Source organism: Ciconia boyciana, chromosome 3, assembly GCF_034638445.1.
Source record: "Ciconia boyciana chromosome 3, ASM3463844v1, whole genome shotgun sequence".
Classification (NCBI taxonomy): domain Eukaryota; kingdom Metazoa; phylum Chordata; class Aves; order Ciconiiformes; family Ciconiidae; genus Ciconia; species Ciconia boyciana.
Genome location: NC_132936.1, coordinates 3,954,027 through 4,025,330, shown reverse-complemented (window position 1 = coordinate 4,025,330; position 71,304 = coordinate 3,954,027). Strand labels below are relative to the sequence as shown.

Genomic DNA, 71,304 nt, shown 5'->3' with positions numbered 1-71,304 from the left:
GTGATGACCCAGACCCTTTAGAAGTCAGACTGGTCATCTCTGTATGAGATGGAGGTGGGGTCCCAACCCTTGGGGGCATCAAGTATTTCATGCCCTGTGTACACAGCCTTCAGCATGGCAGGAGGGGCTGTAGGCTCTTGCATATAGAGACGCCCTGACGCCCTTCATTGCATGGCTGAAGCAAAGAAAGGCCCTCCATTCATTCCTTCTGAGCAGGTTTTCCAGCCCCTCCTGTCTTGACCCTGATTGCTTATCAGCTGGGATATGTTTATCCTAAATCTTTCTTTTCTCCTTTTCACGTCTCCCCCTCCACCTCTCCCTTCCCTGCTTTTTCTCCCACTGTTTCTCTCTCCCAGCAGCCCACGTGCACACCCCCTTTCCAAGGCCAGGGCTGAGCCTGCAGAGGAGTGGAGCTTCAGACTAAACTTTAATTTGTACACTCCCTGTTTCAAGGGCACAAGGCATTTTTTCGGCTGTTGTTCTTCACCGCAGAACTGGAAGGTTCTGGTTTGTGCCACTGTTGATTGAGACAGCACTGGCGTAGTTACAGCATGTTCCCTCCCTGTGGAATTTAGCAGAGACCAGCTCCTTTTATAGCCTGGCCGGAGCCCCTCCGAGGGACTGCTCTTGTGCCTTCGATAGTCTTTTACACTCTCTGTCCCCAGGACTGACGTGAAAGTGCTGCAGCGTTGACCTCAAGCCCCGCAGGTCCTTTGAGTGGTTCCTAGAAAACCCTCCTGGCGCCTTGCCCATGGGGTATAGTCACAGCTCTGCCCTGGGAAGGCTGTGCCTGGCATTGGCCCGTGTCTCTGCAAAGTCCCTGCTGCTGCAGAAATTATGCAGAGACCAGGTCCTTAAAAAATTGACATTATGGAGGATATAGTGTGACCCCCCGCGTTGTGCACATCTCCCATCTCCAGGAGCTCTACATGGCTACCACTTTCTACATAATTTGTGAGCCCTTTTCCTTAGTCTAGGTTTTACCCAAGGAGCGTCCATACCATCCCAGCCACTCTTGCCTGCAGGGTCCCTGCAGGGCAGATGTAAGGATGCAGATCAGGAGCTAACCTCCCAGTGCTGATCTCCTGCTAAAGCAGTGGAAAGTGGTGGTGAGGAAGAGGGAAGTGGTGGGGTGAGGTAGGAGGAGTCTTGCACTGCTGTTGTCTGAGAGATGCTTGTGCTGTGGGAAATCTGGGCCTCTCTGGCATCCTGGTAGTCAACAGCAGCGGCTGGTCAGGCTGATTAAATAGGAAGAATGGAAAACACCACACACCACCACACATATCCACCTCCCCCTCCCCACCAGCCTTTCAGACCCAACTCTCAGCCCAAATCACATGGAACTAACAAAGTGCAAATCAGCATCTTCTTCTCTCCATGGACCTCTGACTTGTTTTCTGTTTTCATCCCTTCTTTGTCTCTGAGAGTCCATCCTCTTGCTGTCCCCATACCTCCTGGTCTGCTGCTGTTTCTCCACATCTCCAACTATTGGACAGCATTAGCAGAAAGTCAAGTGCAGGCAACACCTTCCCAATAGATGTTTCACAAAGGGGAGTGGAGACTTCTCCAGGACCTTTCTATAAAGTCTTTCTTGCTCCTTCTGTAAAGACACAGTCTTACTGTGAAGACATCCTGGAGTGTTTCTCTTAGACTCGCAGAAGCAGGATACTGCAAAATCCCTGAAGAGTCTAGGAGACTGAGACTGGATGGAAACCAAGGAGTCTCATTCTCCTGAATTGCTTGGATATTTTGGTTTTCTTCAGCCCAAGGTCCATGGAGTGGGGACAGGGTACCTTAGGGTTATCCGCACCGTGTGTTGGGTCCTGTTCCTGCCTTCCCTAGGCAACCAGTTAACCAGGCAGGACAGATTTAGTTACCCACTGGGTAGAGTGTTAGTTAGGGAAGTGAGATGGGATTTCAACTCCCCTCCTTGCAGTGTCTCATCAGGTAAGGCATGCGTGTCCCCAGCTGTGAAATAAAGACCGTGCAAGAGTGGGATGACAAGAGCTCAGCGTTATCATGAATAACAAGAACAAGTGGCTTTCTAATCTTGGGAATGAGATGATCTTTTCCGTCACAGGACACAGCTCTACTAACAAATTAAACAGTGCCAAGCACAGATACTGGAACCTGATTGTCTGTATCGTTAGCACGATGCTTGGCACAGTTTTGGCCCAAACCAACTAGTGCCAGCCTAAGCCATCCTAACTCTGCACAGGGCTATGTCTTTGTGCTCCAAGCACAAGGATGCTGCTTCACCCAGATGAGGTTCAGGTGGAGGACCCAGTCTTTTGGGGTGCCCCATCTGAACCCCCTCTGGGTGCAGCTAGCATGTGGCCACAGCACAGCTGAGCCTGTTGACGTATCAGTCCTGTTGCCCTGCTTCTTAAACCCTTTACATAAACATTTGCTAGTGGCCAGGGTTGGGAAAGAGCGCGTAAGCAGATAGAGCTCTGCTCTGACTCATTGTGGCTGCTCAGATGTTTTTGCCCTGCTTTTCATGCAGATGAGCTCAGACCATGGCAGAGGTCAAACCAGCACGTGATATCTTTCAAAAGACCAGAACGGAACCAGATAGTTCTTCCCAAAAGCCTTTCCTAGCAATTTTTTTTCCCCTCTTGGCATACCCAGGCCATGCTAGAGTTTCTGCTTGCGGCATGTGGAAAATGCAGCGAGTGCATGTCAAAAAATGCTGGGGAAGAAAGAACAACAAAAGAAGATAGCATAGAGTAGTTCTTGTTTATCTCGCAGTGGCGCTTGCAAGGTTGCAGAGATCCTCAGGCTGAGCTTGGATGGGGAAGAGATGTCCATTAGCTCCGTTGCCTTCATTCCCAGCATAAGCTTTCTCCCTGCTTTGCCACTCCAGTCCCCCCACCACTGCCCCTGCCCCCTGTCCCATTAGGACCCAGTGGGCTGTCGGAAGCATAATGGAAGAGAGAGCTTTCATCCATCATAGACCTTGAAGAGTTCAGCGAGGCAGAGCCATCACAGAGGAGAAACATTCCTCCACGAATCCCGTCTTGTCTCTCGGGTGGGAAGGGGGAGGAGGCGGGAGAGATAAGGCCAAACTAATTTGTCTTTTTTAATTGGCTCAGAATACTTGAACGAAAGCTGGTTTGTTATCCTTGGCTTTGCTCTGGCAGGCGTCCAGGATGTAGGGCAGAGACGGAGGCTTCTGAAGAGTTAACCTCTTCTAAATATCCTATTAGGATCCTCTCCATTTAGTGTAAGGACAATGTAAGCAGAGACAGAGTGGGAGGGCCTCTTCATCTTTCTTTTTTCCCTTTTTCTATTAGAAACCCAGCCTTAGAAGGGACACAGGGACATGCAGAATAGCAAAGGCCCAAGGGTGAGAGTCTTCTGGTCAAATTTTGCCATGTGCGTTGTAAACATCCAGAGCTGAGCTAATCACCCCGAGCTCACTTTGTAGTCAGCGAAGAGAGACAGGCAATTCTAAGGCACAGTTCTTCTCAGCCTAAGGCAGGCATCTCAAAGAGGTCAAATGATTCATGCCTGCTTGTCTGCAAGGGTCTGCAGTGACTGGAAAGGGAGCCTAGAGGTCATTAGCTTGAACAGACGCATCCACTTAGCTGCACACATGTAGGCATCTAGTGCCCTCTGAGATGCTCTAGGGTTTATCATAGAATCATAGAATGGTTTGGGTTGGAAGGGACCTTAAAGATCATCTAGTTCCAATGCCAAGACATTTTTTTTCTGAGACATTTACACTTATCTGGTATCAGACAGATATGACAACAGATCTGTGGGAGACCTGTACAGTTCTTGAAGAGCAGCTGGAGGCTGAGGGCATCTAAAATGTCACTTGATGCCTACTCATGGGCAACTGAATCAAGCTGCTAAAGTCAAAGCAGATGACTTGGGCTCTGGATGTCTGGCCCTAGCTGATGAAGTTTTGTGGACACGGCTGGGAAGAAGTGGCTCCAAAGTCAGGCTTGAGGCCAGATTGACTGGCAATCCATGATTTCCATGCTGCAAGTGGCTGTTGAATGACCCATTTGTTCTAGAAGAGAGATCACCAAATGCTTTAAAACAAACTCAAAGGCATATTTACAAGATCATTTAGACGTGAACTGCACCATGTGTGTCCTTCGTCAGTCTTTGCGGTCATGATGAATGGCAGACAAAGTGGTCCAACATGCTTCCTTGAAGGGTCCCAACTCTATCTTTTATGAGGACAGATGATGTGTATAGAGCTGAGTTCAGGACCGTGCTGGTGGGTCTTAGGACAACCCTGGACTTTGCCAGGGCTCCTCACACAGCCATCTCAGGTCCAGCGAAGAGGCGGTTAGCAGAAAACCAGTGATGCTGCCTGCTTTGGTCTCCTCTCATGCTTAGATGGGTGGATCCTTTGTTTGTAGTTGGTTACAGTCACAGGTCAAGGCCTGTGCCCTCCACATGTCTGGGAGCATCAGATTTGCTTTGGTCTCTGACAGCATTACTGCAAAGTAATTTCTTTCTTCGGGCCATACGACTCTAGTAGGCAAAGAAGCGAGAAGCAGTGCTCAGCAGCTTGACATACAGTTTGCAAGGTCTAGGGTTAATTCTGTGCTCAGTTATAAATTTCCCTTTGTAGAGTTGGCAGGCCTAATTGATTTAGGAGCCAAATTCCCATTTTTCAAAGAAGACTTATCTGGATTTGTAAAAACGAGCTTGCTTTCAACCCCAAAGCAGGAGAGTTAATGTCCCTTCTAGACGGTCTGCCATCTTAAATCATGTTAATTAACAATGCCATTTAATTCATATAAATGTCTGATCCCTTTTTTTTTGAAACCCATGTTCCTATCAAAACCCATCATGTAGGCAGTTCAGTTGCGTTCCTCTGTCTTACGGAAAGGAAAGTGCAAAATCTAGTTTGCGTGGGGTTTGTTTGTGTAAATAAAAGCCTACGAAGTGAGAAAGGGGAAAATGTCCTGGAAAATTATGGCAAAGCCTGGAATAGTACAGCCAGGGTTGTGTTTGCCAGGGCTGGAAATCCCTGCCCCCCATTTTCGTTGACAAAGCCTGTTAGAGTTCACCCAGTGTGACCCAAGTAATGCCATCAAAAGACAGTCCCAGCCCCTGGGTTTTGCTTTTCTCAGATGTCTTAATCAGCTTGTTTGACAGATGCAGACAGATACAGAGGGTGGCCTTGCAGCCAGACACTGGTGTGGGCGCCCGCAGAGATGGGTCTCGTTCCCTGCTCCACCCCAAAAGTCCTGAGATGCCTGGGGCAAGTCACATTGTATGGCAGCTGCCACAGCCCCAGCCAACAAGGGTCAAAGCACTGCGGGACTGGAAGGGGGTCCTTGAGAGCATCTTGCCCATCCTCCTGCCTCAAGGCAGAGCCAGCTGTATCTACCTGCTTATCCTTGTCAGAGGCTGTTCTGAAGGATGCTGAGTTTCCCAGGCAGTTTCTCCTTCCTAGGCTTCCCTGTCCTTGCCATTAAAAGTCCCTTCCCTCCCTTCTTCCCTCCCTTATTTTACCTTTCATGAAGGAATGTCACTCCTCAAGTGTCTCTGCAGACTAACCAATTTCAGTGCTTCCTCCTTAATCTGTCGTTTCTACTCCTTTAGTCTTTCTCTTTGCATTTTTTTTTGGGCTGTCCCCAGCCTGACCTCTTTTTCCCTTGAAGCCCAGGGCCCAGGAGGGGGCCCAGTGCTCCAGCTGAGACCTTCCCAGCACCAAGGAGATAACTTCATAGCTAACTTCAAAGATAATACCATAACTCCACAGAGCTCCCCAAAGGCTCAGACACTTCCCAGCTTCCCAGGGACTGGGAAGAGCAGCTCCCATTATGAAAGGAGACTGGGCAAGGCTGTTGGTCTGCAGATATAAGACACTCACATTTTGGTGTCCACAGGTCAATCATCCAGCTGGCCAAGCCTAGGTTGCTGCTGCCAAGCGGAGCAAGTAGCTGTGGTGGCTCCAGTCAATACTGGGGTGGGATTGGGTTGCTACGTGGGTGTCTAAGGTAATTTTAGCCAGAGATCGTGCTGACGCTTGGATGGGTGTGAGTCTTGTGCCGTATCTTTTGACCCTGTGTTGACATCTCAGGTGTTTTCAGACATCCTTAGTGCCTCTGTTTGGCCAGCTGAATCGTGTCTAAGGGTGCCATGGGGAATAAAGGGAATTTAGACATCCATCTCGCAGGGAGGCACTGGCCTGGAGAAATTTATTAGTCTTAATCCACAACTGAGTCTTGACTTGGGGTGCCAAGCCTTACAGCCTCCTTTGCTCTGTTTTCATTCTGCTTTCTCCATTTCCACCTCTTCTCCCCATGCAGAGAGACTCCCCTTGCCCTGCTCAGTGGAGGCATCTCAGGACCCCATCCCATCTGCATCCCTGAGCATCCCCTGGGAGCAGGGCACTGAAACACCTGAGAGGGACCCCAACATTTGGGACTTGAGTCTTGTACAGGTCAAAGGACCGGTAAAACACCTTCCCTCAACTCTACTAGCACTGTTGAGCCCTGCATGGAGAGGAGCTGCTTCCTCCTGCATGGGGATGTGCTGGAGGCCAAGCAGAGTCCATCGCTCCCTGAAAACCCCCCTCCCCTTCCCCGTGCCTCGCACCCCCAGCCCTCCGAGGGCTCTGACAGTAACCATGCCACGGGGGGCTGTCAGTCAACGCAACGTTGGGCAGTGTCAGCCACAGTTCGCTGTAATCTCCCGGGGGGGAGAGCGGTGCCAGAAGTGACAGCTACCTTTATCCACATCCCGGGGATATAAACAATATCGTGAAATAATGACAGGGGGAGCATAAGCATCAATATCCTTCAGACGCTTCGGCCCCCCTCTCTCCACCCCGGAGTACGTTCCTGAAAAGCCTCGTTTCCTAATACCTGGGGTTTCTTTGCTTATTAGCCTTATCTGCTGGAGCAAAGTACCTCGGTGAAAGACATTTTTTGGTGCCGTTTTTTGGAATGTTTTTGTAATCCTTGCATTTATAGGCAAAGACAAGGAGATCAAAGCTGCCCAGGGTTTATAAAGCATGTCAGGCTGGAAGTTTGACATCAATTAAAGTGATATACATGTTGTCTGGATTTATGAGAAAACACTGATTTCGCCCCATCCCCTGCCCCCAAATCAGTGAGACTCTTTGCAGTGACTTGCATCTCTTTTCCGGCCCTGCTGATGAGTGATCAGGGATCTGAGAGCAACGTGAAGGGGACTTGGTGCCCAGTGCTTCCTCCCAGCTGCCAGTCCTGGCCCTGCATGCACTGAGTTGGCTGGTCTCAGCTGCTTCCATTCACTCCACCCACGGCATTGCGGTGGCAGCAGTCAGAAATTATTCACTTGAAATGTTTTCGGAAGGGAAAAGGGGATACAGGACTGAGAATCCAGTTTTCCTCTTAATGCTTTTTTGGGTCTTCTTTTGCCTTCGTTTCTGGTAGAAATTGCTTTGTTATCACCAGAAGGAATGGCTGAAAACTGTAAAGCCTTCATGTTTTGGCTGCAAATGGACAAATTCCCTCTTGAAAGGCGTTTGAGGGATTTCCAAGAGGGAGGAGTTTGGGTCCCCATCCCCACCATGTTCCCAAATCCTGTCCCAGAGTGGATACCCTCCCTGTGACACTGCAGAAAAGGTGGAGGAGAGCCCCGTGGCTGGGCTGTTTGGGAGAGAAGAGATTTCAGTTAATAGCCCTTCTCAGGCTCAGGAAATTGAGACTGAAATAATCTGTTTCTCAGGAAGGAGCCATGACCTCCTCTCCAGCCTTCTTGCTGAAGTTGGCCAACTCTATATCAAAAAATAAGTGACTCGTAGACCATGAAGGTAACGGAGGGGAGGGAAGGCTGGCTGTGCATTTCATCTTTAGGGTGCTCCCCTGCACAGGTGGACTCTGCTGCTGCCTGTGCATTTGCATCAATGCAGTAAGATGGCAGGGATGGAGGCTGGAGTGTCCCTGCCCTGGCAATCACTGATCTATAGACACAGACTCCCTCTCCCTATGGTCTTCTGTGTTTTGCACTTCTTATGCAAGGTGATAAAATATAGATTAGCAAAACCTAACCTGCAAGAACATCTTGGAAAATATTTTTGGTGCTCCACTGTGTGCTTTGCAGGTCCCCTGCCTTTGGAAATTTGGACCATGGAGAAAATCTGAAATGCCAGGAGAAAGTCAGCTTTCCCCCAGCTGGAGGAAGCCCCTAGACATGGATTTGGAAGCACTGGGGCTGCTACCACCCTTCTGAGCAAGCCAGATGGCGGGGATTGCTGGGTGAAGCCGTGTACGTCCCTGTTGTGCAGATTTCATTCACCTCTGGTTTCTGGCCAGGCAGTAAATAATGCAGGATCATTTTCCTGTGGGTGGCTGGAGTAAATATGAAAACAATCCAGAACATCTGAGAACCTAAAAGAGGGTTCTGGATCTAAAAATGGCCAAAGGGAAGGCAAGGCGGGGGGAGGGGGTGAGGATAATAAATGCAAATTGGATAGTTCATCCCTAAATTAGACCTTGTTTCCATCTCATTTCCCCTGCTGCATTTCAGATACCCTCTGAGTGTTTCCTGGCAATTCCTCTGCATTTTTAACATCACAATTTTGTTCATCTACCCCAGCGTTCACTGCTCTTCCTGTGTCTTGTGACTGAGGGTTGATTGCAATGAACATTATTCCTCAAGAACAAAACAGGAGCTGATTGTCCCTTTAACCCTCCTAGAAACAAACCCATCCAAACCAAGAAATACTCCAAAAGCACCTGTGACAACTAGAAATGGAGCTTGCTGGGTGGAAGGAGCAAGAGGTGAAGAGACCATAACAGGGATCAGGGTCTGGCTCCTGCTGGAGACACGGTCACAGCCCCAGTTGCTTGGGCTCTTTCTCCCCAGCAGCCACAGGAGCTGCCCTGAAGTGAAGTGGCCCATCGCAGATTTGCTGGGAATCCACTGTTGGTTCAGCCTTTCTGGGAAGCCCCCTGATGCCAGCACAAGCTGATGAGCCTACACTTTCAGCTTCAAAAGCTGTTAGTCCTCAGCTTTGTGGAGAAAAAGTGAAATACTTCAGGATGGGGGAATATACTTGAAACTCAGCAACATTTTGGTTTTCATGCTAATTTGATAGCTTCTTCAGGGACTCAAGGCATGGCACATGGGAAGGTGCCACAAAGCCTCGCTTTGCCTGTGTGCTCTCAGGTTGCCTCTGCTCAAGCCCGGGATGTCTCAGGACATCTGAGACAAACTGACTTTGCATTTCATTTGTGAAAGAACTGCAGATGTGCCACCTGGGTTGCACTGGTGACTTGAACAAAAACTACTCCATGACCACCTGCAGCTGCCAGTCCAAGGGGTGCACTCGCCTAAGCAATCACATTTGGAGAAGAGAAAGAAATGGAAGTGGAGATGCTCTTTGAGGTGTTTTTTTGGTCAGTGTCAGCAGCATTTTACAGATGCTTGTGAGCAAATCCATCCAGGCACTAAGGAACTAGATCCAGTTTTTTACTCTTTGTGGATGTGAAGCCAGTTTAAGGGTGTCTGGCCCTAGTGATCTCCCCCACGTCTGTGCCCACAGGCTGCCAAACCTGCAGTTATCCTGATGACAACATTTCTGGTGCTGTGCCAGGTCATTGGAATGATTAAGACTAATGTAAAATAAAAATTAAAAGAATAAATAAAATATAATAACAATAACAATAACAATAACAACAACAACAACAACAATAATATAAAAATAATAATAAAAATAAAAGTCTGCTCTCAAAACAATAGGATGAGAGTCTTCACTTCCCCTCTGTTTTCTGTATACTGTTCCTTGACCCTCCAAAACCAGCTTTCTCATCAGAGAAAATGTCACTGAACTGCATCCTGAGTCACAGGACAACTTCTTCTCCTGATAGACACATGCATGGTGAAGGCAGCAGGACCTGAGAGGTCACGCTGGAGACCTTGCTGGAGAAAAGGTGCTTTCAGCATCCCCTAGGAGCTGGTGGCTTCCTTAAAATTCTCCAGAAGCTGTGTGGTCCAATTATAAATAATATTATCATTATGACTTAGCTGAAACTGTAACAGGGGGAATTGATGAGATAGTTTTAGTTTCTTCTCAGACCACAGGGTCTAGGAACTGCTGAAGCCAGTCAGGGTTGTGAGGAGCTGCTCGTGGCAGTGCTTGGGGGAAAGATCTGGCAGATATGTGGTGTTGTGATTTCTACCTTTGCTCCAAACACAAGGAGAAAAGGGAGCAGAGTGGTCTGTGATTCAGGAATTAATGCCCACCATGGGAAGCTTGGCTTTTAGTCCCTGCATTGTCATGAGTCGCTCGGCTGCTCTGTGCCCCAACGGTGTAATGAACACGGCAGCTTCCAGCAGCTGCAGGGGATTTTCCACGTCCTCCAAGTGAAACCCGGTGCTACAAGGAGCCTCCCAAATCTCAAGACACTGGGCCTCCTCCTACACGTTTCAACACCTCCTCCTGATCAGACTCCAGACTAAGGATAAGATTTAATCATTTATTGCCTTTGCATTGAAAAACATCGCCGCAAAGCAGTTTTTCAGCTCCCCTTTGCTCACGATGGCTTTTTAAAGTGCCTTCCCATTGCAGTCACTGGAGATGTCATCCAGGCAGTCAGCAGAGCCTGGAGGGATTCAGCTCATGCTAAAACAGGCACCTGCATCCAGATGAATTGCTCCCCAGGCTCCACTGGCTGTATTGACTGGGATGAATTCAGATGCCTAAACACAGGCATTCAGCATTTTGGGGGATCCTTTGGATCGAATGCTGCGAGTCACATCCTGGTCATGTCATTTATCTGGGAAGGGGAAATATACAGCGATATTTGATGAAGTTCTGTCCCTCAAGCCAGTGCATGCAACCAGCCTGTCTGTCTGACTGTGTTTTGGAGGAGCACTCTGAGAATGCCTGAGTTGGCATGGCAGTTTTTGTGTCTCAGCATCAAGGGATGCTTGAGAATGGACCAGAATCAACTTTTATGTACCAAGGAACTGATGCAAGGGTTTCCAGTACAGCTATTGTAGGCTGAAAACAAACCAGAAGTCCCTATGGGAGCCCCTCTACTACCCTTTTGCTAATCTCTGGAGCTATTTAGGACCTCAGGGTGTGCAGGTTTTCTTGAAAGACAACCAGTAGTTTCTGCAGACACCAGTGGCTCAGCGCTTTCCACCTTCAGGTTTTACAGTGGAAGCTGAAGTTTTATCAGTGAACTGAGATGAATAATCAAATTCATGAGGGAAAGAAATACTAGTTACTGGTTCTATGCAAGGGACGTTAGAAGGTTGTCTTTAACTGTGGTGCAACCACATTCTTTAATTCCTGTTTCGGGCCAAACCAGAAATGACTTTGCAGGCCTTTTTCAGAGACCTTCAGCTTCTGCAAGCTGAGTTACTCAGTCTGTGCATGCACTTACTTCTTTTTTACAAAGCCATGATGAAAAAATTCATTCTAGCAAAGGCACCAGAAAGAGGGGTCCCTCTTCCAAAGAGCTACCTGTGAAAAAGGGGTCAACACAACCACCGGAGAGGGGAAAGCACAGGAGTTCGCTGCTGTCTATATGGCAGTGCGATATGGGGCTGTAGCTTTACCTGTCCTGATTGCAATGATTCTTCTTATGTTTACAGTAGGAAAGAAATGGGAATAAGTGTTTTCACCATCAGGGGTGGCAATAGGTTCCCCATGGAGCCAGTGGGGACAAGAGATGGAGCCCGGTTAGGATGGCGTGGGTGAATTTCTCGAAGTACTGTGTCGTGGAGCCTGCTGAACTTGGTGTCTTGGCTCTGTGGTCCACATGCCAGTGGTGCCCTTTTGCATGACGGGGCTCTTGTCCCCAGCTGGAGGCAAAAATGCTGTGGGGTCTTTCTGGCTGACAAAGACCAGGTTACCCTGAGGACTGTGATCAGTCCCTTCCTCTGTTCACGGCCATATCATGGTCTTCTGCAAAGCAAATTTATGGGACCCCAAAGTATCCCTGGTGCCCTCAAGGACCTGGTGGGCCACATGCTATGTGATTACACCACACTCCTGCACTTCAGGGCCAACATTTTTATGAAAACAGCTCTGTTTTGGGTTAAAAAGACCAGAAAACCAGGCTTCAGGGATGCCGTATATTACTCATGCAGCTCTCAGAAGCAGAGGGGACTTGGTGTATCAGAGTATCAGGCAGGCAGGAGGCTGAAGGAGAAGATAACAGGAACAGAGAAAGAAACAAGCTATGGCAGTGTGAGCTCCTTCAGTTCAACATAACTGTATCTCCCGGTGGAGATTTCTCTGCTTTAATGGTGACTGTGTCCACACGACATCTCCCAAAGCTGGAGGTGAAGAGCTGTGCTCCCTGCCTAGAAAAAACTGTGCTGGCAGGAGTCCCAAACTAGCTGCAATTTATACTGGCACAACTGGCCTCTCCCTCACTCAGCCTGTTTTGTTCAGAGGTTTAAGCTGTGGCTCAGCTGATATTTGCTGTTTTGCAGTGCCCATTTCCCAGTGTTGTGTCCTGGCATCCCCATCCAGGAGATGGTGTAATGGTGAACAGGGAACAGGCTTCTGGTTTGGGGGACAAATCCCTTCGTCCTCCCACAAAGAATTCAGATAATTCTTTTCGTGATGAAATTATACCAAATATGTCATTTTCTCTTACTGTTTAATCTCACAAGAAGTTGAATAAGGGGATCATAGCTTCATTTCAAGGAAAAACCGGTGCACAAGAAAGAAAAGGCAAGAAATTTCATTTTGAAACTCAAGGCAAAATGCTTCAGAGTTTTCTCCATTTTTTTTTTCTTTGGCTGAAACAGCTTGCCAAATTTGGCCTGAACTTGCAAAGAGACTTGATCTGCCAAAACCTGCATTTTTCTGTGAATTAATGATTGTTATGAAAAATTTCAGCCAGCTCAGACAAAACCCAGAGCTGTTTCGAAGAGATAAAGTTAAAATGGTGCAAAAGTCTCCCCAGACAAGCCTTTATGGTTAGCTTCTTAAAGGAATGCATGTACCTAACTCCCTCTCAAATGACTGAGAGTTAGTACTTAATTCTTGGATGACATTGGCCCTTCATGCTTATATGGTGACGACTGTTTTCGACAGCAGAAGGGACTGAACCAATGACTACCAAGAGCAAAAAGCAGAGTTCACACTAGCTCCATTCACCCCCATCCAAGGATTTGCACAGACTTCTTTACAGTACTATTTGAGCAGCATTTGGTAGCATACCACCCGATGTTAACGGATCTGGCCCTTCTCCCTGGGAGCAAATTTCTGCACTTGGCAGGTTTCAAGCCCAGCTTGCTTTAGCTATAAAATGCACATTCTGCTCAAAAATCCCAATGACCAGCTCTGCTCTTTGGCCTTGCTTCATTTTCAAATCAAAGAACAGCCTCAGCATCCTCCCTCATCCTCCCTTTTATTTCCCTCTTGGCAAAAAATAAACGCATATATTTTTCCTAGGATGCTGGTATCTCTGCCCAGAACATGCCATGATATTATTTTTAACTCTGTTTTCTCTTCCTTGCTTTTCTTTATGGAAGAGCCTTGCAAGCCCTCTTTTTTTTCATCTGCACCCGCATCTGCTTTGCCTTTTCCTTCCCTTCCTCACTCCTCTTGATAAAAGGCCCTGGTCCGATTCCAGCAAACTGCCAAATGTACCGTGCACGGAGTTGGGCAGAAATACCTCGGCTGATTAAATCACCCTTTTTAAATAGCCTGAGCAGTTAATGTCAACTCTCCCTACCGAACAGTTTCTTGCCTACCCATATCCGTTCAGCAGCGCGGTGGCCAACCTCTCTCGCTTTTGACTTGTGCTGAGAAAAGGCAGCTCGCAAGCCAGACAGATATGTAGACATCCCCTGAAACAACAACAGGAGGTGCAAGCGAATAGTAAGAAGCATTGCTGGGCAGATCGGACATTGCATTTCACCAAAACATTGTTGTTTTTGTCCTTGCTGGGTGTGGAACGAGTGTTGTGTTAAGGACCTTAGAGGACTGACTGCTTAGTTGCAGTGTATCTGGGGGTTGTAGGTAAGTTTGGAGCTTCACTGTGCTGGAGCTATTGCAGATGGATATAGGGGACCCTAAAACCTAGCCTTCTCCTTGGTGCCTCTGAGGAAAGGCTGACGGGGACTTGATATGGTGGGAGCTACCTGAAGACTGGTGGTGAGGAGCACAGGGCAGAGGGCTTAGGTGGAGACAACACTGACTAGAAAGCCACAGGGCAGTGAGGTGTTTTTAGGGGCTCAGATGTGTCTTCGTGACCACCAAGGTCCTGCCTTATCTCTGAGATGTTGTGGTGCTTTCTGGTGCCTTGAGTTTTCTTCCTCAGGACATGGGGAAAAGTGGCTGCCCTGCTTGTGCACGGCTGAGCTTCCAGCAGCTCCGAGGCTTCTGTTCACACAGGGAGGAGGAAGGAGAAGACCCCGCCTTGCTGAGTGCTCAGGACCTTGCAGATGTTGCATCCGAGAGAAAAGGCTGAAGGAGAAGAAGAGGCATGAGGAGGTGACCTGACTTCCTCTGGGCTGGCTGTGGTCAGTGGATCTTCCCTGTGGACCAGGGAAGAACAAGCCCTTCTCTGGCTAAGAACCAGCATTCTCTGTAGGATGGAAAAGCCTCTTTCCCCCCGCCCCCCATCAATGCTGGTGAGGGGTGGGTTGGCTGGACTGCAGCAAAGGCTGAGACATTGTCCTGTGCATGGTGTGTGCAGGTTCAAGTGCACTTCTGCTTCTGATCTCCAGGCATTGCAGGGCCTTAATGTTTCCTTGTCCTCATGCAGGTCCAGGCCATTAGCACTAACAAGTGACGGGGGATGTGGGCTGGGGAAATCCTTTCCACAAGATGTCACAGGGGCCCAGGTCACGGTGGGTTTACAATCCATGTGAAAACAGAGTGGATGTTTATATGGATAGAAAGAAAAGCCAATTTTATAACAGCAAGACCTTAAATAATACACTAGGGCTTTGTAAGGGATACAAACCCTTATATCTGAGGGGAGGAGGTAAATGGGGTCTAGAAGAAATATCCCATGGGAGCTGCTCATCCTGCTGCTGAGGGTATCTGGCACCTTCCTTCGAAGCAATTGCTCCACTCCCCAGTGAAGCATCACCCTGGAGCCACCAGCTCGGAGAGGGGACTCTGGACCAGAGCATCCTGCACCCAAGTCCCGTTATTGCACGCTTGTCTGCAAGCGCAGCCCTTGCCTGTCCTTCCTGTTCCCAGGCAGAAGTCAAGGTCTCTGCGGCAGGAGAGCCTGACGCAGGCAGCTCCCCCGCCGTGACGCTCCTGCGCCCGGGTACAGAACATTCCTGTGGGGAGGCGAGGGGTGGGCAGGGGGGCCAGGGCACAGATGCTGTCTGTTACCTTGAGCGCTGGGGAACGGCTCTGGAGCAAGCAGGTTGGCTTGTTTTGCGGTCCTACTCCAAGCAAGAGGAGGAGGAGAAGGAGGAGGAGGAGGAGGAGCAGGGCCGCTGGCAGGGATTGCATGGGAGACTGCGTTGGAAATAGCTGGCACAGCTGGTCTCTGTCCTGTGGCCTTCACTTTGCTGCTTTGCTAGGGGAAAAAGGAAAGGGGGGGGACTTGGCTGTGGAGCCCTTTGATTTCTCCTGCCTTCATACTTCGTTTCCTTCACAGGTGGAGGCAAATGGGAGCACAGGGGGTACATTCACGCTCTGGTCCTGAAGGCAAGCAGACCAACATGGATTGGATCCATCCTGTTAAGCTCGCTTCACCTTCAGAAAAGGATGGCCACATTCAAAAGGACTATTGGGAATGGTCCCTGGGCCGTGATAACCCCCAAACCATGCCTGGGGCTCATCTGGGTCAGTTCTAGCCAGCCAAGCCAGACCTGTGCCAGCCTAAGCAGGATGGACAATTTGGAAATGGAGGTTCAAAGGGGTTTTTCCATGTTTCAAGGAGACAGAAGAACATGATGCTCCCCTTTCCCTCTGTCCATCTCTGTGAGCTCCTCCTGCTTCAGAAGGGACATTAGTTGGGCATTTCCCCCGCGGTGAACCATCCTGATAACCTGTCCTTTTGCATCGAAGGGGGACAAGGCTGTGAGAAATCCTCTGAGTATAATACAGCCTGTCCCTAGGGCTCAGACCTTCCTTACTAGTGTACAAGGAGCTGAGGCTGGGAAACAGGAGGCATGTTCACACCACTGGCCTGGTGGGTGTTGCTTTTATCCCAACAAATAGCTTTAGATTTGAAGGTCACACCGTGGGGCTAGGATGTTATAGGTACATGCTGAAAGCTTTACAATCTTCCCCTATTTTTAAACCAAATACGAAAGAGAGAAACCAAGGCAATGGTTTAGAAGCACCTATAAGTGCTTCTCTAGCACCACACACACAAAGCCGTGCATGTAGCACACACACACACATCAGTGCTCCCACCCCTTCAGCCTTCCCTGACTCCCCAACCCACCGTAGCTGACACTCAGCCACAAGCTGAGCAATTTTGGCTCCGAGCATGCCTCTCCCTCAGGATCCCAATGTTGTGGGAGTGAGAAGAGGGTAGGGGGATCAGGGGGAAGGGTGTAAATTGCTCACTGAGGATGCTATCACGTCAAGCCCACTGTTTACAGGCTGCTGCCAGGTTATTGAAGATCAGAGAGTCGCTGGGTCTAAACACAGCTACTCCTGGAGTGCAGCTTGTCGAGGCTGGTTGATACATGTCCACCCGCTGCCCTTGGCTTGACCTTTAAGACCTCAGAGTTATCGGAGGGAAGCGACCATGCGGTGGGGCTGGAGGACCACCTACAGTGCGACGTGAGCTGTGTGGCGATCTTGCACAGCTCAAGGAGAGGAGATCTAGAGATACGGTCTACACAGGGGGCTCCTGACCCGTATAGATCCAGGGCTGGGAACCTATACGAGCATCTAAACACCTGGGATAAATAATTGCCAGCTCATAGATGGCAGAGGTGCTTTTTCCCAGTCTATCCAGTTGGGCTGATTAACCTCCTCTGTGGTGTTGGCCCATGGAGCAAGGTAGCTCTGTCCACCAGATGGAAACCAATGCTGGTGATTTCAGGCAAAATTGGGCTTAGCGGATATATCTGTATTAGTAAATTCAACATAGGCAGTAATTTGATCATCTGCACGGCTAAATTGGTAACACGCTTTCAACATCAGCTTGGACCAGGTCAGCTAGCATAGACCCAAACAATCCCTGGGCATCAGACTGGAGAGAGCACACACCAGGGGCCATTCCCAAAATGTATGTTGGATGTGTCCACCCTGTTCTGTAGGCTGAGAGAGCTTAATAGTGTGGACGTGGCCAGACCAGGCCAGCTGACCTCAGGGTCAGAGGACAGGCAACATACTTTTTTTGTTTACCAGCACAGCCATAATGAGTGGGCTCAAAAGTTTAAGGTACTGGAGAGTCAACACCACCCAGGACAGCCCTAGCAGTGTTTGTCCTGCAGAAGGAAGGCCCACGAGATCCCTGGATGAAGATGGTAAAGGCAAGGTGCTGGTGAAGAATGATGGTCAGAGCACACCCTCGCTGTAGGGCACGGTCCAATTTCAAGTGCAGAAGGGCTTGTTGTGGTATTTATTACTGAATTCCTGGACAAGACAGGCCAGTTGTTCTGGAAGTTTGGTCTGGATAAGAAAACATGGGGTAAAGGCTCTCACATTTACTGGTTCAGAGTAGCTGAACATCCCTCTGCTTGCAAGAGCACATGCCCCAGTCAAGGCTTATCCCTATGGCTTGGAGGTTCTCTATGTTCTGCCTTTCTTCTTTGCAAGGGGGATATCCTCCTAGCGATGGGCACTGCCCCATATAGCTCCAGTCTTTACTCTTCCTAATATATCCCTGCGGGTGAGCTGGGGGCCTGGTTGGGACCCCTAGTTTGTGGGGCAGGGGACGACAGCAGGCCATGCATGTAGGGCTCACTGGGAAGAAGATCTGTTGCTGCTCACATCACATTTTTAGTTCTTAGCAGAGGGGAACCTGGAGGCCAGGCCAGATCTTTCTTGCAAGGGTTTCTTCCCAAATAGAACAAATGAGCTCAGCTCTGAGCTGGGTTCCTACATGCCACTCTCCACTTGGAAATACAGTGAAATCCCTGCTCTGGAGCTGTTCCTCTGCTATTTGTTCAGAGCTCCCAGGCAGGCACTCAAATTTTAGGAAAACTCAGAAAACTGAGTGCAGTCCCTGTTAATGTCAGACACAGAGGGATGCGGGTATGTGAACATCAAATACCAGAGGTAGCAGATACATCCAAACTAGGTGTCCTCATTCCCAGACACCAGTATGGCTGTAGCTCCCATTTCTGGGCAAGTAGGTCCACATGAACAGCCCCACACTGATGTGCACTGAACCTTCCTCAGAGCATGACCCTCCGTGTCACATTTACTGGTTTTGTCCTTCAAAGACTTCACTACAAGCTGGTAATTGCACCCCATCTCCCTGTTACTGCCTGCTGGCCCTTGATGGAGAGTTGGTGACCACCACAATGTCTAAATCCAGAAGCAATAATGTTTCAGGCCCTCATGAAGCCAAAAGAAAGATCCATTGTTAATACCTGAGCTGGGTATCAACGTGAGAGCTAAACAAGGTGCCCATCCTGGGGCCCACATTCTCCAGGCTTGGCTGCCAAAAAGACTCAGCACCTTGACTTGTTTCCAGGGACCTCTGTTTTGCACCTCACTGTGAAGAATTTCCTCAAAGAGTGGCACCTTAGGAAAGGAAAATCCAAAATGAAAGCTGCAAGACGGGACCAGAAAGACTGTGCAGAGACTGAAGTAAAACTGTTGCTCTCCAAATCTTTGTAAGGGATCTTGTTGTAAGGAGCCCACAGGGGTACATGGTGGGTCAAGATACAGAGAGAAGGTTTGGAGAAGTGTTTTTTTCCCGCTGTTGCAGTATTTTTGAGATTTTGGAAATGTTTTCATGGTCCACCTAAGATCCAATAAGTTTTCCATCCAAATGAGGTGTTTTGGGAAATGTGGGTGAATGAACTGTATTCTCAATGGGGGGAGTCCTTGCAGATGGATTATTTGTTGTCTGATAAGATGCGTCCTCCAATCTGAAGCTTTTTCTGCATCTGGGGCATTCATAACATCTCTTTCAGCTCCTGTAATAAGGACTGTGTTCATGCTACAGACTTTCGCTCAGAAAGGACATCCATGGGCTCTCTCCTCTCCTCAGCTGCCCATTTCCTTGAAGCTCACAGGAACATAAGACCTCTGTGCTCTTCACCCTTCTGGCCAGGGAATCAGGGCTACAGCAAGAGACACTTTCTTCCCTCACTGGGTGGCCAGAAGCCAGGTGTTATGGGGTCCAGCAGTGCTGCCAGAAGGACAAGGGTTCAGAGGAACCATGTCCCCAAGGCCCTGCTTTCTAGACCCAGAAGATGATGCTCTGCTAGTCCAGGACAGCTTCTCTTAACCTCATCCTTTCCAGCTCTTCCCCCTTGTGTAGGAGATTTGTAGCACAGGAGTTTCACCCCAATAGCTGTTCTCCAGCACTAACCGCCAGGCTGGGCATTTAGTGTTCCAGCTTTTGCCCCAGGAAGTCCACCAAACCCCTAGCTTCTCTGGTATGAATCCCTCCTACCCTTCTTTTGTGGCTGTTTGTCGATCCCAAGAGTCTGCCTGACAGCTTCAATTCAAGTGAGTATATTTTCTCTGTGAAAAACTTGGCTTTGTCCAGATATTTCAGATGGCATTTAGTGATAAGGAAAGGCTTGGGTGTTACAGCAGTTTCTCTTGGCTTCTTTGCAATATTGGAAACACCTCTATTTTTGAAGAATATCCTCTCTCAAGCAGTGCCATCACAGGGATTTTCATTCGCAGCTGCCCAGTGCAACGGTAAGGCTGCCATGCTCATTCGTTCCTCCTAGCAAGGTACAGGTGATTTCCCTTTTTTCTGCCATCGCTCTATTGCCCACATCAGCTACCAGTGGCTCATGCACCAATGTTTGAGTTCAGGGTTGAGTTCAGCCTAGAAGAGATGCCCTGCCTGGCACATCAGGGAAACAAGGATGCTCTTTCTCCTTGGGACCAAATTTTGGTGCATATGTTACAAAGGGACAAGCTACACGAGTGTAACTGCTGCATGGGACAGGGATGCTTTCCTGGGCTATGCACCAAGCTGGGATTGAGGCCCTGATTCCCTTTACTCTCTGTGCCCTTTCCTGGTGAACCAGACATGACACCCCTAAGCATCCCCAACCCAGGGCAAGGGGATTGACCACAGCAAAACTCCCGTCACCCTGCCATGGCTGCCTTTCTGCTATCTCCACCCTGTGGCTTCAGCCTGCATGAAAAGGAAAGAAAGATAAGAAGGCCAGAACGAGGGATCAGGCGAGGACGAGTTAAATATATATTTGAAAGGCTGGGGCAACTCTCTTGCTATCACAGAGACATGATCAGTAGAACGTCTGGCTTGGGTACAACGGGGGTGACATCTGGCATTCAGAGGATGGTGGTGGGAACTGGAGGCTCCAGGGAGATGCTCCTTCCTCCTGCTTTGCTGGCACAGATCTGGAGCTCAGATTTGAGGCAGAGAGGGAGAGCTGGCTGCAAGTCCTTTGTTTATGATTGTGAGGACAGCAAGCACAGGCACCCTCACCTCCAAGGGGAGACGGAGCTGGATCCTCTGACGCCAGCCCCCAGGACTGTGAGCGGGCCAGGGCAGTTTGCTGTTCCTTCTCTCCAACGCTGAATAAGCTGCTAATTTTAACTGGGAATGACCTTGAACAGATTGGTGGGGAAGGAAACTCTGGAGGAAAGAGGTCTGGAAGCAGTCTAGAAAAGGAGCACCCATGGCAGGTGACAGCAAAGCCTGTCTCCAGCAGTGGGCAATTGCAGATGCCATGGGAGGAACAGGGGAAGTGTGCGACAAGAGCCCTGGGAGAGCAGAACAAGGAAATCAGCAATTTAGAGACTTTCCCAGCCAGGGATAGTGTTGTAACACCTGACTCAAATCACTGAGGGATGGGCAATCGTCCAGAAACAGCTCCAGCCCTCCTGCCTGCAACCCAGCAGGACTGAAGGGAGCGTCTTTGACACATCCCACAAACCTCTCTGGAGCAGCCATGGGCCCTGAGCGCATAAAGAAAATGCTCCCCTTGAGCCTCATTATCCATGGAGGTTTTTCTGGCTGCTGGCAGAGATGGGATGTTGAGTGGCCGGCGGAGATGGAGAGGACTTTCCTTGAGCAGATTTGCTGGGGACTCTGTCTCTGCTTCACATCAGTAAAGCGTCTCTGCTCTCTGCCACCCACACAGCCTGGCTGTGACACATGGCCCCAGCCTCTCCTTCAGGTAGGGGGTGCTCAGGGATGGCCGCCCACACTTTCCAGACCCAGCCTGGAGCTTCACCAGCCCTGGGGGATGCTCTGAACCAAGATTTTTTCCTGGACAAGCAAGCCAGATGAAGTCTCCCTTGGCTATAAGCACTAGGCCAGCTAGCTGCCTGGCCAGGGAGGGGGTGGGGGGTCCTCACCACCTCCCTTCCTTGGTGGCCCTGCCTCGCTTTTCGGTGGCAGCGTGGCAAGCTCCAGGCACCCTGTCCTGCACAGAGCGAGTGGGGACACTCGGGTGCCAGGCTCTTTATCACCCTGGGAGAGGTCCTGAGCTGCTGGCACATGCCAGCGTGCACTGTTGGTGAGGCTGTGCCTGCCAATGCTGTTCTTCTCAGGACCACGCAAGAGCCTAGCATGGGATGGCATTGAAAAAAGCTCATTTCCCAGGATGTGACTTCAGTACATCGCTGCTTTACTTTTGCTTTACACCAGCTGACCAAGCCCACCTCACAGCTCCAGGGTCCAGCTGCAGCCTGTTAAAGTAGATGCAGACCTCTCTCTGCTGGGCAACCTCCTTCCCAAAAAGCGTACCAGCTCCCCCATTAGCCAGAGATCTGGAAATGTAATGGACTTTTCTTTACCCCTGCCCTGGCTGAGTCCTGCACACACAGGGTTGCAGTGTGAGCCAGAGTCAGGCAGATCGGGTGTTAATATAGCGTGGGGAGAAAGAAGAGGGTAGAAGAGCCTTACTTGAGAATTCCTAGGTCTTTATCCCTTGTGTAGGGCTATGCGCTCCCTCCTTTTCCTTCTCCCTGCTCTACTCTTCCATCTCAGCTAATCTTGTCCTGCTCCGATTTTAACCCAGCTTCCTAAAGACATTCAGGAAAGCCTATAGTGTACGCTATGCTTAATCTTTTATTAGACACAAGAAAATCCACATTGCAATGAATGCCTGGGTGATGGGGATAGCCTCAGCTGGAGCTCCCACCTTACTAGACATCAGAGAAGCCACCTCACTTCCTCAGTGCTGCTGCTCCTCGCAGCCCTGCCCTCTCACTGGTTTCCCTTTGCTCTCCCTCTCGCTCCCACCTCTCTCCTCTGAGCACCTGCTGATTTTTCCATGCCTGTCTCACCCCCTGGCCCTGGTTCCAAGTTTCCAGATGCACTTTCTGCTTTGCTAAGATGTCACAGTACACAGCTATTGCCTACAGAAGATTTCACACTGCAGCCATGAGGATATTTCGACATGTGCTAGGTGGAGAACTGAGAAATACCACAGAAACCTTCCCTCCAGTGCCTCAAACCACTTGCAAACAGGGTGTTAATGCAGATGAACTCAACACCAACAGAAGACCAGTCATTACCTGCACAGATGAAATCTCAGACAGAGGATGGGGATGAAGTAACAGGACCGAGGCTACAAGGGAAAGCAGTAGCAAAGACCAATAATGGAGATCTGAGTCTTTCCATATGACAATTGGAAAGGCCATTCCAGTGGTCTTTGGAAAGATCATCTGGCACCTGGGGAAGAAATTAAAGGACTATCTTGGTTGTTATGCAAGATACGTATAATTAGGTACCCCTTTTAATCCTTGTCTTGACCATTCAGAAAGTTCATACTCTGTTTACAGCAGGAATTGCCTCTTATCTTGTAAAACACCTTGCACAGCCCGATGCCTGCACAAAATAAACAACATGCTCTTCTTGGGTAGCTTCTCGGGGTCCTTGTAACTGAGCTGTTTGCATGAGTGATAGGGTCCCTGCTACAGATCACTCAAGAATCACAAACGGAGTGTGAGAACCTGGATCACTTTTACCACCTTTCTCCTGCTTTGAGACTCACCTGTGAGACTCTGTCTGGAGCTCACCCATGGTGAAGAGACACCTCGTAGGCTGCCAGACAGGTATGGGGGTGAAGGGAGTCTTGCAGAGCTTGCTGGGGCCACTGGAGATTTCCAGGATGCATGCTGGACTGCAGGTCCTTTTCTCTCCAACTGAATGACCTCTGCTGTGGTGGAGCTGTGGGGCCCATTTCTCAGTTGTTTTGGTGGCTGTTGCATAAAACCATGGCTGCTCACGGGGCTCATGGTCTCCCTTCACCCCCTGGAGAGACTCAAGTTGGTGGCACAGCTCCCAGTCCCACTCCCCTAAGCAAAGTAAGAGTTGCCAGTGGCTTCTGCAGTGGCTTCGTGGTCGAAGCACACATGACTATGCAGCCGGGTGAGTGTCTGCCCCATTCATTTATCACAGGCATGACAGGGAAAAAAATTCAATAAATATTTGTGCAGCACGAATAAAAAAGGCCATGGTGTCCAGTGCAGAGGAAGCACAGCTTACAGTCTCTTTGTTATGTTCACCCTGGGCTTGGCCACGTGTTGCTATTGGCCACAAAAATACCATTTCCTTTCTAAATTGAGCTACAATACTTGACTCTTTGGCCTTGGGTGATAATGCAGTGCACAAATGCTTAGCAGAAACCCTTTAACTCTTCTTCCTGGTTTGTTCCAGCACAAATGATCCACAGCTTTCAGTTCAATAAAATAATTACAGCCAAGGCATCGTATATATTTCATCTGTATTTATTTGCAGTGTGTCATCTCATTAATAGAAATCTCCTAGTTCTGCATGGAGTTCCTGGTAAATGTGAAAGACCAAGCTGGAGTTCAAGCAGGGGGAAAGAATATTTCTTCAGCTCCAGTGAAATTATTGAATAAATGACTAATAAATGCTTCTTGTTTAAAACGGGCTTTGTATAGTATAACTATAACACATCCATACAACTGGTCCCTTGGAACCGTACAACAAGCACATACCACTTGTCCCTTGGAACCATGAAACAAGTGGACCAAGTCTGTTCCATCTTCAATTAGTGCTAGGACCTACTAGCACTGCGTTCACGGGGTCCAGGAACCGGGTTGTGAAGATGGAGATGGGTGGATGAGGTTTGCTGATGATTTGATGAAGAGATCTGTCTAACCATGTCCAGGCCCCGGCCACACGGCTGGTCCCCAGCTGTTCATGCTGAATTGGAGGATGACTTCTGATGGCTCACAGAAATGCTTGGGAGGAAACTTCATCTTCCACAAGAAGCGAAACTGCCCATGGGTCTGCTGTGGAAAGCAGTTTCAGATCAGATGTGTTATGGGTGGGGTAAGAAAAGAGCTCTGAGACACCAGAGGTTGATTCACTTCCAGGTTTGGACACTTTGGGAGTGGAGGAATCCCACCTCCTGAACATAGGAGGTGAAAAACTTCTTTTCCACACTCTGAGGTTTCCCATCCAGCTCCAGCTGCAGTCCTAGAGGGGTGCAGGTCTCCCATAGATCCCTATCCACCAGCCCAGTGAAAACATCCTGGACACCCTTGGGTGTCTCCACTAGATCTAGGATTTCTGAGGCTCTATCATCTCAACCAGTTCCCTTCCTCCTGTGTCTGGGACACCTGTTTTCTGCTATTGAAGCCTCCTTCCATCCTGAGGATGCAGGGAATGACATTTCCAAGCTGTGCAAACCAGCCATCTCCAGACACTTTGGCCTCCTGTGAATGCTAAACCAGTCCCTATGTGCTCTTTCTCCCAGTTGTGGGTCTGCAAAGGAGGGATAAACAGCATTTGAAGCCAGGCAAAGTGCTGTTCATACCGATACAAGCATGTTATCCCATTGGGAACACCTGGAAAGTGATGCTGGCATCACAGCGGGGGATTTTGTCTCATCACAGGCGATGGATAGGGGCATTATGTCCCTGCAGATCAAGGCCTTGGACTGACCGTAGCTGCTGATAGCCCAGTTGTCCCTACAGATTTGTTATGGATCTTCCCACTCTTTCCTTCTAGGCTCTCTTGCAGCAGTGGTGTGCACAGGTAGCTCTGTGTCACGTGTTGGTGATGGTCAGATATTTTTTTCTGGCACACAGGGGTCATCTCTACTGTTTCTTTCTCATAGCATCCTGTTGATGTTACACTATGAGAAGCTCCCTCTACAGCAAGACTCAAAATCTGGTTCATGGGGTAGAAAACAGCAGACCAAGCACCTTGGGGAGATGCTGCTCAGCATCATAACCTGAAGGGGAGTCCACCTGTGTCCCAGCCTGATCCTCACCCCCTTCAGTGTGCCATCTCTGCCTTATTTCTTCAACCTCCACCCCCTAACCCAGCGCAACTGCTGATCGGAGACCACCCTGCAGCCTGACATGGGCATTAACCCTGGAGCAGTGGGTCCGAGATGTGTCTGAGAGCAAGGAAAGGGCATTTGAACCTGCCTGGTGCTGGGTGCGGAGCAGGACCTGTTGTGGGACTGGCATGCTGCACCGATGCTGCATCGGGAGCTTGTGCAGTGAAGGGCTCAGCAAAGCAGGGAGGGTATTTTTCTTTTTTTTGATATGTTAATGTTTTTTTTTTATTCCCCCCCGCCAGCTGGGTGTCGGGAGCCACGCAGATTTGCGGGGAAGGAGGGACATCTCGTGGTCACACCACGAACATCCCTCCTGCCTCCGGGCTCCAAGGCCCCCTGTGCACCCCGGGCATCCCCCTTCCCGCCCCGGGCACCACCCCAGCATCACCCCGAGCTGCCCGGGGAGCCCCACGGCCTCTCCCCTTCTCCTCCGTGGGCCGGAGGTGGGCACGGGAAGCACAGGGTCCTGTTCTCGCCCCGACGCCCGAATAAAGAAATGGGAAATGGTCGTATTCAGTTCTTTATTATAGACCTGGGGCAGAGGGGTGGCACCACCCGGAGAGATTGCTCCAGAGCTTGGGGGCCTGGCGTGGCCCAAGGAGGTGCAGAAAGGACACGTTCCCACGCCTGCCCGTGGCATGAAGGGGGTTGTAGTATCGCCAGTAGTGGCATCAGAAGAGGGGGAGAGATTGTGCACCCCCCATACCACCCCAGCCATGGTCCCCTCTTCTTGGGGCTGCAGTTGCAGGGTTGAGGGGCTGTTCTTTCTCTGGCTGGGTCACGAAGGAGTCTGCTGTCCTTCGTGGCAGAGGCGATGTCTGCGAAGTGGGTACAGACCTCCAAGGTGGATGGGGAAGGAGCTGTGCCAGATCTCAGCCACCTCTTTAGTCTCCACGATAAACACAGAGCTGGCAGCATCCACCTCCCTCATGTCCCTCTTCAGTCCCCACCTCCAAATGCATCGTGGTTGCACACAGGAGAAAGGGAAAGGCCTGAAACGAGCCATCACCAGGCTGTGCGGGGCGGTGGCTGTCCTTCAGATCTGTCCCCAGGCACTGGTGGGACCATGGCTTACTGCTGAGGCTCTGGCTCATACTGCTTCTCCGTGGCAGTGTAAAAGTCCTCAAGGACCGACTGCAGGTACTCGAAGGTCGGGCGTTCCTCAGGTTTGCTTCGCCAGCATTTCAGGATGATGTTGTAGAGTTCACCAGGGCACATGTCCGGGCAGGGCATGCGGTAGCCCCTCTCCAGGTTGCGAATCACCTCGGGGTTGGTCATTCCTGGAGGGAAACGCAGCCCAACAGGAGTTACTCAGCACCCTGGGGGTGAAGCTCAGTGCTCCCCGTAGCTCACATCCAGGCAGGGCTGGAGGGGCATGAGGGACAGTGATGCTGGGCCATATCTGAGCACAGTCCCTTCTTCAGGGTTGTGCTCCCCCCTCTATCCCTCTGCCCCCTCCCCGACTCCCCTCTGTAGATTTTTCCTAGCACAGGTATAACTGAGGGTCATGCCAGCCTAGGAGAGGAAACCCAGCATGAAGAAACAGGGGTTTGTGTCGGGGCACACTTGGGTATGTGTCTCCAAGCATAAAGCAGCACTATGTGCTTGGAAAGTGATGCACACTTATCCTGTACTCGCAGCGCACTGTACCTGGGTAAGGGATCCTGCCGTAGGTTATGATTTCTGTCAGGAGGATCCCAAAAGACCACACGTCAGATTTGATGGTGAAAACTCCAAAGTTAATGGCCTCCGGTGCTGTCCATTTGATTGGGAATTTGGCACCTGTCCAGAGGAAGCAAGGGGAAATAGCGCGTGGAGATACAGCATCTCCCTCTGCTCCCACACTGGCAAGCAGTTCCCCAAAAACTGAGTCCTGCGGGCTGTTGACTGCATCAGGGGGCTGCGATGGGACTTATTGACGGTACTGTGGAGTTATGGATATAAGGCCAGAGGAAAGTAATTGCTGCCTGTCTCCTGCTTTCATTAAAAGGTCATTTCTACCTGGCATCTCTTTGCTTTTCTTGGTTCTTTTTCCAGTGCAATCAAGGCTATTTTGTCTTAAAAGACTTTTTCATATGTGTATGCTTATAAACATCCATAGATACTGATACTCAGAGGCCAAATGATGAAAAAACTTAAGTCATTAGGTAAGTGATAACATACTTATTAAAAAAAAAATCTAGGTAAACTATTTTACTGATGAATTTAGAGGAATCTGCAGTCTTATAACCCCTTTGCATCTCCTGTGTGTTTAGCAATGGGATCTCGGGAATGGAGCCAAGAACAGTAGCACGGACCAGCGCTGTGCACGCTGATGCTGGGAGCAAGAAGTGCCTCCCACAGCCCTTGGGCATCAATCAGCTGTCGCGACAAACCCATTGATCTTCAGGTAGTAACCTGCCGTGGGGAACCAGTGGGCTTCTGTAGGCCAAACTATGTGTCTGTGCTATTCAAAGCCAATGCCTAGAGTAGCTTTACTAGAGGACAACAACAGTAGGATTTTATTCTGTATAAAATCACTCACTGGAAGAGGGCTTTTTTTTTTTAGCAAAAGTACATAAACGATACAGCAAATATAAATTCTTTGGTTCTTTAAGCTGCATATGTATATTAAAACCAAAACCGTCCCATTTTATTTTGTCCACCAAAATCTTGTTTTGCATGCTGCGGACAGCAATGACCATAAGATTGCAATTTCAGTTTAGCTAAGGCCAAAAAAACCCCCCAAAACACCTTGATACGTAGGAACTGAATGTGTTAAAGACTGCAGAGAAAACCACATTTTTATTTGTATATATCCTTTCAGGACTGAAAGCCCAAATGCGGAGTGTGAAATAAGTGCCTTTGTTCTTGCATATCATACTTCTGACAAGTAGACTGATGAGGCTCAGAAATGCAGTCTATGAAGTGAAAATTGTTCAAAGTAGATAGAGGGGCAGTTGTTATTTCAGATTAAAGCTAGCTGGAAAAATGCTGATAGGAACTGTTTTCCACTGGAAATGTAGCTCTGTGGGGGATGTTAGCAGAATTATAATGTTTTCACCAGAACTTCTCTTAAGGATAAAAACTGCCTTAAAAAATTGCAGCAGTCTCAGTATCCCTTCATGACATTTCACAAATTACATTAGTGAGCTTTTACTACTTTGAAATAGTTTCACATGTTGAAATGGGCATAATTTGTATCATAAAGTATTTTGGAAACAGCAAATTGAAAGAAAAGTTTCCTATCTTATAAGGAAAAAAAAAAATCTATTCAATTTTCTTTCCCCAGAGTATTTTTATGGGGAATTTTGTCTTCATCCCAACTCTAGAGGCGGACAGATTTCCAAAATTTGAAAATCTTCTGCTAAGTGCCACTTATGCCAGACTTAATTGTTTCATTTCAATCATTTCCGCTTGCTTCCCTGAGGGTCTATAAAGTCTTTTTGCAATCTGAATGACACGATCTCAGATTCAGAGGTCAGTACAGAGAAAGTACAGAGAAAAAGCTGCCACCAGAAGAATTTGACTCAATCCTGTTGTCAAATGGCTATAGATGGACCAACCAACCAACCAACCAACTGGTTGTCACCTCTCATGGCCATGCTCTCCTGTCCACCACCAGTTCAGATACTCAGATACTCCCAGCAAGGGGCTCGGCTTCGCAGGTGGAGTCATAAGGAGATTTCACATTAACATGGGAACTACTGGGTTTGGTATGCCTTTGTTGTTTGGTTGGTTGGTTTTAGATGCTCAAGGTACTCTGTTCCCATGAGAAACACCTGCCAAGCTGCAAACCCTCTCCCATGTTTTCTAAGTTGTCCCTCTGTTATGGAAGGGACTTGATCTGATCTGGGCTTGGTTGGCCTGGGACATCTGGAAACCGCCGTTAGGTCCAGATTCGTGGCTCCAGCTCCCCTTTGCAGTCCCATTGCGTGCAGTGACTGAATTACACTGCTATTTCCTTCCCTTCGGACTGACTCACTGTGCACACATAGGCACAGGCAGCAGGTTTCATTAGCAGAGATCAAATTTCTCCAGTAACACAACCTGAGATTCAGCAGGACTCCCCCAAACAGTGCCAAAATACTTTTTTCCGTTTTCCTCTGCAAACCTCACTTACTCTTTATTGTCCCCAAGCGCTGCTCCCTCTCCTGGGACCCCATTTTTGGCTCTCTTGCTTGCTCTGCCTGCTGCCAGGGTGCTGACAAGGGCAGCAATGGGGCTCTGGTCTCACGCCATTGGCAGTGGTGCCTTGTGCCTGGTCCCAGCCCAGCCCTTGGACACCCCATATCTTGGCACGTCTGCATGGCAGGAGGATTAGAGATAAGGGAAATGTGTTGGTGAGGCGATGCTGGGAACGACACCCACCTTCTTGTGCCAAGTATTCATTCTCGATGATCCTGGCCAGGCCAAAATCAGCAATTTTGCAGCAGAGCGTCTCTGAGACGAGGATGTTGGCAGCCCTCAAGTCGCGGTGGATGGAGTTCATTCGCTCAATGTACGCCATTCCCTCTGCCACCTAGGAGAGGAGCAAAAGTCCATCTTCATGAGTCACCTTCCCATGACAACAAGCTAGCCTGCCTGCACCGTACCGACCTTTACAAAAGCACAGCATGCGTATAGGGTTGCTCCATGGATGGACGGATGGACAGATAGATCAACAGACAGCTAGATAAACAGGTAGACAGATACATGCATAGATAAACAGATATTGCCCTTGTACATGTGTGTATGTGCAGCTCTACCAGCATGCACCCAGCCTCCGAAAGCTTTAAGCAGCCAGGTCAAGCAGAACAGAAGCATCACTCTCTGTTTTGCTCAGAAGTTACAGCTGTGAGTCGTGTCTGTAGCAACCTACAGAAAGTTGAAGCAAACCTGAAGCCACATCACTGGATTCCCAGTTTCTGCCACAAAGACTCTACCCTCTAGTTGGGATTTTAATCACAAACACTCCAGATTAAATTTGTGAATTAAAAAAAGAAAAAACTCTCAAACAGTTCATCTGTTCCTCAGTCACAGTAGCAAAGTCCAGATCTAGGACAACTAGATGTTCTTCAGCAACCTCCTCTGTTCTCCCTCACTGGTCTGCTATCGGGTGGGGAGGAGACCCTTGGAGAAACCTCTGCAATAAAACTGAGATTGATGTTTTCTTTCCCTGTGCTGGATCCAGCCTAGGACTCGGGACACAATACAGTTCCCCTCTGATACCTGCAGGATGCAGTAGAGCAGAAGACCCAGATATCCACAGAAATATGACTGGGATAGAGAGTATGTCCCTGGACAAATCCCTTGTCCTGGGCACGTGATGCCTTCTTCAACCACCTCCAAACTTTATTTTGGGAGGTTCTTGCTCCCAAGATCGTTTTTCATTGTTTAGCTCCTTGGAGCAGGGAGCAGCCCTGGGGAGGTGCCTGGTGTGTGATGAGCCCCTGTAAATGAGGGCAGCAACCTTTTATTGCTGGGTGCTGGGAGGTACAGAAAAAAAGAGATTGCAAAGTTGCTCTACCAGCCGAGTCTCAGATTTGGGTTAGGCATTTATCAGGAGGGTGAGTGGATGCACGCAACCCCTGCTAATAATGGTTAGTACCTATTAAAGCTTTTATGCGCTTGTGGGTGAGGGCAGAGCAATTTTCCACTCCATACAGATTCACATCAGCATCTAGACTTACATGTGGTTTTAAACAGGATACTAACACATACTTTCCAACGCTGCGTTTCTAACCTGTGTCAACACCCCTTCAGTGCAAGTGCTGTTTGCTGCAGTGGAAAATGGAAGAACTGATGTAATTTCCTGTCCTGATGTTAATGAGATAGTACCCGGCGATGGGCCTGTTCCAGCCCAGCATGCTTTCGAGCATGTACCCTCGAGACTGACCACGCGATCAAGTGCATCAGCCCAGAGATTTCTAATTTTAACTCCAAAGGATGCTATTGGATCCAAAATTGCTCTCAAGGGGGTTGGGTGCCTGTTGGGCCATGATGTCATCCTGACACCGCAGATGAACAGATTGTAAAATAGCTTGAGAGACTGCCTTTTTCCTCCTCCTCCTCCTCCCGTGAGTATTTGAATTCCTGCCCTGGGGAGGTGGTGCTGGGGTGGGAGGGGGAGTGATGAAACCTGTCCTTCCGATTGACGCCCATGTCTTGCAGGATGGGCAAAATCCTTCTTACCCCACATGCTGCGGGTGGCTTGTGTGGGGTATTACATTGCTGGGGTGTGTGGGTTTGGTCTGCATTTGACTATCTTGGTCCTGGAAGCGGTGTGCGGTGCATGATGCTGCGAAGAGCATGGAGGGATGTGAGAAGGGTGTGCAGGGCACGTGAGTGCTTCCAGATACCCATGGAAAGGTGACGTCCACGTATAATTGCTCAACAACGGTGATGGTGCCTACTGTGGGGACTATTTGACCATTGTAGTGGACGGACTTCTGGCCAGCTCAGGCCATGCCACGTGATCATATTCAAGACTTTGACCCTGAACTCGGAGAGGAGGTTTGGGTGCATGAGGTTGCCCTGGGATGGGTTTCTCTCAGGGGTTCCTGCAGCCACCGTGTCGTCAGACCTATACCACCCTCGTGCCTGGGACAGACAAGATCACTGACCTCTCCCCATATGCTTCCACACACCTGCCTGGAAATGCTTCATTATTCCACATGCTCAATGCAAGTTATAATGTTGTGTTAAATAAATGCATGAATACTCATAGCTTCTGCTGTCCCTGCCTCAAAGCTGGGTATAATGTTGGCCAACAGCTTTGCTCTGTGACTATAGCTGAGTGCAGATTGCTGTGGATACAGCACTTTCCTCTTGCATAGAAATGCATCAAGCCAGTCTCTGGGGTAATGCTCCCACCAAACCAAAGGGCTCTGTAATATGGATGAATTTGGACCATTCTGCTTATCATCAGGAATTTAAAACAAACCACAGCTTATACTTTTCAAGAGAAGGAAAGAAAGAATGAAAAAGGGATGGAGGGAAGTGGGGAGGTAAAGAGAGAAGGAGGGAAAGAAGGAAGAAATTAAGGGAAAGATACTAAACAGGGAGGCTGCAGTTGGCCCCATAACCTCTCACAGACAACAAAGATAAAGCTGCACATACGGAATATTTATCAGTAGTGAAGAGGGAAGGCACTGAAACATGTTCCTCTGCACCCCTTTGAAGGGTGCAGGAAAATAAAAATGACAGATGGGGACACTGCTTTAAAGTATTTAAATATTTTAATCCTGGCTGAGTCAAGAAGGAAAATCTTTTGATATCATAGAACATTTGCTCAAATATTAAGATTCTCCAGTTTTTAATACATTATAAAATAACTCTGTACGATGGCTGGAACCAAGTGGCCAGCCTTTACCCGTTGTTTGCTCAGGCTCTTTGACTCAGAGAGGCCAAGTAATCTTATGGGTAAATCCCAGACCTGCACATCAAAATAACTGTATTCAGCCGTCACACTGATGCTTCATGGTTTTTTTCCAATATTTCCAAAATTAGCCTAGCTCTGCTCTGGGTGAGCCAAACTCTGTCAACAGCTGGCTAGGACCAAAGTGGAGTGATTTTGCCAATCTCATCCTTCACGTACAACTTGTTGCCAAGATGCTGCCACTCCAGTGGTGGTTTCCTAACTTTGGCCTGTTTGAGGTTAGATGCACTTCTGGAGTAAAATGTTATGGTGCAGCTGCAACTGCTAACATTTACAGCCTGGGGATGCTTAGAGGGAAATAACCCTACAAAGGCAAACGTTTGTTCTCATAAGGAGCAATATTCTCAGATTTGAGGGTCAGAATATCCTTTATGCCTAATCATCAGAAGGGACGAACTGCTGAAAGCCAGCGTGTCTCTACATTGAAAATCTCTCTGTTGAGCTTTTTCTTCCTTTTGGTAAAAAGAGAAAAAAACTTATTTCCTGCTCAGCAAGCCAGAAAAACAAAACAAAACAAACCCAAAAACCAAAAACCAAACCCCAGTTCTCTAGCACTGCACTAAGTTCCCCAGAGGCTGTCCTAAGGACAGCAGAGCATTGCTAAGCTGACATGCACATCAACACGAGGGCTGAGAGAGAAACCCTAAGAGAGCACACCAGGAGGTGCTGTTTTTCTCTGTGAAATCGACACTCTGACAGACTTCAGACTTGCAAGAATTTCACTGAGGCAATAACAAATCATGGTCTTGAGGCTGTTTCCCAGAGGCTGTTCACTAACCTGAGCAGACATATCAATGAGTTTTGGGAGATTCAGTTGACATCCTTCTTCTGTCTTCAAGTAATCCAGCAAACACCCTGCAAAAGAGGAGAGACTGCTATGACTCTTCTGAATAAACCCATATATTTGCTTTCCCTGTTGCTTCTCTGAAATATGCAACAAATCTGCCTGCATCCTAGAGAAAATCTGAGGAACCACAGTGGGTGTCCGCTGGAACATCTTCCATTAGGAAAGTTCCCAAAAGCAGCCCATTTCCCTCCTCTGTTTTGCACAGACCTTTTACAAACTGCTGGGCATTCTTCACTCAAAGCCTCATAGTCAAGAGGGGCAAAAGAAAGGACAATTTCACCATGAGGGGAGTAAAAATCTGAAACAAGCTTCCAGTAGGAACAGTGGAGATGAAAACTTTAAATACTCTTCAAATGGAGCATCACCATCTTGCAAAGTAGCTTATGAAATATGAGACTGCAAGAAGCAAGATTTCATCGCCCAGAAAGTCCGTGCCAGTACCAGAAACAAACTTGTGGTCACTTAGTCCTTCCGCTTACAGATTTGGTACAATGCCCTCCTCCCCACCCCCCTTATGATGGGAGTACCATCCATCTCGTTGACCTGATTTTGCAGAAACCCAACAAAAAAGCTCCATGAGGTTCTTTACCGTTGGCCATGTACTCTGTCACAATATAGATTGGCTGCTTTGTGACTACTGCATATAGCCGGACTAGTTTGTTATGCTGGAGCTTCTTCATCAAGTTTGCTTCTGCCAAGAAGGCATCAGGATCCATGCTGCCCTCCTTCATGGTCTTCACAGCCACCTTGATATTGTTCTTGTAGTAGCCTGCAGAAAGATAATGATGCATTGAGGAATTTCGGCCTCTCTATGGGCTCTGTCACGCTGTGCAATAAGGAACAGAAGAGCTTGTGGGTCAGGGAGCAGAAAACCTCAGTAACAACTTTCAATCTCCCAGCGAGAAATGAGTGGTAAATCTCAGTGCCAGTGGGCTCTGAGCAACCAGCAGGTATGAGAGGAGAAGGGAGAGACACGGCACAACTGTCAATCCATGTGGCTTTGTCAGGGATCATCCCCGCTTTGGGTCATGGACGTTCATGCGATGAGCCCATCCTCCCAGCCCGGCAAGACTCTTTCTGGATGAAACCCCTGCGGCCTCCCACCAGCTGGGTTCTCAAATAATCCAAACACCATCAAGAAAGCCAGGACTCTGCAGTCAGGATGTCAACTCAGTCTGGTCCTGTCCACAATCTCAATTGCCAAGGCAACAGGCAACCACAAAAAGGACAGCAAAGGAAGCTGAGCTCACCCCATTTCCTTTCCCAATGATTAGCAGTGGGCAGGAAGGCATAAGGGATTCAGATCTGGGTTATAAAGTGGAACAGGGAAGCAGAAAAAGTGGGATAGTGTCACCCAGGTACCCTGCTGTGTGTGACTTAGGATCCTACAACCATGCCCAGGATTCTCAGGAAGAACAAAAGCATGTCTCAGGAGATGAGTGTATAGTTACTTCAACACCCCTCACATGCATCTAGCCTATGAAACCCATGCTCAACCACTGATCTGTGCAAACACAACCTGTCTGGTCCTTCCCAGGAGTATGGCATCTACTGCTGCGTGTGTACCCATAAATATGTGTTTATACTTTAGGATCTCCCAGCCCAGACTAGTCCTGTCTTAGGGAAAGAGGGCTTTCCATCTCCTCTGTTTATATATTTTTTTCCTGGAATGGGGGAAATTATACTTACCCATCCACACTTCCCCAAACTGCCCACTGCCAAGTTTCTTCACAAGCTTCAGAGACTCCCGTGGGATCTCCCATTCGTCCTGTGCCCAGGGTCTCTGGGGAACCAGGGATATGCATGGAGCTGTCAGTCGCTGGCACAGGCCATCCCCTTTCTCTGTACGAGGATGAAGCACAGGACAGTTCAATGGGATAGCAGAGCTAACCTCCTCCTCCATCCACACATGCTAGGAAAAAGTCAACCCATGGGAAACCTCCACGACCACACAAATGCTTCAGCCACAGGGATCAAGGCACCCAGAATGGACTCAATGAAAGGAAAAAGCTCAAAGGGAGCCATAGAGGGGCAAATTCTCCTGCCCAGCAAGTACAAATCCTGCTTCGCAAGCATCTCTCCTGTATATCCTTCAGCATTCATCTCTTTCCTTTCCTGATGGGACACACTCCCGGGTTATAGGGCTGTGGACAGAGCTCACCCTCACAATGCCCTAGGATGAAAGATAGGACATGGCTGCCCAGGTTCTCCTTGGCGAAGCACACCTTGCCCATGAGAGTAGATGGAGTGATGGTGGTGGCTAGTAAGCCTGTCCTCCCTCTGTCCACATTCCCACCTTCTGCTAGGAGACAAACCCATTAGGGAAGGCAAACAACTTACGGCTGTAATGATGGATTAGCTCTGGCAGGCTGGAGAAAGCCATCCTGGGGGAGATGTAATACCCTCCGCCATCTAAGGAGCGGATCCTGTAGTGTTTGATGATGTCCCCGTGAGCAGAGTCGCTGTCTCTCACAGACAAGGAATAGGCACCTGGAGAATGTGCAGAAGAGGGAACCATGAGGACAGGTAGGACCTGACCCAGGGACCAGCTATGTCCTCTTTCCTTGCCTGCCTGCAGCTGCAGACACCTTTCCCAGCCCTTGCTGATGCCTTCTCAGGGCAAGTCCCACCAGACTGCAAAGCTACAAACTTCCCTCTCTCCAAGGCAAGTGGAGAGGATAAAGGTTCATCAGAGCTTAACTGGGCCTGTCAAGGCTTGGTTGAATAAGATCTGCCTAAGCTGTGGCCAGCAGCCCCAGGGAAGCAATATGGCAGTCCATAGCACATCTCCAGCCAGAGCAATCAGACACACCTTAGGTCATGATGGTCTTGCCACAGCTCCACATCTCCTGCCTGAGCTCTGTCAACCCCACCATCTCATCTGGACAAAACAAGTGATTGCAGTCCCACCAGTATGTACAAATGCAGGACTGACAAGAAGCTGAACCACCCCACCAGCACAACCAGAATTTTGGTTAGTGGGAGAGATATGGTCAAGAGATATGTGTCCCTTCTCAGCATTATGCAGGGTCCCCATGTCCCTGTTATCCCCTATAACCCTTGTGCCAAGGTCAGTGGTTCAGCTGGGAGGTACAGAGAGGGGTGCAGGAGAATTGCCTTGTTCAGCCATAAACTTGTGACCGTGGCTAAACCACATCTAGATTCACGTCTAGATTCAGATGCCTTTTGACCTCGAGGGAGCTACTCATCAATCTGCCGTTCCAACCTGCTGTTGTCCTCTTATAATGGGTTTATAATCTAAACCATGGGGGGGGGGTTTTGTGCACAAAAACATCACTAGATGTTGCTACAGAGCAGCAACTTCCAGGCTATGTCAGCGTAAATTTCAATACAGCTTAGCAATGTTTTTTTTCCCTTTGTCTGGATCATATTTCCGGAGTAAGTTGTTACAAGCCTGCTGGGCTGTTAGATGTCTAATACGTCACCCGGGTTGACAGGCTGCCTTTTTAAATGTTTGAAAAGGTGAGGCTATATATGTTAAAAAGTATGTATCTGTCATGTAGGATCATAAGCAGAAGTGGGGCCTTCCACAGTGACTCTGAAACTCTAATCCTGTATGCGAGAGGAAAGTTTGCTGACATATAACGCTCACTGGCTGGTGTTTCTCCATCACAGCACCAGCAGTTCCCTACACTGCAGCTGGAAACCATTTGCATTTTTAAAAAAGTAACAAAAGAGAACCACCTCTGTGGATATTTGCTCTGTTGCAGTGATTATAAATCTTTACAAGCAGGATTTGGGAGAATCTAAAGTTTTTCCTAGTCCTAGCAGTTGCTTTGAGGGGACTCCCTTTCTGCAGAGACCAGACTATGAGATGTGGTAGCATAATGTTCATGGAAGACCTGCTGGTTTAAATGCAGAGCCAAGGAACCTCAAGACTGGAAGCACACAGTCTCAGCATGGTAGGCTTTTTCTCAACAGAGGTTGCTCTTCTGAAACTCTCCTTCACCACGAGGGTCAGGCAAAAGACAGACCTGAGAAGCCCTTTTGGCTCTATCACTCCTGCAGCTGAACCTCTGAGAAGCAGCCCTGCAGCACCTTCAAGAGGGCAACAAAAACCAGGGAAGGGCAAAGGAATGGCTCATTTTTGCAGTCTGTCTCAGTGACCAAAGGGTGACTTTCTCAGGGAGTGGTCTGTGGTCCCTGGTGGGTGTAGAGAGGTGTTGGTGTGACTCGTGTTCGCAGTGCTCAGCACAAGTCCTAGAGTGGATTAGTCACATTCACACTCCCTAGCACTTGGTCCCAGACCTCCTCTGGCTCCTCTGTGGTACCTATGTGGCCCTAAGTTGTAAGTAATAATAATTGTAATAACAAAACCAACAACAACAACAATAATGATAATAGATGTTTATAAACTTATAAATAATATCTTATATAATAATAAACTGATGTAATTCTTATTCTTATTCTTATTATTAACTTCTATTATTGTTGTTGATGATGATGTTATTTTAATTCCAAAGTGATTGAAATAATGTGCAGGCCAGGCTGCAGCCCATCAGTGCTGGGCTTATATGGCACAAGTCCAAGAGGGTGCTTTGCATGCCTGGGACGTGGCTTTAGGGTATGTGTGGGATTTTTACAATGCAAGGCCTGCTAGAGGACGGAGCCAAACGTGGTGTGAACCCAGCTGTACTGACGACAGACAGCATTGCAGAAGGGAGCGCAGGAATTAATGACCAACATGTGTGCAAGTGGGTGCCTGGGGGCCAAAAGTCAGCAGAGAAGAGGAGACCTGGTCTGTTTGTTGGTGTGTTTGCACCCAAAACGCCTGCTGTCCTGCAGGACCTCCTCTACAGACCCCACTGACTCTTTAAACCCTCTTGCATCTTTCAAACCAGTGACACGCAGCATGCAGAGGTGATAGGGGCTCCAGGCACCCTCCAGGCCAATCTATCAGCTGCCTACTACCAATGTTAATAATTATTCTGTCATTAGAGCTAATGCTTGTATTTTACCCCAAGTCAAAGTTTAGTTTGCTGGAGTGAGTCATTCACCGTGGCCGATTACTCTTTCCTCGGGAGTTGCAGTGTAAAGGCAAAGCACTAGGGCTGAAAAGCTTCGATTCTCTCTTCTCCCAATGACAGCAGCAAATGAAAAAAGTTAAGTGGAGTGGGACAGATGGCAGAACTCCTGATCTCCCCCAGTGATAGCCAGGATAGCCGAAAGAAGTTCTTGCTCCTCAACCCCAAGGGACATTCACCCGTCCTAAAGTCCTGCATCGCATCCCAGCACAGACCTGGGCTGACACACAGAGGTCCCCACCTGCACTCGACACCAGCTCAGAGCAGTGTGAGCACAACCAAATCTTGCCCTGGGCAGCTCTGGGGCTCAGACCCTCCTGTTCTGGGTCTGGGATCCCAAAACCATCCTACAAGAGCTCTCAGGTTCTTTCTGTTTAAAGGGTGGCAAGTTTTGTATGGGAAAGAGCAACAGAAGGTGCAAAGGATGGGATTCAACTTCATATCATACCTAGGGCTGGTTCAGTCACCTAAACATGGGTGTCTGGTACCACCTGAGATGCTCTGGGACATCTACATGGGCTTGGCACATATGGTGCAAAACCACACCTTCTAGTGGAGCACCTGGAGATGACTCCAAGACGTTCAGGGTTTGGCAACCAAATCAAGCCCTACTGGCTACAGCAGGAGCTCAGGCAACTACCACGTGCAATATCTACATTTTGATGCCTGCATCTCAGACTGAGTCGCACTTTCACATTGCACATGTGGCATCCCCTGTTCCTACAGGCTTCATCAGGCTCTTAACTCCTTCCCGATGGGAAACGCAGGAGCTTAGCTGGATATGGCAGCTGAGCTCTGCAAGGTCCCTCCTGCCTGGAGCACAGACACAGCAATCTTGCTGCGAGCCAAGAGTTCGTGACTCGGCACAGCTGTGCAACTGCGTTCCTGCAGGTTTCAGAATGATTATTACTTCGGGGGAAGATTTGTTTATTTCCAGCAGCCTCGGCAAGGCTAGCTCTCCATCAATGATTTCACTGCTGGTCTGCTTCCCACACTGTCTTGCAAGGACCCATCATCCCGGGATGTTGTATGTGCTTTTCATGGCCTCTGCAAATTGTTGGCTGAAAGTAAAGCCCCCAGCTTTGCAGATCTTCAGTATCTTTAACCATGAGCAAAACGAGACACTGCTTAGGATGGGCTGTGAATAGGGGCTGCTCTTAGGCAAGGTGCAGAATGAATCCTGCTATGACTGAGACAACCCACTATGAGACAACCACCTTCCAGTGCATGCAGCTAAGGGGGCTACTGCCCTTAGCTTGATTCTGTGCTCGGCCCTGAAGGTCAAATGTTGTTGATGATGTGCAAAGTGAATGAAAATATATGTCGTGGAGGAGGAAAATTGGAAGAACCTGTGGGGTTCGAAGGGCAGGGTTAATTCCATGGCATTGCTCTGGACATCTCGTGGTGGGTCACAGTGAACTTTACATTAGTGAACTCAGCTTCATGGCACACTTGAAGATGCAGGGCTTTCTCTTTTGCCCTTATTTTTAGAGAGGAGGAAGCTGTGGTTAAGACAGATCAAATGGTGTCACCATGGCCATTCAGGCAGTTAAGGTACAGGGTATTCAGGTAGAAGCTGAACACATAGGATGATTCAGAGAAGGATGAGGTGTTTGAAGGAATAACAGCCATATTTTGGGACAGAATACTAAACATCAGAAAAGGCACAGGTGAGACTCACATTTCAGAGCAGAAGCTGATCTCTGATGATTTTGGACTAACATGGGACTTCCATGGAGTGGAACACGCCACATCTGCTAATGCAGAGTATTGCACGCATCCAGGTAAGTCTGCTTCTAGCCATCAGAGACAGGGCATTAAAGACTGTGTCTAGCCTGGTTATTTCTCCTTGAATCTCAGGACTCCAACACTTCTGCCCAAGCCTCGTGTGACCTAGACCCAACCACGTGCCAGGGAACTGCAAGGAATGATTTCATCCTGTGCTTGCAGCTCATGGCTAGAAGAAGCTGGGGACAATTGTCCTGAGCAAGTATAGGGAAAGGTCTGATCCCATCCATGTGCGGCATCTAGAGATGCCACAAAGACTAGGATCATGGTGGACAGAAGGCCTTATCCCTTCTTAGCCCTTCAGATACAATGCACAAGTGTCTGCTGGGCTTGTGCACGGCATGTGTGTTGCTTCCTACCATTCCTGGGTGCAATGCACAGTCATGACAGCTACCAAAATATCCCAGCAAACAAAGGGGAGAGTGGGAAGGGGATAACAGAAGAGCAGCATGTGGTGACTAGTCCAAGCCTGGTCATTTCAAAGGCACCACAAAGGCAGTGGGGAAACCAATATGCAAGCAGAATAAGTTACTTGTAAAGGGAAATGCTTAGAAACAAGTTTCTTCATTGTTTTCTGACCCGAATGTTCCCTAAAAATTCTGAAAACTGCAAATCCACATGGAAAGCAGCCCTCCTACTTGGCATCAGCTCAGCAGGGACATGTGGAGGTGAGCCCAGGCATGGGGCAGGGTGGGAAGTCAAAGTAGGCTGCTATAATGCTAACACAGCACCCTGTCTGCTGGCTGGAGGGGGAGGGCTACAGGAAGATGAGCATCTTGTTGCCCCACTTAGCACACTAGATATCACAGCAGATCAAGGCCAGCACTCCAGTTTGATTCTATTTGTCAAATCCTGCTGTTGGAGGTGGCTGGGATGTCCAGGTCTGCAACACAGCCAGGACTCAGACTACATCTGTGAGTAAACTATACCATGCCAGAGCCTGCTTTCTAGCCCTGGGGTCACATCCACACCATGAAACTCTCTCAGCCTCCAACACAGGGTGACTGCACTCAAATTAACTACTAGGAATGGTGCCTGATGGACACCAGGGCAAAACCTGCACGGAGACTGCGTGGATGACTCAGCTGTTGCATCCAGGCTCTGGCACTATTTAATTTACTGGTAACGATACAGCCACAGAGGAAGGGACAGACACTGCTTTGGAGACCTCCCATGTGAATGGGAGAAAACAGAGACAAGAAAGAAAGAAGGAGATGCTACCGTAGGCAAGAACTAGTTGTAAAATGGAGGATCCAGTCTATCTGTTCCCACTCTTACTGTTTGGCCAGGGCCTTGTAGAAGCATCTGGGAAGCAAGTCAAGGAAAAGAAGGTCCCATATTACTTCAGATGGATGCTCCAAGTCTCTAATGATCTATTAGGAAGGTACAAACCACCTTTTCCCATGTGGCAAGGAAAGATTCCTATATCCATTTATCAGGAAAGAAACCAAAGCACAGCAAGACTGAAGTACTTTCCTGAACTACTGTGACAAGCTGGTTCAGAGCAGAACCACGGGACCAGTATGAGCATCATTTCCTCCATGCTGTAAACACACTTGCTGGCCCAGAGGACGCAAGGAGAGAAAAGTAGGAAAGAAACAATATGAAAATCCCATGCAACAACCTAAACTAGCTTCCAGACTGTCTACAAATTAACAGCACAGAACAAAGAAGTTGCAATTACACGGTTAAGTGTTATGGTTAATAACTATATCCACTGCCCAGGAGAAGTGACCACAATGCTCTGCCCTTTCCATCCTCATTGGGTCACGTCTTCAAAAGCCAGTCACACTCATAGGGAAGGAAAGTGGATGAAGTCCACCTTTCCTGCTACCGTCAGTCCCCTTCCAAAAGTCCTTGTTTGCATCAGTTCCCCCTGCTATAGACTATCAGGAAAAACATGTTTCCTCTGGGAAAATATTTCATCAAAAGACTTTTTAAAAAATTCTGCAAGTTTCTGCTGCAAGCAGGAGAAATGCTTCTTCAAGAATGCGTAAAAGAATCTCCATTTGCCAAAGAAGTAACATTTCCTCAGGGAGAAAAGGAAAAGAAACCCTCTACACTTTGTTTTTCAAAGTCTTGTCTGCTTATCTGTGTTCCTGCATCTCTGCCATGAACTATGGTGACAAGAGCCAGCCTTTACCACAGCCTGAACTACACATATGAGATGCATCATGAGCAAATCTTTGCCCTTCAAATCTCCAGCTCACTTCTACAGCCCTGCTGAGCCTCGCAAGCGCTATTTTGCCCAGCCAGATCCAAGAAGCACTGACATGGCTGAACTTTGCAGCTCAGGTCTGAAAGCTTTTCCAGGCCGTGGCAATAATGAGGACTTATCCTCGCTCTGTATATCTCACCTTTGCTGGTTTCACTCTCTCGGACAAGGAAAGAGCCAACTTTGTTACCAGAAGACAACAGCAGCCGTTCAGCATCTTTTCTGCTCAGAGTTTTAAAATACCACCTGGGAGACAGAAAAGGAGAAATCATTGTTTGAAAAGGAAAAGCTCTAAAAAAAAACCCCAAATTTTTTCCAGTTAGTTCATTTTTTTACCATTACACTCTGAAACAGAGGGTTGTTTTTATCAGCAAATAGTTTTTTATCTGCTGGAAAGTGCCTGTAATAGACTGTTTTCAGTAGATTAACACCAGATTTCGGTCACTTTGGGCTTGTTTCACAGCCCAGCAATTCAGCCAGAGCAGGGAGTAGATGGTATAAGCAGTACCCCATACACGAGAGAGGTGCAGATGCAGCCAGAGCACAGCCTCTGAGGCACACAGGGACCCATGGCTCACCTGGCAAGTGAGTAAGCCCTGAGCAGTGCCCAGGCAGGCTGTGTATAAAGCAGATACGTGTGCTGGAGGCTGAGCATAAGGTGCCTATAGCCATTTAAATGTACCCTTTGGATACAAAGAGCATTTATGTCCCAACCACATTTCTCTGCGCTGTTAAATATTTGCTGAATTCAGTGATGGTTGGGTCCCTACATGAGGAGATTGCAAGCAGGGTTGATCATTTATAGCTGAATGCCATAGAGGAGAATAAGTCATGGAAACAATTTCTTCTGCTGCTTGTATTATAAGCATAAGAAACCCTTTTGGCTCAAGTCTTTCCTACCATCCTCTTTGCAGGAGGCCAAACACGGATGCAGCATCTGGGCTAATGAAACAAACAGCCCCAGGCTGTGGGTCTGGGCAATGGCACTCAGTTGTCTGCCCCATTAAAATGCTGGTGTCATCCCTGGCACACCCATGACCTGGATCAATGCACCCTTCCTGAGGGATTCCCAGTCCCAGTTTGCATATGGACACCCTCTTGGAGGCTGAGGAAGTTTAACAGTATGTGTGTGGGTGAAATGACCCAGTGGGGCCAGAGGATGGCCCCTGGCACTGCTAATTTACCAGTGCAAACACAACCTTTATGTTCTTTCCCCAAAACCCTTGCTTTCCATGGCGGGTGCAATCAATGGGACAGGAGCCTTTGCCCACTTTCCCCATAGCAACTTATCCTCCTTGCTCCACACCCACATGGTGCTTAAAACTTCTCCTGAACTTTTGGGTAGCATTGCTGGGGAAGACGACAGACCTCTTGCATCCAGCCCAGCAGTGACATCTTCCTGCCGTCAAGTAAAGCTGTGCCCATAGCTTGTTGAGAGACTGGGCACTGCATCAGTGTTCACCATTCATAAGCTTATGTACTTACTTTTCCTCTTCCAAACTGTCCACTTGTGCGACGAAGTTACTGGGGATATAGCCTTTCTTCCCACTGCTGAGGGATTTTGCCAGCCACCAGTCCCCTTCGCTGCAAAGCAAGCAGAAGAAAAAGTGTGAGTGACCAGAAGAGGTTTCATGACAGGCTAAGGCTGCAGGGACAGCATGGTTTCTGGGTTTTTGAGCACTGCAAATAGGCCAGCACTCCTTATATCCACTCAACAGGTCCCTCTCAATTTCCTAGGACCACCACCAGGTTGAAGGTTGTTGGTCTCTCAGGGACTTCTGGAGGTGACAGTCTCTTTCCATGAATGCAGAGGAAGTGCAGAGTGACCACAGACCCAGACCTCTGCTACGTGCCCCAGGTCAGAGCAGCGAAATCTGGGTCACCATGGGTTTATTTTGCCTCTTGCATAGAGTCATTGGGGCTCCTCCTTTCTGCTCCTTCCTTTGTCTGCCAGACACCCTGTTGCTTTGCTCTCCCACCACTGACTCAGCCACCAGCTGTGACCAAAAGCCATCCTCACCCAGCAGTCTCCCCTGCCCCATGGCTCCCAGCCCATGGCATCTTGGTGAGAAATGTCACCTCTGGAGACCACCTCACAGGAAGGTCAAGGACGGAGCAGCCCTACAAGGCCAAACGACCAGGGGACCCAAAGCCCACCTCTGTCCTGTTATGAACTGTCAGCCTCTTCTCTTGTGAGTTTGAGAAGAAGGTGAAATGAAACCACGCACCTCTCTGGCTCAATTCTGTCCTTTCCTCTGACTACGCCCAACCCACATCCTTTGCAAAAGCACGATCAGCACAAATATGAAACAGGAGCTAGGTTATTGTTGTTATTTATGCTACTGCTGCGCCCACGCGGGCTGGCAGTGAAGAAGGTCCCAGTAGTATCCAGGGAGGGACACTACCTCACCCCAAAGTATCCGTAACCCAAGGAAAGCATGGAAGTGCCACCTTGTCCACCTTGCAGAGAGAAGAGGGTACCCAGAGTCCCACTCTGGAGCAAAGCTAAGGCACAGGCTCAGCTCTGGTGAGCTGCAAATTGGTGTCTGACACCAAGGTCCCCCATTTCCTAGCCTCACCATGCTCATCTTTGAACCTCCCTCTGGCAGCAGGTCACTTACTTGGAGAGGACTTGGAGTTTCTCCCCCTTGACCAGCTGTAGGTCACGGTCACTTGAGGCAGGAAAATCGTACAGTGCAATCACAACCAAATTATCTGAAAGAAGAAGCAGCACCACTGAATCCAGCTGGTTCCCTGCTAGGGGGGTGATGAACATCTGGGAGTATGGCAAGGCATTTTGTTCCACACACACACAAGGGCTGTCAACCCCCCTGTCCCCCCAAAACCAAGCTTTCCACCAACCCAGCTTTCCTGCCAACCACAACCTCTGCTCAGGGACTGACGCTGATTCACCAAAGTGTTTCCTGTGTATGCATTTTTAAAGCACTCCAGACCCCGCTATCCACAAAATCCAGTGTGTCAACAAGAAAAAAGGGTTTGTGTGGAATAAGAAGGGTCATAAATAACCTGTCAGTGTTTGGCCTGAGTTTTACACAGCAGTAAATGAAAACTGCTGTAGCGACATTTCCCAGTGTGGCTCTGGGATTTGACTCAAAAAGATGAGGCTTTCTTGACTGAAAAAGGTATAAAATCATCTCGGTTTCTCTTGTTCGAGCCCATTGCTAGGATTTAACTCTGCCTCCAGATGCTCTCGACTCAGCCTGTATCTTGCCATCCCTTTTATGCACTGTTCCTTGCAGATGTGCCACCACGTTTAAGTCACACTGCTACTTTCGAACCAGCACCTTTATAGCACCCAGCTGCTCTGCCCAGCTGAAATTCCCAGGGGAGAGGTGGAGGCTCCAGGATCCATTTCCCTCTCCCTGGCCCTGATGAACTTTAGATGCTCTAAACTACAACACTGATGCTCTGTGTTTCCCATTTTGCTTGCAACACACCTGGACCAAAGCTCTGAGTGGGTCTGAGTCCCCATCCCCTACACTAACATGTTGCTTTTACTCCAGCCATGTTAGTCGAGCCTGAATTTTGGCACAGCAAAACGAACTTTCTCTCTCTGGTGCATGCAAGCCGTGCTGTGTGTGGCAAAGCTGCCACCTGGTACGTGTGCTGCGAGGCTGCTAACCCACCCCGGGGCAGAACTCTGCGGGCTGGAGCTGAATCGCTATGTTTGCATGCCTGGGTTGTGCCGGTGCTGCTCTCGGAGAGGCTGTGCAACCGTTCACATGTGCTCTGCAGGCTCGCAGCTACTGAAGCAGAAATGAGCAGCTATTTTGGGGCAGAACGAGCTTTATAAGGAGGATCAGCACATGCACACAAACACAAAAATCAAACCAAAACACAATGGTGAAAAAGGAGAAAAAAAAGAAAAAGAAAAAAAAAAGAAAAAGAAAAAAAAGAAGAAAAATAAAAATAAAAATAAAAAGAAGAAAAAGAAGAAGAAAAAGAAAAAGAAAAAGAAAGAAAAAAAGAAAAAGAAAAAGAAAAAGAAAAAGAAAAAGAAAAAGAAAAAGAAAAAGAAAAAGAAAAAGAAAAAGAAAAAGAAAGAAAAAAGAAAAAGAAAGAAAAAGAAGAAAAGAAAGAAAAAGAAAAAGAAAAGAAAAAGAAAAGAAAAAGAAAAGAAAAAGAAAAAGAAAAAGAAAAAGAAAAAGAAAAAGAAAAGAAAAGAAAAGAAAAGAAAAGAAAAGAAAAAGAAAAAAAAGAAAAAGAAAAAGAGAAAAAAGAAAAAGAAAAAGAAAAAGAAAAAGAGAAAAAAGAAAGAAAAAAAGAAAAAGAAAAAGAAAAAGAAAAAGAAAAAGAAAAAGAAAAAGAAAAAGAAAAAAGAAATAGAAGAATAAAAAGAAAAAAAGAAAAAAAAAGAAAGAAAAAAGGAGACCATTTGCTGCAGAAAGGTTTTAGCTTGTACACAGCCTAATAATGCACCGAGATTGATGGACGGTCTATTATTAGCATTTTTCAAAACAGACTGTCAAGCCACATTCTCTGTGTGACCTTTTCAAATAATGCCACCAGCAAGAGAGCCAGACTGGCCCTTTGTCATCGCAAGATAACATGTCTCTGGGACAACTTGGGTTTTGTGTCTGTGCAAGGCCTGGCTGCTGCTCTGCTGGCGATTTATTGGAGAGGAGGGAGGAGAAAGGGTCAGCGTGGGAGGAAATGTAGCTTTGTAAACTGAAGCCCTGAGCAGTTCCCCTCAGGCTTGCGAGGAGGAACTTGGAGATCCACGAGAGGTTTCAGCAAAGCCTCACTCTCTCCTACGTATGGGAAAAAGGATGATCCGTCACAAGGGAGAATGCTTTGAAGTCTTAAAATAGCTTGCATGGTTAGGGCTTCCCCTTGCAGGATCTCAAAGTGTTTGGCATTAGCAATGCACCCAAACTCTTGTTGCCTCCTTGAGAAAGTTGTTATCACACGGCTTCTCTGACATACAAGGTTTTTGAGCATGTGCCTACTGCAAGGTGTCCACAACAAACGTGCTCATCCACACGCACCGTCCTGCTCCTCTTGAAAGTAAACTAATGCAGTGGTCACACTTTTGCTTTGAAAAATAGAAGCAAATGTGTAAACATCTTCAAGCACGGAGTGGCTGTGTATTCCAGAAAATAAAATGAAAAATGTAGTTTTGATCTTGAAGCAACTGATGTAAGTACAAACAAATGAATCAAAAAAACAAAAAGCAGAGAGGGAGAAAGACGAAGCAAATATAGCAAGGACAAAAAGGTTTTATATGCGGAGAAAATATTATGATCAACTCTTATCCCCTTCTCAACACAGTTGTTGAGAAACACTGCACACTTAAGCAAGCCAGAAGAAAAGAGCTCTCTGCTCAAGCCAGAAGGTTTGCCATCTCATGATGAAAGTGACTCTTCCTGTCTCTGAGTCTGTCACCCCACTGAGAAACAGCGTCGATAGTACTTTCTTGGCCTATTTGATCAAATTAGGACATGAGTGACTCTACAGCTGGGAAGCCGTCGGGGCTGCTAGGACTGACTGCTTTGCAGATAATGCTAGCAGCCCAGAGACTTTGATTGTGAGCCAAATACATCTTGGCTCAGAGCTGCTGTCAGGAAAGTTAGATACCAGCTCAGTTTGCATAGGCTGACTGCCAGTTCGATGGCTTAATAGAAATGATTCAACCAGTCTTCCCACCACCGCCCCGTCATGAATGGAAGGTATTTGCAACCATCCTACGGCTACAGAGCCAGGCTGAGACTGTGCCAGGGTCCCCCAGAGGACCATGAATTGGTTTAGAGCCATGCTAGGATGGTTGTGGGGTAAATGACAACTCGCAGCACATGTGTTGGCCGGCTGGGTGCACTGAACTATGAGTTATTGCTGCTGAAAATGGGTCCAGCTTTCCATTTCAGCATGGCATGGGCTGGTTCACCAAGGTAAACGTGTGCTAGAAAAGCATGCCTTCAAAACCCACAGCTGCTGGTGGCTCTCCAGCCTCATTGCTGCTGTCACCAAGAGGAACAGCATTAGATCCCACTGGGGAAGGTGCAGAAGGCTGTGGGCTGGGACTGTTGCATCTCCCAACTGGTCAGCAAGCCCAGGTGTGACAGCGTGGGAGATGTCTCCTGGGACATCCAGGCTTGCACTGCAAGAGTGCTTTCTGCCAAATACCTTTCTGCCTTGTGTTTTGACACTGAATGTTTTTGCAGATAATTTCTTCTTTCCTTATAAAATCATATCAGACCCAAACTCATGACTTTTTTATTAGGAAATCTGAACACTTTGGGCAATTCCCTCTAACCTTCCTTCCCCTTTTACTTTTGATTGGCAATGTCCCTTTTTGATGAGGAGTTTTAATTTCTCATTGAAAAGTCACTCTTTTCGGTAGAAACAACCCCTCCTATTTCCAATTAAGCTCAAAAGCACGTTTCTGACAGCATTCCTTTCAAACTCAAATCCATATTCAGGGAACAACAATAAAAACGACTGAGGCCTTTGATGCTCATCTTGAGATACCTCAAAAGACCTTAATTTCCAGAGCATGCTTAGCTCCCGCCCCTGAAAATCAGACCTATTCATACTACGGTTAGCCAAAAGCAAGTGAAAGAGCTGTATGAAGTTGCAGTTCCTCAATCAGAAGAAATGGCCTCGCACAGAGACCGATTCTTTGTGCAGTCGCAGGTTGTTATAATGCCTGAGGACAAACACCCAAACCAACCAGCTCTCTCCACCGGTGGTGCTTAAATCCAGCTGTGAGCAGCTAGCGGGGCAAGGGCAGGGGTTATTCTACTATCTGCTGTGTCTTATCTATCCAATGCAAGCAAATAGCAGCAGCTGTAGCAATGGAGCTGTTGTGTTTGGGAACCACCATCATGGGCCAAGACTTTGCTGTGCCGGGAGCTTTAGAGGAGCAGAATTAAAGGTAAGTTTTGACCCTATAGAGGTATAGAGCCAACCTTAAAGACATCATGAGTGCTTAGGGAACCACGGTACAATGAATGAGGGACTCACACAATGGAAGAACCTACCCCAAGTGAAAAGTGGATTGGCAATGCTGCCAACAGCGCAGTTGAACCCAGAGGTATATACTCCTTGCCTGCCTTTGTATTACTTCCATTAAGGTAAATAATGTCAGGAGGAATTAGGCTTTTGTTAACAATAAAAAAAAAAAAAAAAGATTTCTGAGGCACCAGCAAGAAAGCTGGAAACTGTGGAACAAGTTGCACAACACCGAGATCAGAAAAAAAAAAAATCAAAATGCAAGGAATGCAAAAATATAATAGCAAAATAAAACTGAAAGAAAAAGGTTTTGATTTTACATTACATGTCACACTTCTGTAGTCAATAATTTTGCCTGATTGAACTTGAAGTGCTCCCACAGGATATAATTCAGCTCTTTGATTTTTTTATACGATAGAATTGTCTGGATTTTGTGCTTCCACTATCTATTCACTTGAATTGCCTTCTTTCATGAGAACCTCTCAGATATCTCAAATATCTTGCATGGTTCCTATCAGCCCATTTTGGCACACAGGACAGTCAGACATAGCATCATTTCTGGAAACTCAGGCACTGGTAAAGAAAAATAAGAAGTTCCCCAGACTGTCATTGTGAATATTCCTCCAAAAGTGGAACTGAACCTAACAAACCGAAGTATTTTTGAGAGCTGAAAATGGCTAACATGGTACTTAATCCATTTTTTAGCATCTTTCCACTTCTGCCTTCTGGCATGAAGCAGAAGTAAAAGCCACCTCCCTGAAGATAGCTTCTGTTATGCTTCTCACCAGAGTGAGAAGCTTGATAAAAACCCCATGAAAAACTGGTAATGTCTGCTTGGTTGTGGAGGTAGGAGAGCATGGCCACTTGGAAATGTGCCATAAAAACAATTTTGCAAAAGAAAGCATGGTTCCTGGAAAAATGGTACGTCCACGGAAACACACTCCAATTCACATGGTTGAAGAGCTACACCTCCCACAAATTTGATCTCCATAACATATGTCAATTTTGAAGAACATTTTGACATTGCAGGAGTTCCTGTCTGCCCCGTGGCAGAGACCCTCCATCATCATCCATAAGACCTCAGACGACCTAGGTCTGCTGTTCCACCCATCCTATTTATTTGTCACACCACTTTTTCCTTTCCTCATGTCCTGTCTCCCCTAATCCTACACTCTCACCCACACGAGGAACTTTTGTGTGTTGTTAACTGCTTTCTTCCAAGTGTCCTCAATTTTTTGCCTTCTTCTAATTCTCTTTCTCTCTCTCTGTCCTTAATCTGCAAAACTTCTTTGACAGAAATATATACAGGTCGCTGTCGGAGGCTGGGCAGAGGTAGCAGAGGGCTTCCTGCTAAAAGGCAATCATCTACCAAATGCTGTCTGTGACCCACAGATAATTGCACAGGTGGATGAAGCCAACAAAGAGTGTCCAAGCAGGGGCTCTGTGCATCCTTATTTTACACTCTTTTCTTTCTTCTCATTCTCTTTGTAGTCTCTCTGGGCTCTCTGATGCCTGTTATTTCCTCTGAAATTTTCAGCTGGCTGGATACAGCATCCGCAAGTTGCCACGCTGCAGACAGGGCAGCAGACAGAGAAATCTCATGCAGTTGATGTCTCAGATCTCACTTTGCTCAACCATTGAAGAAGGAGTGCTTTTCCCTCTTAATTTCTTTGATGAGCAAGGGAAACTGGCAGCTACAAACAGTTAGTGATGTAAACTGAATCTTCCGAAACACACTGATAAACTCCTCGCCTGGCAATGCTAAAGATACAGAAACCGCACGCCTGTGACATGACGGCTTGTTCTCAAGACCTGCTGTTGGGGGACCACTACCTTGCAAAACCCCATGGGAAGGCGAAGAAAACAGCAATTGAGCTAAGAAACTTACCTTGTACAGAGGCTTGGTTTAGATGAGAGATGTTGATAAATTGTCTGCCCTTTGGTAGAAACAGAAAGAAAAAAGAAGACATTTATTACTTCGCTGCATTTGCAGGAAGACCTGCTCTCAGCTTCACAGATGAGTGGGAGTCTGATCCAGAGCCCGCTGTAGTCAGTCAACAGCCGCTGCATCTGGCTCCGTATGTGTTGTGATGGCTTTAGCACATTTTGCCATGATGTGTTCATAGCTGTCTTGGCAGTCATCTTGAATAATCCTTGGCTCCGCTCTGAATAAAAACATAAATCTGCTACCCACTCATTTAGACCCTGATTTATCTAACGCTTGTTCACTGATGCCAGATTTCGGATCAATGTGGGATGAGACATGAACGGTCCCATTGAAAAATGACAATTGCAATATTATTGAAGCAGAAAACCTGGGATGCTCTTTGCCATAATTGTCCCAAGGCTCATGGAATACCCTTTGCTCAAGGATATGTTCAAAAAATGGAGGCAGTGACTATATTAGCAAATTAAACAGCAGCAAGGTGCTGCAACTCATCTAGGTACACTTTTAAAATGTTGACAAGGTCCCTAGTTTGGTTTGGCCCAGACCCTGAGAGTGGCCAATTGACCATAGACCACTCCTACTCTGCAACTGGGATGCAACCGCCTTGTTTTGTGGGCTAGGAGTTTAATACTATGGAAATGGCCAGGTGGGCTCTGTTGGCCTCTACCCAACTTCAAACGCTAGTCCTGTGATCAGTCCAAGGTACAGTACCTGATGACTAAAGTGGGTGTTTGACCACTGCCAGGTATTTTTATACACATGCAAAAGGAGTGAACTACAGACGCTGAATTAAAAACATCTAGTGCTTTCTGTCCGCACCACTCTTTAGCTCCTACTTAGCAGCAGTGTGGGGTGGGAGAGCTGCTCACCCCCTGCCCTTTCTAATTTAACTGAAAGAAATAAGGACTTCCCCTGACATGTGAGATCTCAGTGCCTGTGGCAGAAAAAATGAGTGTCAGAAGGTGATTGATGATACTGTATTTACATTGATAGTAGCTCCTCTCCAGTGAGCTGGAGAGAAGGAAATTTAGGAAAAGAACATCCTCTTGGTCAATCTGACATTTGCTGTCATGAAAACGGGACTTCATAGCCATGGGAGAACACAGAAATGAAACTAAAGGAGTGAAAAACATCTCCACTTGTCATCAAAAGCAATGATAGGCAATTCCTCCCCCCTCTCAGAGCTCAAGACCTGAGATGGTTTTCACATGACAGTTGCACCTAGAGTTTCTCTTGTGCTGGCTGCTGGATGCAGTGCTGACAAGCTCAAGAAAAGAGAAAACAACTTCATGTCCTCCGTACAGCAACAGACAGATAGATAAAGTGATTTACAAAACTTAAACAAGGAGTTTGTCATTTCTGGTCTCCTAAATCCTGACCCAGTGTCTTTCTGATCAGTATCCATGCAAGCAGAGGCCATATGAATTCCAAGGGAGCAGCAGATGCTTAGCATTCATGATTCTCAGCCCACCCCAACACAGATTAGTTGTAGACCCTCTTTAGTGAACCTGTTGTCCTCCCTGATGGTAAAGTTTCCATTGCGGTTCGCAGCTTTGAATCTCAGCCTGAATCTGACCCATCTTTGTGCCATTTGCAAGTCAGCAACATCAGCTTGGGTTGCAGAGAGCTGAGGGCAGCAGCCCTGTCTAAGAGATATGGGGATCAGCTCGGAGGACTTATGTCCAGGCGATGCAGGGCACACAGGCAGTGTCCTCTTGCACCTTCTCTCCCTGGCCTCTGCCCTGCTCTCCAGTCCAGCTTGTGCAAATAATTGTGCCAGGCTCAACACGACATAGCCTTTCAGAGCACCACCATTCCTAGCCCACTCAGACAATTCACGGCCATAACACATCCCCAAAGAGAAAATGGCATCCTTTTTGACAGAGAAAAAACCTAGAGCAAGAAAGAGTTGATTGAACAGTTCACCCCATATTAAGAATCTCATGGGGGGAAGCCAGGCATAAACATTTGTTTTCTGTCCCTTGAACAACATTTCCCAACTGGTGGCCCAATTTTAGGAAAGTACGCAAGTTCCTGCTGGCACACACAAGTATTTCCTGCATCGCTCCAGACACTGACTGAGCCATGGAGGATGCCAAAAGGACACATAACTGCAGGCTTACCTTGGGTGGGGCGGGAGGAGGTTTACTCTTGTTTTTTGGGTTGCTTCCAGAAGTATGTTTCTCATTGGACACCAGCTGATTTTTGCTCCCGAGCAACCCCATCCTGGAAGAAAGACCAGAAACGACTTTTTAATGAGACTGCTCTTGGGAAAAGAGGCAGGCACTGAGGGACAAAACAGTCTTCTCATTCATAAAGAACAAGTTGAAGAAGATGAGAATGCAGGGCAATGGGACAGTGGAGAGAAGAGTCTAAAATCATTCCATCTACAGTCCTCCTACTACCTTGGACATTGTGAACCCCATATTTTCTGTTCCCACACAACTCTGGTGTTTTACACTTTGCAGATGAGGCTCAGACAGACACTGTAAGTCACCAGAAAAAAAGGAGCACAAATGACTGCTTTGGATATGTCCCCTCTCCAATGCAGAGATCCCCAGCTGGCATTGAGCAGACTTGCTCCAGCAGTGCATGGAGGGTTGAAGAGGGGATGCTGGAGATCCTGAGGAATATCACTGCACTGAGCTGTTCAGATGTACCAGGGCTTCAAGAGTGTCACATAGTCCCCGGGCCACGACCAAGACCTACCCATGCTGCTCAGTGCTTTCTGTAGGTCACGTCCCTCCCATGCAGCAAGAGCAGCACACAGATGTGGTAGCCGTCTGCACGGTACCAGTCCCACCCTTCCTTGTGCTTAAGCAGCACAGACACACACTCAGACCATCCACGGAGGCATGGGTCCTGATGGGACACTTCGGAGGACTGCAAGAATCTTAGGGAATCAAATACAGTGTAGCTTGCATGCATCCTGCCTGTAAAGTGTGGGCCTAGGGCTTGGCTCAGTTGTCCTTCTGCAGTGCCCTAGTACCTTTTGATGTGCCCTGGGGTCTCACAAGGTGTGGGTCCCCCATACATCATGGATTATGTTTCCCAACCCCATGTATGTGTCTCAGACATTCTGGACACCTCGAGGAGCACTAGACACAAAAGAATCAAACCCTTTCCATGGGCTACCCGCTGGTTCAGACTGGGGTTTCCACACTTGTGCTTGAAAGCTGGTTTAACTTGCAGCCAAGAAACGTAATTTCAGCTCTGGTCAATACTTCTGGCATAATACCGGATCTGGGTAGCCAAGATAGCCAAACCATGGCAAACTTGGCCTGCTCAGCCCCCTGAAAAAGTAAGGAGCAGTTGAAGCCAGCATTACTGAAGTGCTGTTGCCACGGGTATATAACGTATCTACACTGTCCAGCACCAAAGTCTGCCCCAGCCCTCGCTTTGAACCAAAAGCATTGAAAGGTGTGGGCTACAGGTTCAAAAAAAACCAAACCCCAAACCCCCAAATACTTGTAGCTGCGTAAAGACACGTCGTCTCCTGTTCTTGCCAAAATACCTCAAGGTCTGCAATGAACACGGAGGATCGGGGACTGGAGGTCCAGGGTCCAATGTGGTTAGTCAGTTCCCCCAATGCCAGTCTGGCGCTGTGTTGTGATAGTCAGACTCCAACAGATGTGTTCAAAAAAGCTTCCAGCAAACCAGACTTACAGGAAAAAAATAATCCAGTGAAAGCAACTTTTTTTGCTTTCTAGCACATATCTAATATTTCAAAAACTGGGACTCTGAAATGAGGTTTCTAACAGAGCCATCCCAGTATTTTAAGGTGTTATTTTTTTGAAATATCTTCTCCCTTCTGCCTCATTTTTATTTTCACTGATAAAGTGAGCAAAATGGAAGGAGTTGGTGAAATATCTCACGATAGCCCAACACACATTTTTCCCCCTTGTCAAAAGTTTTTCAGCATCCAAACTTCTCTGAGCTTTTCTTTGACCTGAGTTTACAGATGGCCCACCCATCTGTACCCAGGTCTCAGCAACGCTCTGGGCACTGACAACACAGTTGGAGGGGAAGTTTCGCCCCCTGAATCAGCCACAGCATTTCCTGCAGCAAGTTCATTTTAATTTGGCAGCCTCCCCTCTGGGTTGCAACCAGGGTTTGCTTTGCTTAGAAGATCTGGTTGTCGTGCAATGGCACATTATTTATTAAGTGGGCTTTTCCTGCTCTTCCACTTGCAAATTGGTGGAAGATAACTTTGTGCTGGGATTTCTGATTCTGGATGGCGTTATTTGCCAGGACAGTAAATGAGAGAAGCTGGAGTTCCCTTTTCACTCAGGGAACTGCAAGGTATCGTTTTAAGTCAAGGCTGGATGATAGACAAGTTTTAGGTACCACTCATTAGCAACCATGAAAGGCACAGGGTCTACCTATGTGTTGGACATCTATCTACGGTCCTTGTTACTATCTCACTGGAGCATCTTGGGGTCTTTGATATACTCTGCTCCTGAATGGGAGATACAGACGTGGCAATTGCTGTCTTTTCAACAGAGTTAAGGGACGTGAGATATAGCATGAGTCAGTAATATGGTTCGACTGCCACTCATGTCACCAGGATGACCTTACAAGATGGTTGATGGACCATCTGCAGGATGGTGAATGCACGTTTTGGGGTTTTGAGTTGGTCTCACTGACGGCACTGGTGGGGCAGAGTAGGAAAGGGGATGGAGGGAGGTCAACCTCAGCAAATCCCATCAGGGGCTTGTGGCCATCCCAACTCCTCTGCCAGGGTTTTAGGGGAGTGTGGACCATGCTCTAACCTGTGCATCTCCCCACGGTGATCCTGTGTCCAGGGGGACATTGCAACCCCTTTCTGTACCACGCTGAGACTGGAAGCACCTCTCTGCATGCTTGCACAAGCTGAGCTTTCTCCCCACACTCATGTGTTGAAGACACATCCGTGCAAAGAGGGACAGAGAAGTAAACAGCATGTCCCAGTACGGGTGGGAAATGGAACCGGCGAAAAGTCTCCCACAAAGGTCACTCGCTCCCACCCACGCACAAAAGACCTTAGCACAGCTCTGGGTGTTCACAGTCCTTACGAAATCTACCCTTCGTGCTCTCCAGGTTGCCTCTGCAGCCTTCAGCAGCCAACGTGATCATCCATCCCTCATGCCATCAGGTGCTATACAAAATGCCAAAATAGTGCCACAGACAAATGTTGTCAGATGTGAAGAGCTGCTGGTTAGCTCCCAGCCCACAGCTGGTGGAGTTTTCATTTTTTAAAAAGTAATTTTTTTTCCCCAAAAAAAGGTAGCTGAGTTGAATGTACGTTGTTCCACAGTGTTTCTGCTTCTGACTAATGTTTTTTAAAATTAACTTCACAAAAATATGTTGAGAAAAGTAACTGATAGTTCTCCCAGCCATTTTTTCTTGGGTTTTTTTTGTTTTTTTTTTTTTTCCCAGTGGAAAAGAGCACTGGGGAGAAAACAGTAACTCAGAAAAGCATGAAAATTTCCTTTTGTTAATTTACAGTTTTTCACATCTAAAAATGTTTATTTTTAATAACTGAGAGCGGGGAAACTCATTTCCTCAACTTTACTCAAGTTCAAAAAAAGATTTATAAAACAAATTCTTTCTAAAGCAACCAGAAATCAAAATGGAACAAAAAAATTTTAAGGCAATGCCAAGTTTTTCCGTGTGCTTGACAAGTTTTACAAAAAATAGTCCAGCTTAGCTGCTGATAAGTTTTGAGCAAAAATATTTGACTCAGAAGTCTTCCTGGAAGAGTCAAGAAAGCCTTTGCTGAAGAAGTCAATACACACCAGGACGGTGAGCCCTGCGTCGCATCCAGCTCTGAACGCATGTCGGACAGACCTGCGGGTCACAGGAACACTGGATGCTTGTATAGGACCTCTAAAACATGCTGTGTGCCCCTTGTTGTAGGACAACAGAAGGTAATTTTAGCAACCTTCAGAGGGACAGTTGAGGTGACGTTTTGGCTAGCGAGAGCTGGATGCAGGTAGAGATGTTGCTGTGTCGATGGGCCAAGGGGAAGTCTTCTGAAGATCCCACCACAAGGCCTTGCTCCAGCAATGTTTTTGCTGATATTTGGACAACATCTTTGTGGTAGAGAGGAGAGGATATGACTAAATGTCCTATCGCTCCCCCATCTTCAAAGAGGATTGGAGAACATACCTTACAGGAGCAACCCATCAAGCTGAACCTGGAACTCCAGGGGGACCAAGGTCCAGTAGAGATGGACACAAGTCTTTGCTAACCACAGGGTTTGGGGACCTGCCTTGCACCTTGGCCTGTTTTGAGTGCCCAGGGTAGGCTAAAGCAAGCAGGACAGTGTCGAATTGGACCTGTTGGATGCACTTACTCCTTTTGTTGCAGCAGATCAGAAGGTAGGATGGAGATACCTGGACTAAGCCAGGTGCTACAAGCATGGGCTTATTGCCCATCTCATCTTTACGGTAAGCAGCCCTGCACCACGGGCACACCATCTACTGTGGTTGGCTGGTTTCCACTACCAGAGCAAGAGAGCTCAAAAGTTGTTTCTGATGTGAATGAAGCAATGTCTTCTGCAACAGGGATGTGGATGACACAGACAGACGGCCTTGGGATTGCATGGGCGGGTGTGGGGAAAAAACAAGACAGAATCTTGCAGAAAAGCAGAAGTCTCGGCTCATCATTTGCCTCACCCCCATGAAACTGTGCCATGGAAAAATAGGTTAAGACCTGAGCAAGCCAATAGTGTTTCACTGTGACGGCAGCTCCAAAAAACCCCCAAGCCCAGTGAAATCACAAAATGACCCCCTTTCCATTCAGATTCTAGAGTGGGTCCAACAAAGTGTTTTTCTGGTTTACCAAGATTAGATATTTCACTTCATTTTAAAACTTCAGAATGCCTTTTTTAAGAAAACACATTTTAAAAGGAAATGGCATTAAAAACCCTAAAAAAATTACTTTGAAAATGCAGATATAGACAATTATGAAGGGTTTTAAATGCTGAATTTCTCTTTGTGTGTCCTCCCTCTACCATAAAGAATCGCTGAAGTCAACTCATTTTGCATACAATAATTTAATTATTCTAGATTTGCATTTTTGCATCGGTGAGGAGCAAAAAAGTTCAGTAGGAAAAAAAAATTCCCCTGGTTCTAGGCACATCCCAGATGCATTAAATTCTTTTTTTCCTCAATAAAATAGCTCTTCAGTACATTTCCCGACCTGGCACCCTTGGATTGCTTTGCAAGACACAAAGCCAGAGAATTCCTGAAGATCTTGGTGAGATCAGCTACTTAAATAGGAATGAAGATTTGCTACTGACGCGTTTTCTGCCCTGACTGTTTTCTACTTTTGCTGAGTTTTGGTCAAGTTCTTTTTATCTTTTTTTTTTTTTTTTTACATCATTAGTGGCTTTGTTGCTAGGAGGTGGTTAGAAGACAGCTACAAACAAGTGTGCTGTGCTATAAACAGCACTGACCATGCAGAAGGTCTTTCTCAGAGGCAGAAGGTGGAGGCTATGGCCACCATCCCCTAGAACGACACAGTGGCCGAAGCCTTGCTGAAAACCCCTCCTTGCAAGTGGGAGGGCAGTGAGACCTCCTGTGATGATACACACAGCGCTGGGTCTCCAGCTAACATCAGAGGGACTTTCATAGCCAAAAGCTGCTGCTCAGCAGGACCAGGCTGTTTGAGGAGGAATTACAGCAATGCAGAAAGTCCCCATGAAGAGCTGGAGAGCCCAGAGCAAGAAGCATCACGGTTTTTGCTGGGAAGTGAAGCAGATGCCTGGCTTGCATGTTGCATCCTTGCTGGAGAACTGGGAATATCCTACTGGCAATGTTCAGATCCCTTCCAATCCTGGTCCTTGTTGGATAAATACACCAGGTTGTATTTGTGCTTGCATTGAGGCCTCTTTCAAACACTCTGGCCTGTGTAAAAGGTCTTTGAAGGAGCATGACACACAAACCCCAGGAGCAGCCAGGCTCTCCGGCTAATGCTGGTGATGTGCTACTGTTGGTGCTACGCTGCTGCAGGTCCCAGTCTCCAGCACAGCCAGTGTGCCCAAGCTGGTCTTGGCAATATCTGTCCCCTGCCAACCCAGGGCAGCCGGAGGACAAATACAGAAGCTCTGTGCTCCTGCGATTTACCCCTTGGTGAGGGGTACACATTGCAGAAATGAGGTGGGAGCCCATTGGCTTATCTTGGGATCTCTTGCTGCAGTCCTTGCCAGCTTGCCATTTCCATTGCAACTTAAGTCTGCCCTGAATCTACTGTGTTTCTTAGGCCATGCTTTGCAGATGAACCTGGCCCAACCAAACGAACCAAGCATAAAATCTGGCTGTTTCAGGCCTTTCTGAAGAGCTGAGACACCCCATGGGAGAAGGCTGTGTGTGAGGCTGGGGAGTGGGATTGCACAGATTTCCAGGACTCTGAGTTTAAGCAGACGCAAAAAGTTTCTTGACAGGGGCAGGGGGGGAAAAAAAGATAATAAAAGCTTCTTGCTCTCTCCAGAAGTAGAAAACAGTTGCCTGTTGCCAGAGTGGTCATTCGCTAATCAAAACATCTGTCTGGAGGAAAAATGGCTGCTTACATTGAGCATTGCACCCTGCTGGAACCTCGCAGATGCTCAGCTGAGCTGCAAGAGACTGCGGGCCAGGAAGCAGAGCCAGGGCTCAGGGTCCTGGCGGGGCGGGGGGAAAGCAGGAGGGCAGACTGCTTATCCCACCTCCCTTAAACATGATTTCCTCATGAGCTCACCCCAGGCATTGCATCAGCCAGGTGGGATGTCTGCTGGGGATGGCTCTGCGGGACCTGAGGTCCTGCAGCACAGGGAGGTGGAATGCACTGGAGGGAGGAAGGAGAAGGATGGGGCCAGGAGAAGCAGGCACATCTCTTTGGGTACCGGGAGCATCTCTAGGGTTCTTCAGGTGTGCGAGGTCTTATCACAAAATTGCATTGGTCAACGGCAATTTCTGTGGTGGCTGGAATTTCAACCCAAATTTCAACCCAAATCTATCTGGTGCCCAAAGCGTGCATGGGCCAGGCTTGTGGATGGGCTATGGGCAAGTTGGAGCACAGCAGAGAGAAATCCCCTCTGGATGCCACCCCTAACTGAGGTGTAAGTCCCGTGGAAGTGGGCGTAGTCCATGCTCGCTTGGCCAAAATGCGTGATGCTCTGTTTTACAGTGCTTTGTGGGCACATCATGGTGCTGTGTAGGGATGCGGGAAGGTCCTGGCCCTCACAGTCCTGGGGACATGAGGAGATGGATGGAATGACCCTCCACACCTCTACGTGTGGCCACCCACGTTTCTGCCCTGGGAAAGGCCCTTCCCAGAGGCCCTGCATCCCAGTGGCTGCCTTTTCCCAGCAAGGGGACAGTATTTACCGGGACTTGCTAGCCATGTCCCAAAAGGAGCAATGAAGCTGGTGGCAGGCTGGTGCTCAGGCATTCGATGATGTCAGAGACCCCCGCCTTGGGTTGGGTCTCAGAGGGAATGATGCTCCCTCTCACCATCCTCAGATGAGACAAAGGGCTGTAGGAAAAGATGTACACCTCCAGTTTCCCACCTGAACACCTCCAACTGCTTGGAAAGCCATGTCAGAAATAGCTACTGGACGCAGAGCCCTTCCCCTACTCATCACTGCTGTGTCCAGCTCCAGACAGCCTTCCCCACACATATACCCTCTCTTCCCCTGCAAGCCCTGGCATTTACTTGTCCTCCTGTCCTTTTGCAGTAAACCGAAGGAACAGCATCCCTGCAAACCATCCCTCAGGGCTAATCTTAGCAGTTGCTGGGCAGTGCCCCCATCATCTCTACCCCACAGATCTTGGGGAAGGGAAACAGGGCAGGGGGGCATCAGGCGAAGGAGGGATGGGAGAGAGGAAGAGGATATAGAAAAACCTGCTGGGCTTCTCCCCACCCTCAGGGGAATGTGGATGGAGGTGGGATGTTCCCTACTTGCCTGCTTCCTATGCAGCTGCTCCTGGAGACACGATCCGAGGACGGACGAACCACTGGTCCGACCCATGACAGATGCTCCATGGGGCTGAGGGCCCTTGCAGAATTTCTCTATTAGAGACCTCTGGCTCCCACCGCATCCACACCATCCATGGGACTGACCGCTTTGAATGTTACACCCCCGGATTGCAGGAGCAGCCTGATTTTGCAAATGCTTTTAATGGGCTTTCTTTTTTTAATCAGGTCTTTGTGTCAGAACTGACTCTTTTCTTCCCCCCAAGGATTTCTTGCTCTATTTTGAATATAAAAATGATCATCTGGGAGGGGAGGGGATTTGCACTTCCCAGACAACCTGGCTGATGAAAATAGTAGTGAGGAAGGAGAGAAACCCAAAGAGAATCCAGACACAAAACCCAGCAAAACCCACAGGCTATTAACAGCTGTCATTAAAAACAGCTACAATGACTGTGAATGGGATGTTTCCACTATGCAAACCACCAAATTTTAGGAAACAGCTGAACAAACTGGCTGTGCAATGATCTTTCCTTTCTGTGATTAAAAAAAGACCTTTTCAGAAGAAATGCATCTTATTCCAGCTAGCCCCAACCCTCTATGAACCTACTCAACCATAGCGCTGAGGAGGCAGCGTGGTCTAACGAATGAAGACCTGGACAGGGACTTGTGGGTGACGCTGAGGAAGTGACTTTCTCATTCTGCCTCAGCATCTTCGATAGGGAGACTGAAACGCCTCTGTCTTAGGAGCTAAAAGCTGTGTAAGAAGCAAGATTTGTTTCTGTAGACTCCTGAGGCTTCCCGTAGGGTGCATAAAGAGCTGGCTTCTCCAGGGTGTTTTCAGTGTATTTGTTTAAGCTGTTGCAGAGATGAGGCCCCCCCAAAAAACACTGTGTAAACCTCTGTGGGTAATTGCATGACATCATTTTTGCATTATATGTGGCAGCAGGAAGGAAGGGACTTTTGGTCTCAGCCACCTCGAGGCTGGAATGACCTCACGTAGTTTGCACTTCAGCTGCTCTCACTGAGAAGGACAAACACAAGCCAACATCTGCCGAGCGTGATGCACAACCTAAAGGTCGCCCACATGCTGGTGATGTTGTTTACAGTAGGAAAGGCTTCGCGGAGCAGATCTAAGCTGAGGTCAAGGTGAAGGACCTTTACCAGCCATAAGACCCAAGGACAAGATGAGACTGGCTGAGGACATGTTGCTGTGTGAGATGGGAGCAGCTGCTCCAGGATGCATGTGCCTGATGTCCCAGCACGGCTCATGGGGCTGTGAAGTGCCCTCCCCGATGAACCCCCACCGGATGCATCGCATGGAAATCAGCCTTGACCCTGCAATTGCTCTGTGCTCCTGACAAAGGAAGAAAGCCCCGTGGAGGGCTGCAAGGCTGTCTGGGCCATAAGCAGGGGTCTGCAAGTGCTCGGGGGTCACACTATGCCCCTTACCCTAGCACAGGGTACTCTGAAGACAACCAGGACAGACACCCACCCCATCGCCCCCCGGCCAGGTGTGCTGCAGAGTCAGGCCTGCTGTTTGCATACCAAGGAGATACAGAAATGAGGAAGCCCTTGCAGATTCGTCAAACTTCTCCCTTGCCAGCTTGCATTTCGCCTGCTCCATTCTCCTCCGGCTAAGGGCAGGGGAAAGAGATGGAGGCAGTTGGGCTGGGGCTGGGGAAGGAGAGGACAGCCTCAGGGTTAGCTGGAGCGCTTTGCGCTTTAGGGCAGGGGCTTGTCCTTTGGTGGAGAGTACATCTGAGGTACCTGACCTCTCTTTGCTAAGGGACCTTCACTTCCTATTCCTATGAAAAGGGAAGTTGCTTTTTTAGAAAGCTGCTTGTCATCCACTGCTGAGGTAGGAAGGAGGAGCTACCACGAGGTGCAGCAAAGGCTTAGAAATAAGCTAGTGGCTGCCAAGTCATCTTGGGAAACAGGATGATAGTGTGGCAGCTCCAGACAGAAACCTGCTTCTGACTTGAGACATGCTCCTGATGCTGACAGTGGGGGAACCCAGCAGCTGCAGCCAGGCTGCTGCAAGGATTCTTCCAGCAATGGCCACGGTTCAAGCAGCTCAGAAGCAAGAAGTAAAAATAAAAAGGGCTAGATATGGTGTGGTCTGCCTATTGCATCCCAGGGAGGGGTTTTTTGGTATCTAAGATATCCTGGCTGTGCATCTGCATATCACCTGGGGCACATCCCTTCAGCCTTGTGCTTTCTCTGTTTCCTCCAGGTTGGGCATATCACGGCCATGAGATGAGACCTGGCGTCAAGAGGCCCAGGCAGAGATTGTCCTTCTGCAATTTGCTTACTCAGAAATCATGAAGCGACAGCCCAGGGATGTCCTTTGAAAGCAGCTGGAGGGAGACCACTGAGAAAGCATGTGAAAAAGGGCACTAGAAAGAGAGAAAGTCTCTCATATGCAGCTCCTGGATCACTCCAGATGGGCTCCATCTGCCCCTGCTTCCCCAGCCCGAAAGTGCAGGCTGTAATCTCACCCAGCCGAGTAGGGTCTGTCTAGCAGTGGTTTCCACTCTGTTTTCATATGTCGGTCCCCAGATGTCCTCCAGTATCTTTGTAGGCCTCTACATGAGTGTGCAAACCCAAGGCTGGCTTGTCTCTGCTACCTTTTACAGCTCCCTATAAGACATGCATGGAGACCAGAGGTCCAGCCCATGCGGTAAATGCCCATGGGCTCTTAGGCTTGCCTGTAAGACCTCTAGGACCCACCACTCCACAGGATGTGGAGAGGGACCAGAAAATGTGGCAGCCTCCCTCCAGATGACCGACAGCCCACCAGGATGACCCCACAGCCAGACACCTACACCGGTGGCCCACTGCATAACCTCCTTCTGCAGCAGCGCCCACTCCCACTGCATTTTATCCAGGGCACACCAAACCAAAAGTGTTCCTGTTAAGGTGTCTGCTGCAGAGGTGACTGGCTTTGTTCTGAAACCACCAAGAGGGATGAAGGCACCTCTCCTCTTCCAACTGGTCCCCAGCGCTGCTTCCCTATACTGCTGCTGTGGAAGCTGGGCAGCTCATTCCCTCCAGGTGTTCTTTTCGTGGTCTGGCCATGTTTTTCTCTTCCCTGTTAAGAACGAGTAGCCTAATTTACCATCTGAACCTCCCTGTTTCCATTCCTCTAGCAGATTAAAAGCTTATTTAATGCAATGTACTGTTGCTCCTGGAAGATGCCGATGCATTATAACCAACCCATCAGCCTCCATTTTGAGCACTTAGACTTTCTGAGCTCTCTGAGGCAGCACCCTGACTAGTAAAATAGGCAATATCGGGGCTCGTTCTCCCACCCTTCAAAATTAGGTGGCTGCATCCAAACCCCTCGTAGTCCCCATCCCATGCTACCTCCTGGACTGCGTTTGGGAAAGTCTAGTCTGATTGCTCAGGTTGTGCTGCCTGCCTGTTGGCTCTCTGCTTTCCAAGAGACAGGCTGTCCCTTTTCCCCTGATTTACTATCCTAAACACATCACCGCATTTGGGATGACACTCAGACACAGGCACCTTGTGTAGCCCCAGGTATCAGACCACCCCGAGTGCAGGGTGGTGATGGGCTCCCTCTTGTTTCACTATTGTTATTTATTGTTGAATCCCGTGGGCATTGCAGGGCTATCTCGAGGGACTGGGGTGAAAATGCAGCAGTGGCTTTGGCTGATGGTAACTGAGGGATATTCTGCTAGTAGGGACCACAAAGAGATTTTGTCTGGCCACGGTTAGGAAAAGCCTTTTTGGAGGGAGAAAGTGACTTTTTTTCTTTTTCTTCTTCTCACATATAAATAAGAGAACTAATGAGGAGAAACGCAAACATTTTAAAACATACACCTTTCTGGTGACCTCATGGAAGTGTGAATTTGCACTGTCCAGAATCAGCACAACTGCTTGCAGAAAATGGCCACTGGAGAAGCATCTAGCACAGCCCTCTGCTCCGAGGCAGGATCAGCCCTCACAAAACCTTGCTGGAGGAGCGTGTGGTCCTTGCACCCAAGAGCCTACCCACGCTGGACATGGTGGTGCTGATTCTTCTCTCCTACCCACACCAGTCGTCCCTGCCAGGCTTCCTCTACACTGCTCACACCATGCCTACTCTTGGCTACTTGCAGCAGCCAAGACCCTGCCTCAATATTATTACCCTTTTGATGACAGTAAAGAAAAAAACCCCGCCATTTTTTAATCCCTTATTCAAAATTAGAAGATAAGCTTGACTTTCAGAATTAAAAGAATATTCAAAGTTCCCTATGGTGCTCGAAGGAGATAGAAATGCGGCAGAACAAAGCCGAACTTTGCAGACAGGTCTATTGCAGAAGTCATTATTTACGGCACAGAAGTGATGGGGCCGATCCACTCTCAGGTTACCTCATCTTTGATCCGCTCTAATTCTATTGCATCAGAGCCAGAATAAATCTTATTTCCTCAAGTTTCTTGCTTTGCCAGTGTCCATACTCACACTAGCATCAGCAGGAAATGTTGATGTCCATGGAGTACTGCATTTAAACAACCAGGATTTCTTCCCACCTGGCTAAGGCCTCTCTTGTACAGAGTCTCACGTTCACAATTCCCTTCTGTGTACAGTTGTTATTCATTGGCAGCTCAATTCAGTGACTTTTACATGGCATGTTTTTTCCCACTTTTCCACCAAAATTTCCAGGAAAAAAAAAACAAACATTGGAAATGGGAAATCGCCACCCTTGAAAAGGTTCTGTCGCAAAACCACCATGCATATTGGCATCTTTCACTGGAAAAAGAATAATTCCCCCTGCAAGTTTGCTATATTAATGTTTCAAGCAGCTGCGGTCTTCTTCCTGTGCTTCTAAAATGGTGAAGGCCAAATACATAAGAGACAGCCAGGAAAAACTCTTGAGATAAAAGTCAAGTTAAAGCTTTTATACCAATTTCTCCATTTGCTTAGTATTACCTTAGTTCTCCCTCCTTCCATCACGTATTGCGGGTGATGCCTTGATTTTTCCTTAGATCAAATTTAACCTCTATTCAAAGCCCAGTTCTCAACCATCATCCTCCCATACACATATTTTGTGATGTTCTGCCCCAAATTTTCATGGTTCCAAGCCATTCACCATTAGCAGCTATTCACATAAACGTGGATGCCATCATGGCTTGGGTGTTGGGCAGGGAACCGGCTGGGCTGAAATAAGTCCTGCAACTCCCCTGCCTGCGGCATTTTGTCAAGGTTTTGCTTTCCCACCCCAGCGTTTCATGGAGAAGAGGGGTACCTTCTTATGAAGACACCTCGTGTGACCTGACGGTCCTTCACCACTAGCCACCATAACCCAGGGAAGCACAGAGATCTGAGAAAAGGGGAGGCTGTGACCTTCTGTGTACGAGGGCACACCATAATGTAGTAAATTGGGATCCCGGGGACCTGGGCACAGGGCCAGTCACCTCTTTTGCCTCTTGGCCATAAGGACGCTTAAGCAGATGGCACAAAGAGTTTTTTCAACCAACCTTCATCCACCAAAAGTGTTGCATATTCAACCATCTGCAAGGCAGACCAGACATCCCAGACAACTAAATAATTTCTCACTCTTCTCCCCTCATTTGGTAGCAAAGGATTCATTTGTAAACCATGTGTTTTCTATTTCTGCTCTGTCTCCTACGTGCCTGACACAGAGGACCTGAGGGGTTCTGCACACTGCCTTTTGATCAGCAACACATTTCACGGTTTCCAGAGGAGCAGAAATGATCAGTGAGATTTGGCCAAATTTGCAGAATAATTTCGTAAATACGTAAATAAATAAAGGAGGAAGTGCAGGAGAGAGATTTTGAAAAGCACATTTCACTTCAGAAGTCACATATATTTCGCAGGATGACAGAAGTGTAGGACTGGCCCCTAGAAGGTCATTAATCTGGTGGACCTACATTGCATCTGAGAGACTACCTAACGTGCACTTCAAAGCTTGCAATGATGGAAATTCCCACTGCCCTCCATCAGTCTATCCCAGCCCTCCAATTCCCGTAGCCTTAAAATGACTTCCTAACGATCAGCGCTAATTTCCTTCACTGAAAGACCTACAACTGCTTGTCCTGCCCATGGTGGACAAGAAGTTTATTCCTTCCTTCTTTGCAGTGGCTCCAGCAAATGAAGCAACATTCCTCCTTGCAAAAACTCTTAATTGATCACACTTTCCACACCTTTGCTCAACTGTGTCCCTCTCCTTTGGGCATTTATAATTGAGTTTGGAAGTTTGAATAGGCAAGCCCACAATGTTTTCCTAATTAAAACTCACCAACATTAACAAAGGCAAAATTGCTCCATAAAACTGCAGAAACATTGCTCTTCCACTCAGTTGCAACATTTTCTTCGAAAAAATTATAATTAGAAACCTATTTTTTATTTCAACACAAGGAGCTGCTGTGGTTTGAGTTTTGTTTTTGGGGGGATATTTTTGGCTGCCCAGTGAAATGAATTCACATGGATTTAACCCTGATATGGAAAACAGGCTGACCTGTGAGAAGCACATGGCTTGTCCAGCGACCTGTGAGAAGCACAATGCTTGTCCAGCATGAAATACCGGAGGTCTGGTTTACATTCGTATGGCATATGTTGCACCTTAGCATTTATTTTTAAGCAATAACTGTGACCCTGTATATCCTGTTTTGTACGAGGTGTACTTTCTTTTGAGTTTCACAGTGGCATCCAGCAGTGCAGCCACTTCTTCCACAATGAGCAGCAGGACCCTGAGGCTGTAATCTGTTGCCAAGACCTCTGCCAAGGGACAATTGCATCCTTTTTTAATTCCCTCAGCTACTTCTAATCTTGCAAAGTGGTGCTGACCTAACAAGAAAGCTGACTTGCACCACATAAAATGAAGCTGTGAATGGAAACTTTGGGGATGCCGAGGGCTCCCGCAGGATTTAGCCCCAAGCATCTTGCTAAATTCTTGCCCATGATTGAACCCCATGTGCCTGCAGGAAACGATTGACTACAGGGGAGCTCACCCACATGGAGTCAACGCTTGGCTACCTCCAGAGCCTCTTCAACCGTGGAAGAGCAGCGAGGAAACTCCCTTTTTAACATAAAGAGAATGGAAAGAATGAGAGGAAGGAAGGAAGACAAATAATGATGAAGTAATAGTGTGCCCAAGTGCTCCTACTCTGCTCAACACACTGCCGTGACCCCCGTGAAATCCATGGTGACCTGTTTCCACACCTGACCGAGATGACAAAAAGCCTTGTCTGCACCTAAATACGGCCTCAAGACCTTTCTGGGTTCTGATGTGCCCATAAAGGTGCCACTGAGAATTAAAGGCTGAAAGGTCAGTCAAGAGGAAAGTCATAAAGCAGAAATAAAACAGCTGATATCCCTGTCTGAAATGGACGCACAGCCCAAATTGTGCAGAAGTGGGATGCTCAGCCTGGGATATCGTGGGCTTATTTAACAGGGGCTGGGGAGCACAGCATCTCAGCTGAGAGCCCAGGGTATAAATGCATTCCAGAACACCCCACACTGATTAAGCAGGACACGGAAAGTCATTAGGAAAGCAGATAAACAAAAATCAGTAGCACCTTTGCAAAATTTTCTCTTAAATACGTCTTGGGTCTTTCCTCCTTCATAAGAAAATTCAGCCTTCGACTTTGTAACCCTCAAGGTGCAGTGATAGCCCTATTTTGGCAGAACAAAGGAAGAATGGGCCAGAAGATTTTTTCCCAGATTTTTGTGCATCAGTATAATGATAATGCTGCAGGTGGTCTGGGAGAAAAAACAAAATGTGGGAAAGAAATCACAAGCTCTGCAACCCTCAAATCTTCTGATAAAAATTACTTAAACCTTGACAGAATGTCTAATGGAGCATATTAATGAGGATGCCTTTGCTGCCCTGCAGCTGTCCTTTTTTCTTCTTAATTTCCATCTGCCTTCTCTTCTCCAACACGTACCAGAGCAGGGACCACGTGTGTGTGCTCTGCGTGCAGCAGGAACCCTCGCTGCTGATAGTGTATGCATCTTGTCCTGATTTTGCACTTTTAAAGATCCATAATCAATTAATTATCACAGCAGCCCTGCAAGAAAGGCAAGAAATGCCCCCATTTCACAAATCGGGTGACTGAAGCACCTTGAAGAGCCTAGTCTGGCCAGGCATCGCTGTCCGCAAAGTCCTGAGCAAACACCTGAGGAGGTCTGAGATGCAAATACCCCACAACACTGCAACTGCTCTTCCCTCCCAGAAGTGGCACAGCAAACAAGGTGGCTTCTGAGATATCCAGGCTCCAAGTTAGAGCGCTGTGGAATTTTGAGTCTGGCCTAAATTTTAATCAAGAATGAAAGTTATGGACTTAGTGTAGACTCTGCATATGTGGGGAGAAGCAGTAAGTCCATCCTTCCTATAACTCCCTTGGAGATCTCCAACTTGCCAGAAACTTTGTCCACAACCAGCATTAACTTGCCACTGGTTTTACCAACTTGAATGGAAGAGCTGGTGAAAATAAAATATTACCTCCAAGGAGACCATCCAACCCATCTGTGGGGTAAAAGAAAGCAAAGATCCTCAGCCCCAAATGTGCTTCTTGGCAGAAGGGGAATTAATGTCTCAACCCTTCTCTGCACCATGCGCAGCATCCACAGGTTCAAATCAGCAAGGGTTGCTGAGTTGGAGCCTAGGCATCCAAACTTCCACCTCCCCTTAAATTCTCTCTCATATCTGAGGAATTCAGCTGGAGGAAACTCATTCACCCCTTGCTATTTAAAGGGCTTTTATCTACTTTTATTTTTTTTAAGAGAAAGAGGTTGATCTGTGCCCAAGAGACGCTGCTGGGTCAGCGTCTGACTTAGACCATCAGTCCCACCTCAGAGAGAGCTCCGATTTCAGCACTGAGACACTGCCAGAAGGAAAGAAAGAGATGCACCCTGCCCTGATCTGCAGCAGCCCATTCCCTTGAACATCCCACTCCAAATTCTTAAGGGCTTAATTACCGCCAGTTCATAGACAGTAGCCAGAGATGGGACAAATCTTTAAATGCTCTAAAGGGATGCATCCACTGGAGCTCCGGCCAATAAACAGGCAGCAGGAATGAAGCAAAGTTGCTGGAAAATCGTTTGCACTTACCTGGCGAGTCCTATGTTCAGACTAAATCATATCCTGCTTGAGCCTAGTTGTCCACCAGCGTTAAAAAATCCCTCGCAGGGTGCGTACTTAAGAACATAAGCTCATCTTGATAAGTTTTAATCCTTAGAGCACGTAGAAAGAGAAACCCTAATTCTTCTTGGTGTTGTCAGTTGACTGCTGTTAGTGGTTTCCTGTCGACAACAGCTGAATGATAAATCGAACTGGTTTGTTACACTTATAGCAATTAAGGGCTGGTAGTATAACCACACTGCTCATTTAGTGCTAATGTTAGCACGATGTCTACCTTAGAAGAACCGTTACCCACAAAGGCTCAGCAGGCTATAAAAGGTACCGTCCCGCTACCAATGATGCCCCGAATCACTCTCATTCAGGCTGGTGTGAGCTGAAAGTCATCCCCTGAAACCACAGGGTATAAAACTGGTCTGCAAATGGGAGGAGAAATATGGGTCCTTGAGTTTTCTAGATTGGCCCATTCACATTTAAGAGCAGTCTGAGCCAATAGCAGGGGTGGAGATATTTATTGCATGCGCTTAACCTTTGGGAGTTTATCTCCAGTCAGGTTCTAGTCTGAACAGTTTCCCCTTTTGCAATCATCTAGGTTACAGTGCTGTAATCTTACTCACTTTCCATTTGAGGTTCTGTTTCTGCTTAAAATCTCATCTAAAGAGAGTGGTTGCGTTCCTCCTCAGACCTGGCTGCCTTT

General features: G+C 47.8%; 1 protein-coding gene across 1 annotated transcript; it reads right to left on the bottom strand.

Moving 5' to 3' along the window:
- Positions 1-25,865: 25,865 nt before the first annotated feature.
- Positions 25,866-70,949, bottom strand: BLK (BLK proto-oncogene, Src family tyrosine kinase). Its single transcript, XM_072857754.1, has 13 exons — positions 70,581-70,949; positions 53,691-53,793; positions 51,508-51,556; positions 45,269-45,362; positions 44,133-44,231; positions 42,790-42,893; positions 35,940-36,089; positions 35,289-35,441; positions 34,189-34,368; positions 33,531-33,607; positions 29,704-29,854; positions 27,004-27,135; positions 25,866-26,633 (listed from the first exon to the last, which is right to left on the bottom strand). The coding sequence occupies exons 2-13, from the start codon at positions 53,790-53,792 to the stop codon at positions 26,425-26,427; spliced, it is 1,500 nt and encodes a 499-aa protein (XP_072713855.1). The 5' UTR covers position 53,793; positions 70,581-70,949; the 3' UTR covers positions 25,866-26,424.
- Positions 70,950-71,304: the final 355 nt, after the last annotated feature.

What these genes read in the sequence shown, in the direction of transcription:
- BLK (XM_072857754.1), bottom strand. Translation starts at nt 53,792, where the DNA reads ATGGGGTTGCTCGGGAGCAAAAATCAGCTGGTGTCCAATGAGAAACAT. An exon ending in CTCCTCCCGCCCCACCCAAG is followed by an intron (nt 51,557 to 53,690) that starts GTAAGCCTGCAG and finishes TTTCTACCAAAG; the next exon opens with GGCAGACAATTTATCAACAT. An exon ending in GTTTGGGGAAGTGTGGATGG is followed by an intron (nt 34,369 to 35,288) that starts GTAAGTATAATT and finishes ATCTTTCTGCAG; the next exon opens with GCTACTACAAGAACAATATC.